The sequence below is a fragment of the Mus caroli genome, unplaced genomic scaffold (genome assembly GCF_978045245.1).
Source record: "Mus caroli unplaced genomic scaffold, Mus_caroli_1 scaffold_22, whole genome shotgun sequence".
Classification (NCBI taxonomy): Eukaryota; Metazoa; Chordata; class Mammalia; order Rodentia; family Muridae; genus Mus; species Mus caroli.
Window position 1 is genome coordinate 15,983,094 of NW_028227277.1, and position 57,500 is coordinate 16,040,593.

Genomic DNA, 57,500 nt, shown 5'->3' on the forward strand with positions numbered 1-57,500 from the left:
GGGTGTTTGTTTCCCACAAGCCTCCATGCAGACGGGAGGTTTTACACCTACTTTCCCACAAGTAAGACTCGCCTTGAAGCACTTGCTTGTGATTCCTTAAGAGTTCGTTTTTCTCGCCACATCTGCAAAAGCCTCTGTATATTCTGAGTGCCCTAGATGCTGGAGAATCAGGAAAACGCACATGCAACATAGACTTCCCACAACTGCTGAAGGCAGGACCTCCTTTCTTTCTTTTACTGACGAAGTATCTTTTCCATTTTCTGAACAACAGACAGTAGTAGTTTCCTTGCTAATGAACACGGCTCTGGTTTAGTTAAATAGATTTATTTGTTTCAAATCAGATAATACCCTACAAGTTCATTTCCAGAAGGGTTAAGAGGAATAGAATTTGTGTTGTTTATTGCTAACTTAGATGCCAATTTATAACCACAGAGCACTTTGAGGTGAGTGGAAAATATTTTAAAATTATAAAATACATAGTATTCCATACCAAATTTTTTGTCAAATTGGCTTTTTATGTAAGATCAACCAAAAATTAACAGACAACTATCAAACAGTTAAAGCATACAATATGGAAACAAATTGAAATAAAATGCTTATTTAGAAATGGTAAAAGATAAACAAACTTTTATGCAATCTGCTTAATAGTATAAGTAAGAGAAACATCAGTTTTCTTGACACACTCAGAATTTAAGAGAGCAAAAACATCCATGTGACAATGCACTTATATATAAACAAAATTAAGCAAGATCCTCATAATTAAATTATGGGTGAGTACACAATGCCTGACTCAAATTCTGTCATAGGAGCTAAAGTACTGTCACTGCTGGCTTATCAGTCTCACTGTATTATTATTATTATTATTATTATTATTATTATTATTATTATTATTATTATTATTATTATTACTGTTGTTGTTGTTCTAGTTCTTGTTGTTGTTGTTCTTCTTGTTTTTCTTGCTCTTGCTCTTCTTCTTCTTCTTCTTCTTCTTCTTCTTCTTCTTCTTCTTCTTCTTCTTCTTCTTCTTCTTCTTCTTCTTCTTCTCCTTCTCCTTCTCCTTCTCCTTCTCCTTCTCCTCCTTCTCCTTCTCCTTCTCCTTCTCCTTCTCCTTCTTCTCCTTCTCCTTCTCCTTCTCCTTCTACTTCTCCTTCTTCTTCTTCATCTTCATTTTTTTCTTTTTGTTATTAAATAATTTAAACTTAAAATTTATTAATTTTCAGTAGATGACATTCAAGAAATGTATAAAACTTTTCATATTCCACAGGGACAAATGTCTCTGCTCTAAAGCACCAGCTCTTTTTTTTTTTTTCATTATTTTATTTATTACCATCCACAGAAACTGTGACTAGGTACTGTGTTTTTACTTTATTCCTCACGATGAAGGAACAGCTGAAATCAAGAAATTGATGCTCTAAAGGGCTTACCAAGATACCTCTCTGGGCAATACTGTTATGAAAAAGTTTAATTTAACTAAAAGAGCACTGTTTCAACCAGGCTTGGAAGATGTAGACACTTTAATTAGATTAAAGAGAAAAATGTAAAGCTGTACTTGAAATATAATTATGAGTGTATGGCTACCGAGGGTAAATTTTTGTTAAGATTTGTTCACCTAGCCTGCCTTCCACTGTGTTCTATTTCCATAGCAAATGGGATGCAATTCTGCCAGGCCTTGTCTATCAGCAATAGGAGAGGATGAGTAGTCTTACTGCAACTACAATTGCCAAGACTGGGTGTTACTATGGGAGATCTACTCTTTTCTGAAGAGAAAAGGAGGAAGAGTGGATTGGGGTAGCAGGAGGGGAGGAGATAACAGGGAGCAGAGAAGAGAAGGAAAACAAGGTTTGGGATGTTAATTGGTTAATTAATTTAAAAAATTCAGCTCCAGAACAGATTTTTTTTTCTGCTATTAGAGAAAACTCATCTCACACAATTATTAATAAAGGAGTTTATTATTCTCTGAGTTCCTGGAGTGAATTCACACTAGTGTGTGTGTGTGTGTGTGTGTGTGTTTGTGTGTTTGTGTGTCTGTGTGTGTGTCTGTGTTTCTGTGTGTCTGTGTGTCTCTGTGTGTGTGTCTGTGTATGTGATTTTGTGTTTGTCTGTGAGTCTGTGTGTGTGAACCTATCCTGTCACTTAAAGTATCTAGCACAATATAATCCATTTTTCATGAACTCACAAGCCTGGATTCACTTCCCTGACTCCTTGGCAATCTTTTGAACAATCCTCCTGGTCAAGCAGTTACTATTTTATCATAAACCTGGGATTCGATCTACCCTATTTCTAATGGGGATCATAAGTATAAGCTACATGTGTTTCTTTACCAGACTACTAGTGGATGAGCCCTTCTAGTGTCAGATGCATAACATGTTGGAGAGGGTACATAAGCTCCCATGCATTGCCCTTATCAGTAAATTAAATGCTAAAACTTTTCTATAGACAAACCTACTATTCTCCTATAGAATGAAGAAATCACAAAGTGGATATCCCATTAGTAACAGGAGTGGTATGCACCTGTTTAAAAATTTTCATTGTGTGTATTGAAAGTCAAAATTTTCAAAGTAACTTTACTGCTTTCTTGTTTTTCCACACAGATGGATAACTAGTATTGACAGAACTGCAAGTGGACTTCAAATGCTTACAAGTTTCTTAGGTTTGTGTTGGCTTTCAGGTCTTCTTGTGTTCCTCAAGCTTCCTTGAAAATAATCAATGTCACAGGAAAAACTCTGGGTAACAACTACAGTGGTAACACTCAAGGAAGACACAGTCTTCTCATTTTGTACATAAAGTTACCCGATTCTTTGTTTTGGTCTTCTATGGCAATCAAAATTATAGCCACTGAAACTAGGCAATGAATACTAATTCTTTCTGAATTCAAGGGCCCTTCTGAGAAAGTGTGTAGAGTGATACCTGACACCAGAGGATAGGGTCTTAGAAAAGCATAGCTATGGACACAGATGTCAAAAAAAACATAACACCAGAGGATAGGGTCTTAGAAAAGCATAGCTATGGACACAGATGTCAAACAAAAACATAACTATGGACACAGATGTCAAACAAATACCCATTTCTTTTATTCCTAACAGAAACAAAAATTGTGTAGATAACACTGAAAATAAAAGACAGTGGGAAGCAGCATAGATTTTCTATCATATCATTTTTATGATATGAAATATAGCTCTTCCAAATTTTCTAGACTTTTAACTTTCTTTACATTCTGTCCCTGCAATATGCTAATCTTCCTTAGCCTGGGAATTCTGTCTGAGTTTTCTGACTATGTATGTTCATAGTGAGAAGGGTCCATCATCTGTTAAATGTATTCTCACACAGGTTACATGTATAGGGACTGTGAGCAATGTGGGTCAGCTGGTGTTTATTGAGGCGTCATATCTGAAAGAATAGTCTCCCACATTCAATACAGTTAAAAGACTTCTTTCCTGTATGAAATCATTGGTGTTTTACTAAGTTTGTATTATGACTAAAGGTTTTCTGGCAGTAGGAACACTGATGTATTTTTATTTATTGGTGAGTCAGGTAATGCGTTTTAAAATCTGAATTGTGTTCTTCTGCATGTGTGTGTGTGTGTGTGTGTGTGTGTGTGTGTGTGTGTGTGTGTGTGTGTGTGTGTGTTTGATATGTGTGCACGGCCCAAGGAGAACAGAAGATCTGGAGATACAAGTGGTTTTTATGTCTGTTTTTCGTCTGTTTGTTTGGTTTCGTTTGTTTTTTTCTAGACGAGGCTTGTTTGTTTACCCCTGGCTGTCCTAAAACTCACTCTGTAGACCAGGGTGGCCTCAAACTCAGAAATCTCCCTGCCTCTGCCCTCAACAATTCCTGGGATTGAAGGCATGTGTCACCACTGCCTAGCATCAGGCAGTTTTATTTTATTTTATTTTTTTTTAACTATATTCGGGGCTATAAAAAGAACAGGAAATTTAACATGTACTGTTGACCATTGAGCCATCTCTCCCATCACAATGCAAAAAATAACAAAGATGAATCAGGTAGCAAAATTATGTATAATGGATATGAGGGCTTATCAATAATTGTATAAGAGTTCAATAATCACAACAAAAAGTAAAACATCTTAGTCTAGACATATATATACAAGATGCCAAGTAACTTTCAACAAAACACACAAGAAATTCAATGAAGGAATTCTAGAAATTTCAATAAATGATGCGGCACCAATTGGAAACGGGGATGAGTGTTCTTGGTTTTGAACTTGACTACATCTAGAATTAAATAAAACCCAACTGACTGGGCAAGACTGTAAAGGAATTTCTTCTTTATAATTTGAAATGGTAAGATCCACTTTGAATCTGTATTTTTCAAATGGGAAAAGTCACCTTCAACCTGGCACACAGCTATATAAAAGTTCTGCAGCCTATATAAAAGACATGGAAAAAGAAAGTTATTTTGTTGTTGTTGTTGTTGTTTTTGTTTTGTTTTTTTTCTGTTTTGATTTGTTTTGATTTTTTTTTTTTTTGCCTGTTTGCCCTCATTGGCAAGTCCATTCCTTCCCTGGTATTACAGGCCATTTTTCAGAATTACAGAAGACACTGAACATGACCTGAGACATCCAGCCTCATTGACTGAACAACTATTAGATTCTTTGAACATCAGTTGGTAGAAAGCAATTGTTGATTCACCTCATGTAACTTTAAAGTATATTTAAAGTATATGTAAAGTATATTATATAACAAAATATTACAAATGGTAGAAAATATTACATACCTCTAAAATGCTCAGCATCCTTAATCATCTCAGAAATGCAAATCAAAACAAGCCTGAGATTCCATATTACACCAGTCAGAATGGCTAAGTTAAAAAATTCAGGTGACAGCAGATGCTGGCAAGGATGTGGAAAATCTGGAAAGAACTCATATGCACCTCAACAGAGGAATGGATACAAACAATGTGCTACATTTACACAATGGAGTACTCAGCGATTAAAAAGAATGAGTTTATGAAATTCCTAGGTAAATGGTTGGACCTGGAGGGCATCATCCTGAGTCAGGTAACCCAATCACAAAAGAACTCACACAATATGTACTCACTGATAAGTGGATATTAGCCCAGAAACTTAGTATACCCCAGATATAAGAGACAATTTGAAAAACACATGAAACTAAAGAAGAACGAACACCAAAGTGTGGACACTTTGTCTCTTCTTAGAATTGGGAACAATCACCCATGGAAGGAGTTACAGAGACAAGGTTTGGAGCTGAGACAAAAAGATGGACAATATAAAGAGTGCCATATCCAGAGAACCATCCCATAATTAGCCTCCAAACGATGACACCATTGCATACACTAGCAAGTGTTTGCTGAAAGGACCCTGATATAGCTGTCTCTTGTGACACTAGGACGAGGCCTAGCAAACACATAAGTGGATGCTCACAGTCAGCTATTGGATGGATCACAGGGCCTCCAGTGGAGGAGCTAGAGAAAGTATCCAAGTTGCTAAAGAGATCTGCAACCATGTAGGTGCAACAACATTATCAACTAACCAGTATCCCGGAGTTCTTACTCTAGCAGCATATGTATCAAAAGATGACCTAGAAGGCCGTCACTGGAAAGAGAAGCCCATTGGACAAACAAACTTTATATGTCCTAGTACAGAAGATGACAGGGCCAAAAAGTGGGAAAGGGAGGGTAGGGGAGGGGGGCAGAGGACATGGGGGACTTTTGGGATAGCATTGGAATTGGAATTGAGGAAAATATGTAATAAAAAAAAAGAAAACAAAACTGCCAGTTGAGGTTGAGCATCTATTTAATATCATCTCAAGAGAACTCTACAGAGGAAAATTAAAAATTAAAAATAAATAAATAAATAAACAAACAAACAAATAAATAAATAAATAATATATAATATATACATCATAGTTTTATAAAATCATGTATATATATATAATTTTTATTTTTTATAATCAAACTCAGGGGTGAAATCAACCAAGTGGAAAGAAGAAGAACAATTCAAAGAATCAACCAATCGAGGAGCTGGTTCTTTGAGAAAATCAACAAGATAGATAAACCCTTAGCCAGACTCACTAGAGGGCATAGGGAAATTATTCTAATTAACAAAATCAGAAATGAAAAGGGAGACATAACAAGAGACTCTTAAGAAACCCAAAACACCATCAGATTCTTTTACAAAAGGCTATAGTCAACAAAACTGGAGAACCTGGATGAAATGGACAAGTTTCTAGACAGATACCAGGTACCAAAGTTAAGTCAAGATCAGGTTAATGATCTAAACAGTCCCATATCCCCTAAAGAAATAGAAGCAGTCATTAATAGTCTCTCAACCACAAAAGCCCAGGACCAGATGGGTTTAGTGCAGAATTCTACCAAACCTTCAAAGAAGATCTAATCCCAGTTCTTCACAAACTATTCCACAAAATAGAATCAGAAGGTACTCTACCCAACTCATTCTATGAAGCCACAATTACTCTGATACCTAAACCACATAAAGACCCAACAAAGATAGAGAATTTCAGACCAATTTCTCTTATGAATATTGATGCAAAAATCCTCAATAAAGTTCTCCCTAACCGAATTCAAGAACACATCAAAACAATCATCCATCCTGACCAAGTAGGTTTCATCCAAGGGACGCAAGGATGGTTCAATATACGAAAATCCATCAATGTAATCCATTATATAAACAAACTCAAAGACAAAAACCACATGATCATCTCGTTAGATGCTGAAAATGCATTTGACAAAATCCAACACCCATTCATGATAAAAGTCTTGGAAAGATCAGGAATTCAAGGCCCATACATAACCATAGTAAAGGCAATATACAACAAACCAGTAACCAACATCAAAGTAAATGGTGAGAAGCTGGAAGAAATCCCACTAAAATCAGGGATTAGACAAGGCTGCCCACTCTCTCCCTACCTATTCAACATTGTACTTGAAGTCCTAGCCAGAGCAATTAGACAACAAAAGGAGATCAAGGGGATACCAATCGGAAAAGAAGAAGTCAAAATTTCGCTTTTTGCAGATGATATGATAGTGTACATGAGTGACCCTAAAAATTCCACCAGAGATCTCCCAAGCCTGATAAATAGCTTCGGTGAAGTAGCTGGATATAAAATTAACTCAAGCAAGTCAATGGCCTTTCTGTACACAAAGGATAAACAGGCAGAGAAGGAAATTAGGGAAACAACACCTTTCTCAATAGTCACAAACAATATAAAATACCTTGGCGTGACTCTAACAAAGGAAGTGAAAGATCTGTATGACAAGAACTTCAAGTCCCTGAAGAAAGAAATTAAAGAAGATCTCAGAAGATGGAAAGACCTCCCATGCTCATGGATTGGCAGGATCAACATTGTAAAAATGGCTATCTTACCAAAAGCAATCTACAGATCCAATGCAATCCCCATCAAAATTCCAACTCAATTATTCAACGAACTAGAAAGGGCAATCTGCAAATTCATCTGGAACAACAAAAAACCTAGGATAGCAAAAACTCTTCTCAAGGATAAAAGAACCTCTGGTGGAATCACCATTCCTGACCTAAAGCTGTACTACAGAGCAATTGTGATAAAAACTGCATGTTACTGGTATAACGACAGACAAGTAGACCAATGGAACAGAATTGAAGACCATGAGATCAACCCACATACCTATGGTCACTTGATCTATGACAAGGGAGCAAAAACCAACCAGTAGAAAAAAGACAGCATTTTCAACCAATGGTGCTGTCACAACTGGCGGTTATCATGTAGAAGAATGCGAATTGATCCATTCCTATCTCTTTGTACTAAGGTCAAATCTAAGTGGATTAAGGAACTCCACATAAAACAAGAGACACTGAAAGTTATAGAGGAGAAAGTATGGAAAAGCCTCGAAGATATGGGTACAGGGGAAAAATTCCTGAATAGAACAGCCAAGGCTTATGCTGTAAGATTGAGAATTGTTAAATGGGACCTCATAAAGTTGCAAAGCTTCTGCAAGGCAAAAGACACTGTCAAGAAGACAAAAAGACCACCAACAGATTGGGAAAGGATCTTTACCTATCCTAAATCAGATAGGGGACTAATATCCAATATATATAAGGAACTCAAGAAGGTGGACTCCAGAAAATCAAATAACCCCGTTAAAAAATGGGGCTCAGAACTGAACAAAGAATTCTCACCTGAGGAATACCGAATGGCAGAGAAGCACCTGAAAAAATGTTCAACATCCTTAATCATCAGAGAAATGCAACTCAAAACAACCCTGAGTGTCCACCTCACACCAGTCAGAATGGCTAAGATCAAAAATTCAGGTGACAGCAGATGCTGGCGAGGATGTGGAGAAAGAGGAACACTTCTTCATTGTTGGTGGGATTGCAAGCTGGTACAACCACTCTGGAAATCAGTTTGGCGGTTCCTCAGAAAATTGAACATAATACTACCAGAGGATCCAGCAATACCTCTCCTGGGCATATATCCAGAAGATGTTCCAACCGGTAAGAAGGACACATGCTCCACTATGTTCATAGAAGCCTTATTTATAATAGCCAGAAGCTGGAAAGAATCCAGATGCCCCTCAAAAGAGGAATGGATACAGAAAATGTGGTACATTTACACAATGGAGTACTACTCAGCTATTAAAAGGAATGAATTTATAAAATTCCTAGGCAAATGGATGGATCTGAATGGCATCATACTGAGTGAGGTAACATATTCACAAAGGAACTCACACAATATGTACTCTCTGAGAAGTGGATATTAGCCCAAAAACTTAGGATACCCAAGATATAAGATACAATTTGCTAAACGCATGAAACTCAAGAAGAACGAAGACCAAAGTGTGGACACTGTGCCCCTTCTTGGAATTGGGAACAAAACACCCATGGAAAGAGTTACAGAGACAAAGTTTGGAGCTGTGAAGAAAGGATGGACCATCTAAAGGCTGCTATATCCAGGGATCCATCCCATAATCAACTTCCAAACGCTGACACCATTACATACACTAGCATGATTTTGCTGAAAGGACCCAGATATAGCTGTCTCTTGTGAGACAATGCCGGGGCCTAGCAAACACAGAAGTCGATGCTCACAGTCAGTTATTGGATGGATCACAGGGCCCCCAATGGAGGAGCTAGAGAAAGTACCCAAGGAGCAAAAGGGAACTGCAACCGCATAGGTGGAACATTATTATGAACTAACCAGTACCCCAGAGCTCTTGACTCTAGCTGCATTTGTATCAAAAGATGGCCTAGTCAGCCATCACTGGAAAGAGAGGCCCATTGGACTTGCCAACTTTATATGCCCCAGTACAGGGGAATGCCAGGGCCAAGGGGTGGAGGTGGGTGAGTGGGGGACTTGTGGTGGAGTGTATTGGGGACTTTTTGGATAGCATTGGAAATGTAATTGAGGAAAATACCTAATAAAAATAAATAAATAAATAAATAAATAAATAAATAAATAAATAAATAAATAAATAAATAAATAAAATTATATAAAATATATACATATACATCATAGTTTTATAAAATCATGCATTATATATATATATAATTTTTATTTTTTATTTATTTACTTAATTATTTTTGCTGTACGTTTTGTTTCCCTAGAGAGCCATGACACATAATAGGTAAAAGAATCAGCCTCAATCTCAACTTCAAACTGTTTTTAAATTAATTCACAAGGGCATGGATTTAAATGTAAGAACAAAATAAAAGATTTAGGAAAACTGGAAGATATCTATGACTAAGTGAATTAAGAGTTCTAGATTTCATGGAAGAAATATTCATTCTAAAAGGAATAATTGATCCTCATTAAAACTAAGAACTTTTATGCTGAGCTGGATCGTGGTGGTGGTTGTGGTTGTGGTGGTGGTGGTGGTGGTGGTGGTGGTGGTGGTGGTGGTGGTGGTGGTGGTGGTGGTGGTAGTACATGTTTTAAACTCAGATCTTGGGAGGCAAAGGCAGGTGAGTTTGTGGTCAGGCCTGTGTACAGAGTTATCTTGAAGATGGCCAGGGTTATGCAGAGAAAATATATCTTGAAAAACAAACAACCCAAAAAACAAAAAATAACATAGAAAAGAAATATTTTTCTGTAGCAGTTCCTGATTCAACAGTGAAGAAGCAATCTAAATCAATTATAACCCAAAAGGTAATTTCTCCCAAGGTGTATTTTTCATGAGCACAGTCCAGGTTACACAGTGCATACACAAAGGAAAGGAGTTATTTTTACCTACAGAGTTGGTTAGCTTGTAGAGGTCCAGCATTAAAGCAGTGTATAGTGCCTCCTTGGATGTGTTAAGTATAGCCCCTTCTTCCTCAGATAAATACATTTGTATATCTTCAAATGTTAACAAGTCCTAAAGAAGAGAAAGGACTTGAATTTCGTACTGAAGCAGAAGCAGTTCTAGTACCTGCCTGTGAATCATGTCATAGGCTGCATGCTGAAGAAATTATCAGTAAAGGATTTAGGTGGAGAAATTGAGATGACCAGAGGTAGGCAAGTGGACAAGTTAATTGGTTGTAAAATACCCAGTTTCCACTCTGATCGTGCCAAGTATAGTCCCATGGAGATCAGTAAGGTCGAATGTACCCGATAACATTTGGTGTCTTAGCAGCAGGGAAAAACTAAATGAGACTGCCTGAAAAAGGGAAATGTTAAAATAAAAGAAAACAATAACAAAAAGCAATCTGACTTTCTCCAACCCCTCTAAGGTCCGGTAGCCTTCATGGCTACTTAACACCACCAAACCACTAGGAAATACTAGTGTTGGGCACATTGTTGTGTTGCCATAAAGCTGCCCTGATCATTTGCTTTCTTGGGTGTTATCCTTCATGAAGTGATTTCTCTCTTTTCCTTCTCTGTAAAATATAAAAGACTGAACTTAAAAGCACTATCTGAAGTTATACATGAGTCCCAACCTCTCTCTATAAGATCTGGTTACCATGAGTCAGCCAAAATAAACTCCGCCTGACATTCTTAGGTTGGATTATGAAAGAGGTGGTTTCTGTTGTCACTTAGTTCCCCCATCACTAGCAGCACCTAGAACATGGCACTAGGGTACACAGGCCAGTGGAAGTCCTCCTCTCTCAACTCATGGATGTATTTTCATAAAAGGATACGAGTCCCAGTATCTATTCTGCCTCTAGAGAACATAAATGCTAGCCCATGCTCCTATACTGAAAAAAACTCTCAATCACCATAGATAGAGAAAATAATATATTCCATGACAAAACCAATTTTACACATAACGTTTCCATAAATCCAGCCCTACAAAGAATAATAGATGGAAAACACCCACTGAAGGAGTGAAACTACACCCTAGAAGAAGCAAGAAAGTAATCTTTCAACAAATCCACACAAACGTACTTCCACCTCTAACAAGAAAATTAATATGAAGTAATCATATACCTTAATATCTGTTAATATGAAAATTAATATTACCAACATAACCTAATTAATTGAAATTCAAAAATGTGAGTATTTAGAAATTAGCCGTGTGTCATTCTGTTATCCCTAATTTGGAAAATGGGATTAATAGGTCCAATGTTGTACAATCCATATAGTCTTTCTGCTTTTTTGTACATAATACAGTCTTGCTGTGTGCCACATAATGGTCTTGAAATTATGCTTCTCCTATCTCAGCCTCTCTATTTGTAGGATTGTTTATTTGTTGTTTTTACACTATACTATGGTTTTTAAAACAGGTTATATATTTCAAAACTGTTTATAAACCAAAGTTAATGTAGACAATTAATTTGGGAGGTGGCTTATAAGAGAAAAACAAAGAGTGAGACTGAAGATTTTGCTTGATATTTATTATTATTATATCAATTCTGAAGAAGAGGACTTTATAAGTTACTACTATTCTGAGATGAATGCTTTTGAAAAAAAATCACATCCAATGAAACTGAATCCTACCCTCAACTAACTTCTGTGACACCCTCCAAGCAGAACCATTCTTCTTTGAAACAGTTGATGAATGACTTCAGGGATAGACCATCTTAATACACACACCATTCCTTAAGTGAATGTACCCTGTAACATGTATTCTGAGAATGACAACAATCACTCAAGTCAAATAGCTTTGACCATAGCAGGAAATTAGTATCCAAAATCATGCCTTCAATTCATTCCTTGGTGCAGCAGAATTGTGAACTCTTATCTTAGCTACTATGGAGGTAAAATTCTTTGGTGATGTGAGGGAAATTCAAGTAGATCCTTATTACAATGAAATCCAGTGTTCATAAACTGTTCTTATTTTGTTTGAATCACAGTAAGCCAAGATTTTTTTTTAATTTCATTTTTTGTTAGATATTTTCATTTACATTCCAATATTCCCCTACACCCTTCCCCGTCCTTGCTCCCCAGCCCACCTACTCCCAACTCCTGTCCCTGGCAGTACTCTGTACTGAGGCATATAACCTTCTCAAAACCAAGGGCCTCTCCACCCACAGATGGCCTACCAGGCTATCCCCTGCTACATATTCAACTACAGACACAAGCTCTGGAGGTACTGGTTAGTTCATAATTTGTTCCTTATTTAGGGTTTCAAATCCCCTCAGCTCCTGGGGTACTTTCTCTAGCTCCTCCATTGGAGGCCATGTGTTCCAATCAATAGGTGACTGTGAGCATCTACTTTTGTATTTGCCAGTCATTGAACTAGCCTCACACAAGACAGCTTCAGAGTCCTGTTAGCATAATCTGTATGTCAAGATTTTTAAGCTCTACTAAAAACAAAACAAACAAACAAACAAAAAAACAAAAAAAAATACTATTTATGTTCATTAAAAAAACTAATAGTGATATATTATTTGAAAATATAATACAGTTAATATATTTGGAGTTACTTAAAATTTATATTGAGAAAAATGTATTTTCAGTATTGCTGCAGACAAACATCTACATAAGACTATTCAATTGATTGTTGTTTTATATCAAAAAAACTTTATAATATTCATTTTATTGTTACAATATTTTATAAATATTAAGGAACATGATAAAAAATGAAAGGTTTAATAGGTTTTGAGTGGGTATCAGCTAGAGGAGTTGTGGTACAAAAGAAAAATAAGAATGTGATGTAAGTCTGTTTACATAAAATATGCTTTTAGATGTTAACAAATTCAGATAAATTGAAATTATGTATATTTTCTTATCATAATGCATTAAAACTTAAATCAAAACTATTTCTAGAACTGGTGGGATTGCTCAACAGTTAGGAGCACTGGCTAATCTTTTACAGATCCTGAGTTCATTTCTCAGCAAAAACATGGTGGCTTACTACCGTTTATAAAGTGATCTGATGCCGCCTTCTGTCATGTAGGTGACCACATAAACAGAGCACTCACACATTTTAATAATGATAGACTTAAAAACTTTAAAATGTTTCTATTATTGTTTATTATTATTATTATTATTATTATTATTATTATTATTATTATGCCTAACTTCTTCCTTCCATTTCTTTCCACCAAACTAGCCCATATATCCCTCTTTGGTCTTTTTTAAAGTTATAGCCTTTTTGAAAAACTAATATACAAGTAGGAAAACATTGAAAGTAAATGGGCAGAATGCCCTAGGATGCATGAAATACACACTAGTCTAGTTGAAAAAAAGAAAAGAAAAACTAGCTATTAAGAGCAACTTTTGGTTCGGCAGTAGTGGTTCATGCCTGCATTTGGGAGGCAGAAGCCAAGATTTCTGAATTCAAGGCCAGCCTGTTGTAAGTTCCAGAAAAATCAGGGCTACAGAGAGAAACCCGGTTTAGAAAAAAAAAATAATAATAAATAAAACCAAAAAACAAAAACAAACAAACAAACAAAATCACCTGTTCTATGCAGAGGACGGGGCACAAAGCACCCACATAGTGGCTCACAATTTGTGCACAGTCACGTTTTCAGAGAATCAGTGCTCTCTTCCAGCCTCTGTATGCAACAGAGGCATAAGTGAGAGAGAGGGTCTGCCCAGTCAAGCACATAAGTGAGAGAGAGGGCCTGCAAGGCCTAATGTATGAGTGAGAGAGAGGGCCTGGGCTGCCTAGCACATAAGTGAGAGAGAGGGCCAGAGAGGCTAAGCACATAAGTGAGAGAGAGGGCCTGCACTGCCTAGCACACTCTTCTAATCCAGCTCAATACAAGGAAGGTGGAGACAGGAGGGTACCAGAGGTTGTAGGGATTCTGGATGCTCCTTTCTGAACTCTTAGGACAGCATAGACTCTTCTGGTTTGCGTATGTACATGCAGAAGTCCACAAAATTAAATTCTTTCGCACATAAATAAATAAAATCCAAAAATGCTTACAAGAGCCTCTACAGTTGAAATTAACTAGTGTCATTTGCAGTGTTTCATATGTTACACATTTGTTCAAGTTTTTCAAGTTTGTAAGGGCTTATCAACCTATAAACAGGAAATCATTTGTCTTAAAGCCAGTAGCTTATTCCCACCTCCTGAAAACTCACTTCAAAGTGATGGTACCTGGTACTCCATGTACGCATGCGCAGGGTATATTCAGCCAATCAACGCAGGCCTTGGGTGAGACCTTTTATGTCCATTTGGCATCACTAAGTGTACTTAGAGACCTCTATCCGGGCATGGCTCCTGACAACAGTTTTTTTTTTCCTTTGAGGATCTGAGCACGGAAGGGTGCAGTTGGAAGGTTTTCTCCTCTTAGATGATCTGTAAGTGATAGTTGGCTCTGATCATGGTTGTTGGACAGTTAATCGAGGTGTTATGGGGTGGGGCATCTCAGGCCCAGGTGGCCATTATGTGAGGAAAAGGCTCCTCATAGTCATTTCCTCTGGGATCTGAGGGAGAATGGAAGGTGGAGGACCGTATTCATGGAAGAGGATTGAACAGGTCAGGGGCATAGAGGATTGGGAACCCTTTGAAGAGAAAAGCTTGGGGCCTTGGGATAGGATCAGAGAGCCGGCTGCAGGACTAGGGGTCGGGGGCCAGGGAGCCATGGGTGAGAAGCCTTGGCGCTTGTCCTGTGTGCTGTTCAGGATCCATTAGAAACACACTGAGGATTCCTCCCTCCTCGTTGTCTAGTCAACGGTGTGTTCCTTTGATATACACTTTATGGACATTGCAGACAGTAGAGTTGTATAAGAAGAATGAATGAAAAGAAGAAGAGGAGATATTGCAAGAGATTCATAAGTCAACTGGGATGGATTCTGACCACGGATCCTTCCATCTCAATTGCCCATTTATTGGGATTAAAGACTTGCACTACCATGTTCAGCTTTTTCTCTCAATTTTATTTCTGTAGGATGGGATCTATCTTTGTAGTTCCGGCTGCCCTGTCTTGGGATGGCCTCGAACTTACAATCTTCAGATGTTTGAAATCCTCGGCTTCCCCAAATCCCCATTTTCTCCAATATAAGGCCTTTATGTTTGGGTGGTGGTGATGAGTGTTTCTTGTAGACTAAGCGTTGGGCCTTTTTGATATGAACATAAAGTTACCATGTTCGTTATCTTTCTGGATAGAACTGTGAGTTTACCTTAGACTGAGATAAACTGATAAACAGAATTGCTTATGTTTTGTTTAAAAAGGAATGTATGGGAGATTCAACCAAAATTCAGATGCCTCAAAGATTACAGGCGAACAAATTTTGCTCATCGTTTTCTGGAAGGAGGGGAGGAATCACATATTGAAGTGTGGCCAGGTTATGTCTTTTTTAAACTGAGAAATGGCAGATTGTTAACTTTGGTTCTGAAGGAGTTTTTTTTTTTTTAAATAAGTTAAAGAAGTTTTTGAAACAAGTTGTGAGGGAAAGGGACATGGTAAATAGGATACATGGAGAAAATGTTCCTGGGAAGTATATATATATATGTGTGTGTGTGTGTGTCTGTGTGTGTGTGTATGGGTATATGTGTGTATGTGTGTGTGTGTGTGTGTGTGTATGTGTGTGTGTGTGTATGTGTATATTTGTGTATATATACACACACACATATATATGCATCATCATATTGAATATGTATACAGAACTCTCTGATAAAGACAAATGATTAAAAATACTATATGTTAAAAAACAAAAGAAATGATCTTTCATTGAGCTAAGATAATTATTTGACTTTTTGTCATTTTAATTATTTAAATGATACCTTTTATTCAGATAACTAAGTTCTTTTTTTTCTTTTAATTTTTATTTTTTTTTAAACTAAGAGGACTATTAAGTTCTTAAGAGAAGAATGGCGCTTAAGAAACTGATGGTGATACCAAAGGAAGGTTACTTATTACATTTGGACTTTGATGATGAAGAAGATGACATAAGTGTTTCAGAGGAATCTCTTACTAAAGGTATAGCATATCCAGTGTTGGGCATTAATTGTGTCCTGCATTTCATTAGACCTTTACCTAGTCTCCTAAAATGGAAGAAATCTTTGTTAAGAGTTTTCATAGACTTCATTTCTAATTTTACCTATATTTATCTATTCTTATACACGAGTTTTAGCAGCACATATACCTACTCTTGAAACTATAGTCACAATATGTTGAGAAACAATAACTTGCTATGATTTTGCCCAGGAAAAAACCTGACATAGTTCCTATAATATCTTTGCCATACATGAATTTATTTCATAAAACCTGCAAATAAATTATTTCATTTCTTTTTCTATTATATACTTACTTTATTTACATTTCACATGTTATCAACTTTTCCACTTTCCCTTCCAAAAATCCCCTGTCCTCTCCCCTCTCCCCCTGCTCCCCAACACACCCACTCCCAATTCCTAGCCCAGGCATTTCCCAATACTGGGGCATAGGACTTTATAGGAACAAGTGGCTCTCCTCCCATTGATGACCAACTAGTCCATCCTCTGCTACATATGCAGCTGGGTCCATATGCCCCACTATTTCTTTTCTTTGATTGGTGGTTTAGTCCCAGAGAATTGTGGGGTTACTTGTTAGTTTATGGTTTTTTTTTTTTCCTTCTAAGTTCCTGTAAACTCCTTAAGCTCCTTGGGTACTTTCTCTAGCTCCATATTTGGGGACCCTGTGCTCAGTCCAATGGATGTCAGTGAACATCCACTTCTTTATTGGTCAGGCACTGGCAGTTCCTCTCAAGAGACAACTATATCAGTCTCCTGTCCCCAAGCTCTTGGTGTATCTTCAATAGTATCTGGGTTTGGTGGCTGTTTATGAGATGGATCCCCAAGTGAGGCAGTGTATGGATTCGTTCAGTCTAAGCTCCAAACTTTGTCTCTGTAACTCCTCCCATGGATATTTTGTTCCCCATTCTAAGAAGGAACAACATAATCACACTTTGGTCTTTCTTCTTGAGTTTCATGGGTTTTGCAAATTTTACCTTGGTCATTCTGGGATTCAGGGATAATATCCATTTATCAATGATTGCATATTATATGTGTTCTTTTGTGATTGGGTTATCTCACTTAGGAAGATATCATCCAGAGCCATCCATTTGTCTAAGAATTTCATTAAATCATTGCTTTTAATAGCTGTGTAGTAATTCATTATAGAAAAAGTACCATATTTTCTATATTGATTCTTCTAAAGAGAGTCACCTGATTTCTTTTCAGATTCTTGTTATTATACATAAAGCTGCTATAAACATAGTGAAGCATGTGTCCTTATTACAAGTTGGAACATCTTTTGGGTATATGCCCAGGAGGACTATTGCTGGATCTTCTAGTAGAATTATGTCCAATTTTCTGAGGAACCACCAGTCTGATTTCCAAACTGGTTGTAACAGCTTGCAAATCCACCAGCAATGGAGTGTTCATATTTCAACACATTCTCGCCAGCATCTGCTGTTATCTGAATTTTACATCTTAGCCATTCTGACAGGTGTGAGGTGGAATCTCTGGGTTATTTTGACTTACATTTCCCTGATGATTAAGGATGTTGAATATTTTTTAGGTGCTTCTAAATCATTCGGTATTCCTTAGTTGGGAATTATTTGTTTAGCTCTGTCCCAATTTTTAAAAATAGAGAAAATTGATTTTCTGGAGTCCAGATTTTTCATCTCTTTATATGTATTAGATATTAGACCCCTATCTTATTTAGGATTGGGAAAGATTTTTTTCCCCAATCTGTTGGATGCAGTTTTGTCCTATTGATAGTGTCCTTGACCTTACAGAAGCTTAGCAATTTTATGAGGTTCAATTTTTCCATGTTATTCTTGCAGCACAAGCCATTGCTGCTCTTTTTTTTTTTTTCTTTTCATCAAGAATTTTCCCCCTTTTCCCTTGTTCCATGTTCTTCCCCACTTTCTTCTCTATAAGTTTCATTGTCTCTGGTTTTATGTACAGTTCCTTGATCCACTTAGACTTGAGCATTGTACAAGGGATGAGAATAGATCAATATGCCTTCTTCTACATGCTAATTGCCGATTGAGCCAGCACCACTGTTTGAAAATGCTGTCTTCGTTCCACTGGATTGTTTTAGCTCCTTTGTCAAAGATCAAGTGTCCATATGTGTGTGGGTTTATTTCTCTGTCTTCAGTTCTATTTCATTTATCTACTTGTCTATCATCACTCTACCTGTACCATGCCATTTTTATCACAATTGCTCTGTAGTACAGCTTGAGTTCACGCATGGTTATTCCACAAAAGGTTCTTTTATTGTTGGGGATAGTTTTTTCTATCTTAGGGTTGTTTTTTGTCTTGTTTTGTTTTTGTTTTTGTTTGTTTGTTTGTTTTGTTTAATTTCAGGTGAATTTGCAAATTGTCCTTTCTAACTCAGTGAAGAATTAAGTTGGTATTTTGATGGGGATTGCATTGAATCTATAGATTCCTTTTGGTAGGACAGCCATTTTTACTCTATTAATCCTTCCAATCCATGTGCATGGGCTATCTTTCCATCTTCTGAGATCTTTTTTGATTTCTTTCTTCAGAGATTTGAAGTTTTTATCATATGTATTTTTCTCTTCATAAGTTAGATTCACACCAAGGTATTTTATATTATTTGTGACTATTGTGAAAGATGTTTTTTTGTTTGTTTGTTTGTTTGTTTTTTGTTTAGTTTGTTTTTCATCCTGCTTTTCCTTTGTGTAGAAAAAGGCCATTGACTTGTTTGAGTTAATTTTATATTCAACTACAGCACTGAAGTTGTGTATCAGGTTTAGGATTTCTCTGGCAATTTTTTGGGTCACTGATACATGCTATCATATCATCTGGAAATAGTGATATTTTGACTTCTTCCTTTCCAATTTTTATTCATTTGTTCTCCTTTTGTTTTCTAATTACTCTGGATATGTCTTCAACTACTATATTGAATAGGTAGGGAGAAAGTGGGCAGACTTGTCTAGTCCCTGATATAGTGGGATTGTTTCAAGTTTCTCACCATTTAGTTTAATGCTGGCTACTGGTTTGCTGTCCATTGTTTTTTTTTTTTTTTTTTTTATGTTTAGATATGGGCCTTGCATTCCTGATCTTTCTTGGACTTTCATTATAAATGGGTGTGCATTTTGTCAAATACTTTCTCAGCATCTAATGAGTTGAGCATGTTGTTTTTGTCTTTGAGTTTATTTCTATAGTGGATTAATTTGATGGATTTCCATATATTAAACCATCCCAGGGATGAAGCCTACTTGAACATGATGGATGATCGTTTTGATGTATTCTTTGATTCAGTTTGCAAGGATTTTATTGAGTATTTTTGCTTTGATATTCATATGGGAAAATGGTCTGAAGTTTCCTTTCTTCATTGGGTCTTTGTATCATTTGAATATAATTGTAATCTGGCTTCATAGAATAAACTCAATAGTATTCCTTCTCTTCTGATTTTGCATAATAGTTTGAAGAATATTGGTATTAGGTCTCCATGTGTAAGACCCCCGAAACTGGACCTCCACTGAAGCCCATTCAAGTCCCAGAATGAGCTGGCCAGCACCCCAATGACTCAAGAGAAAACTATACCTGATGCAAACAGAAAGAGGTTTTATTATCAGCTAGCTGAGGACAAACTCCTTCCACCGTGCAGGGCAGGGGAGTTTGACCCTGAGCTGTGACAGAAGGGGGCTTTTAACAGCTGGCTGAGGAATTGGGATGAAAGTTCAGAGGAGTTGGGAACAGATGGGAGGAGTTTGGAGAAGAGTTGGGAGGAGTTGTAAAGAGTTGAGAGGAATGTTGTTCTCTGCCTGGATGTCTTTCGTAAAGTTACAATTATCACATCTCTGGCTGTAAGGCTCAGAAACAAAAAGGCTTTCTGCAGGCTATAAATAACAAAGAGCTTCTTTCTGAATGCATTTGTAGAGATCAGGGACAACAAGCTTGGGGAATATCCAGGGGCTTTACCTTCCAGGGAGAACTGCTCTAAGTTGCAGTCTCACATTCCCCACTACTTCTTCTACATAGTTCTAGTCTTAAAACTAGGAAAAATAACCACTAGCCCAGCTGCCAAACAACGCCAACATGAGGTCACAGCTCTGGGATTTGTAACCTTGAGAGCCTCAAAATGCACTTGAATGAGACAAAAGTTTCTCTTGCCGTCGTACGAGGAAGGGAGGAGGTTCCTGTGCACTGCCTGGTGAATATGAGCAGCACTGGGCCATTGAGCCATGGTGGGCTGGGTGCAGGAGCCCAGCACATGCTGGAGTAGCGGTGGTGGTGTTTGCCAAAAGCAGCAGGTAGGTGTTTTTTGTTTGTTTGTTTGTTTTTGTTTTTTTGGTTTGTTTGTTTGTTTGTTGCTATTTTTTTGTTTTATTTTTCAGCAATTCCAAGGCATTTTTATGACCAGTTCTAGGGTCTTTTAGCGAGCTAGCAGGGGTTCAAAAAAAGGAACATCAGGGTCAAACATTCCCCCTGCTTCTGTTAAGGAAGGTGGTCCCCAATTGAGAAGTTGGAAGGGTGTAAGTTTAAATTTTCCTGTGGTGTTCCATACTCACAATAAGGTGAAGTGAAGGAGAGCTTCATAATCTTTTCTGCATGTCTCTAAAGCCGATTTAGTCAAGGTTTCTTTTAATTCTCTATTCATCTGCTCTACCTTTTCTGATGTCTGGGGTCTATATGGACAATGTAACTTCCAATCGATCCCCAATTTTCTGGCTAACCCTTGGCTTACCTGGGCAAAGAAGAAGGGGCAGTTGATTGATGAAAGTACCTTAGGGATGCCAAATGATGGGGACATTTCCTCTAATATCTTCTTTGCCACAACATTGTCGGTCTCCTTCTTAGTGGGGAAGGCTTCGACCAAGCCTAAAAAGGTGTCTATAAAAAGTAATAGATATTTATTACTGTACTTGGCGAAATTAACTTCAGTGAAATCTACTTTTCAGAATGTACCAGGCGGTCACCTCTTAACCCCCCCTCTGGGGAGCATTATTCTGGTGCCTGACATTGGTGAGGGCACAGGCTTGGCATTCATTAACAAACTCCTGGGCAACATCTGTCAATCTAGTAACATAGTAGTTTGAGCTCTTAACAATTTCTTTAGCTTCTTAGTTTCCAAGTGGGGGAGCCTGTGTAGATTGGCTACATATTATAACCCTTCTCTGGTGGGCAGGATCCAGTGACCATCTTGGGTCTTGGCCACTCCTTGGGTAGTATATACACATATCTCAGGTATTTTTTTTTCTGTTCTTGATCTTCTAGACTGTAGTCCATGCCTGCTTCTTTGAGTTTATAATGGTTTTTAAGTTCTTTATTTTTTTTTTCCTAGGGCCGCATGTTTGGCAGCAAGGTCAGCCATCTGATTTCCCTTCACTATGGCATCATGACTTTTTTGGAGATGGGTGCAATGTATGATGGCCAGTTAGTTTTTTTTCGAAAGTGTTTGGCTTCTAATAGGTTCAAGATTTCTTTTTTATTTTTAATATCTTTCCCATCAGATGTGAGTAACTCCTGTTTTCTATAGATCACCCCATGTATGTGAGCAGTGGTGAAAGCATACTTGCTGTCTGTGTAGATATTGATGTTTTTCTCTTTGGCCAGCTGCAAGGCTTGGGGGAGTGTGATTAGCTCTTCTCTCTGGGCTGTCATGCCTTCAGGCAAGCTGCTGTCCTCGATGGTTTTTTTTCCATTGACCACTGCTGCCCCTGCTTTTCTTTTACCTTCAACCAAAAAGTGTATACCATCTGTGTACCAGTTAGGGCAGCCTGGCCATGGCTGGTCAGTAAGGTCTTTCTTAATTTCAGTTTTTTTCTGCCAGGATGTCTATACCTTGGTGTATTTGTAGGAAGTCGTCGGCTTCCGGCAGCAAGGTGGCAGTATTCAGGATAGGAGGGGGTGCAAACTATACTCTTTCAGTCAGTAAAAGGCTCTGTTAATGGGTCCTGTGAGCAATAGTCATCCAGCAATCAGGCAGCTGTCTAATGATGCTTTCTAAGGCATGGGGATATAGGGGCTACTACTATAGTTCATTGACCTAGAGTCAGTTTGTCAGCCTCTTTGAGAAATACTGACACAGCAGCAGCAATAACTTTTAAGCAAGATGGTCATCCACTGTACACTGGGTCTAATTTTTTTTTTTTTTTTTAACAATTGGGCCACAGGTCGTTTCTATATCCCCAGATCTTGGGTCAGGACCCATCTCACTATTTCTGCTGTTTTGTCTACATAGAGAATGAAAGACTAGGTCAGGTCTTGCAGGACTAGAGTTGATGCACTAAGCAAGATTTTTTTAATTCTTTAAAGGCTTCCGGTGTTTGGGGGTCCATGAGAAAGTCACAGTCTCTTTAGTAAGGGGGTCTGGTAGAGAGTGCCAGGGTGGCAAAGCCTGGCTTTTTAACAGGTAGCAACAGAGTATTCCAGGAAGACTGACAAGGGACCAAAACACCAAGTTCTAAGAGACTATGAATGTGAGGTCTAATGCCCTGTTGGGCCTCTTTGCTCATGGGGTATTGTTGTATCAGTTTCCAGTGTCACAAGGATGGGGTGCACCCTCTTTGCCTCTCTTATATCCCAAGTCTCTGCCCAGCATTTAGGATATCTCCTTTACCTGGTCCCTTCTAATACTTTTCTTGACAGGGATTGAGGCTCATGTAATCTATATTCTTCTTCTAATTTTAAAGTTCAAATTATAGAGATAGAGGCTTGCCAAGGGATTGAAGTTCCTTCAAAAGAAAAGCTTATTTGGACTTTTAAATTTGCTACTATGTCTCTTCTCAACAATAAGGTGGGGCATTCAGTAATGACGAGGAAGGAATCAGTTACTTGGCTTACTCCTAGATTAATTTTCTTATCAGTGGTCCAAGATTATGGTTTCTGGTTTTTTTTTTTTTTTTTTTTTTTTTTTTTTTTTTTTTTTTTTTTTTTTTGTGTGTGTGTGTGTGTGTTTTGAGACAGGGTTTCTCTGTGTTGCCTTGGCTGTCCTGGAACTCACTCTGTAGACTAGGCTGGTCTCGAACTCAGAAATTCACCTGCCTCTGCCTCCCCAGTGCTGGCATTAAAGGCGTGTGCTACCACGCAAGGTGAGAATGGTTTCTGAACAGTAGCCCCAATTAATTCGTATTTCTGGTTTCTCAATTTCTCCAGTGACTTTGTCAGGACTGAAAAAACTGCTCTGATACCAAGAAGGGAAGCCGTAGGGGTCTCTTCCACAGTTAGGGTTACACTAGTCTCAGGGAATGGGTCTGTGCCCCATATCACCTAGTCATCATCCTCTGGAGTAAGGACTTAGTTGTTCTGATATCTGTCTCTTTCATGGCACAGTCTCTTGCCCAGTGTCCCTTTTCTTTACAGTACCCACATTGGTCCTTATGTAGAGGTGGTCATAAAGGTCCTATGGAGTTCTGAGGTCTTTTTGGCCCTGTGTTGCCCAGGTACCCTGTCTGCCTTCTCCCTCCAACTTTTTTATAAACTTCCTTATCACTTGCAAATGTATCCAAAATCCTATTTAAAATTCTTGCCTGCCTTCCATCTCATCTACTTTCTCTTGCCTCAGCTGCTCTCTATTCTCTTTCTCCTATTTTTCTTTTTTAGTCTCTCTCTTATGGTACACTCTCTGCCTCCTTAACCAGATCTTGCAAAGATAGTGTTTACAGACTCTCTAGACACTGTAACATTCTCCTAATGGCAGAAGCAGACTTCCCAATGAAAGCCATGGCCACAGCGGCCTGCTGGCTCTCTGACACAGGGAGTGTAATGCCTGTATGCTTCTAAGAGGCACTCTAGAAACTCTGCTGGTAGCTCCTTTTCCTCTTGTAGGATCCCTCTTAACTTGGCCACATTGCTGGGTTGTCTGTCAGCTCCTCTCATTCCTGGTAATGTATCCCTGCGCCAAACTGTCAACTGCTCACTACCTTCAGGCCTGTTAGGGTACCAGTCAGTATGTGTCAGAGGGGGAAGCATGCATCTATGTCATTTGGAAGTTGTGTCAGCCATCCATTTGCCCCCAGCACATTCATTCTTACCTCCAGCAGAATCCTTTTCTTCTCCTGTGTGATAAAAATAACCCTTAAAAGCTGTTGACAGTCATCCCAAGTTGTCTGATGAGAGAACATGAGAGATTCCATTAGATTAGTAAGGGTAGAGGGGTTTTCAGAGAAGGCGGTGTGATTTGCCTTCCAATTATAGAGATCAGAGAAGGAAAAAGCCCAGTAATGAAGAGGCTGCAGTTCCGGGGTCTGCTGGAGTAGGCCATAAGTACCTAAAGCCAGCAAGGTTGTTGAGTCTAGTCTCTCTGGGCTCCATGCTCATTTGTCTTGTGTTCCAGCAGCTGGACCCTCCCTCGTGTCTGCAGTGGTACCCTGGTGAGGTATCTGGGCAAGACCGGTTAGTGATATGAGGGTGTGGTGTTACAATATTCTGGAAGTTCTTCTATCTCTGGATAGATCTTGGGAGGAGCCAAGGGTTGCAGTTCACCCCCCAACATATTTATCTTAGTTTTTTTTTTTTTTTTTTTTTTTTTTTTTTGTGAGTGGTGGAAAGCTAGGACTTGGGAGTCCAGCTTGTTTTTCTGAACCCAAGGCTTCAACCAGGATGGGGTCAGGTGAGCTTCCTGCGTGGAAAATTCCGAGATGTCAATGTAGGGTGCTTGTTCTGGTTGAGACCCTAGTCTCTTCTGTGCAACAACATCTTTAACTGCAGAAATCACAATCAGTTCAATAGTGACCTCTGTTGGCCAACTAACATCAAAAGCCGGCCATTTTGTTGATAAGAAAGTTCTCCAAAATCTCTTTCTGACATCTACAAACAGACTGTGAATCCTAGTAGTAATTTCAGTTCAATTCTCAAGAATCAGTCCAAGAGTAGTGCTAACAGTCTGTCCCATCATCAGAGTCACATACAGGGAGACAAACACAATATATATATATATATATATATATATATATATATATATATATATATATATATATATATATATATATATATATAAACATAAACAGACAGCTGAGTGAGCACATGCTCACTTGGCACCCAGTAACAGAAACAGACAGCCAAGTGAGCGCACTCTCATTTGGCACCTCGATTAGAGATCTCCATGCATCCCTGGAGCTCCCTCAGACCTTCTGGGATGTCTCCCAGTGCAGCAAGTGGTTACGACTAACATGTCTGTCAGTATCCCTGCCCTCCATCCAGAACAGGGAAGTCGTTGCTCTCAGGAGTGCAGACAACTGCAAACCATAATGCTGAATTCAAACACAGCCGACAGACAAAGACATTGCAAAGACAGGATCCTACCTCCAAGTGGGGTCTCTGAGAACTGGGGTAGGCCTCCTGGTGTATGAGAATGCACATGTAAGACTCCCGAAGTTGGGCTTCCACTCATGTGCCGGAATGAGCTGGACAGCAAACTCGAGAGATAATCACACCTGATGCAAACTACAAGACGTTTTATTATCAGCTAGCTGAGGATGAAGTCCTTCTACCATACAGTGTGGGGATTTCAACCCCGAGTGGTGACAGTGGGGGGATTTTAAAAGCTAGCTGAGGAATTGAGAAGAGTTGGGAGGATAGCTAGGAGGAGGTGGGTAGAGTTGGGAGGAGTTGGGAGGAGTTGGGAGGAACTGGGTGCAGTTGGGAGGAGATAGGAAGAGTTGGGAGGAGTGTTCTTCTCTGCCCAGATGTCTTTGGTAAAATTACAATTATCACATCTCTGGCTGTAAGGCTCAGAAACAAAAAAGGGTTTTTGCAGGCTATAGTGAACAAAGAGCTTCTTTCTAGCTGTATGTTTAGAGATTAGGGAAAACAAGCTTGGGGAAAGTCCAGGGGCTTTACCTTCCAGGGAGAAACGCTCTAAGTGGAGGTCTCACACATGAAGATCTGATAGAAATCTGATGGGTTCATCAGATCCTGGGCTTTTTTTGGTTGGGAGACTTAATGACTGCTTCTATTTCTTTAGGGGTTATGGGAGTAATTACAGGATTTATCTGATACTGATTTCAATTTCGTACCTATTATCTCTCTAGATAAGTGTGCATTTTTTCCTTATTTCCTTATTTTCATTTTTTTTTTGAATACATGCTTGTTTAATAAGATCTGATCTGGATTTCCTAAGTTTCTGTTGTTATGGCTCCCTTTTCAATTCTGGTTTTGTGAATTTGGTTACTGTCCCTTTGCCCTGTAATTAGTCTGGCTAATATTTTATCTATCTTCTTGATTTTCTCAAAGAATCAGCTCCTAATTTGTTTGATTTTTTTTGTGTGTGTGTATGTGTGTGTGTGTGTGTGTGTGTAGAATTCCATTGTTTTCATTTGGTTGATTTCAACCCTGAGATTGATTATTTCCTGCCTTCTACTCCTCTTGAGTGAATTTACTTCCTTTGGTTCTAGAATGTTTAGGTGTGCTGTCAACCTACTCCTATATCCTCTGTCCAATTTTTATTTGGAGGCATTCATAGCTATGAGTTTCCTTCTTAGAACTGTTTTGATTGTGTCCCATAACTTTTGGTATGTTGCAGGTTCATTTTCATTAAACTCTAAAAAGTCTTAAATTTATTTCTATTTCCTCCTTGCCCAAGTTATCACTCACTATATTGTTGTTCACCTACTATGTTTATGTGTGTATTCAATTATTTATAACATTATTGAAAATCAACCTTAGTCCTTGGTGATCAGGTAGGATGCATGGGATTATTACAACATTTTTATATCTGTTAAGGCATGTTTTGGGACTGATTATATGGAGAAGGCATCATGAGGTGCTGAGAAGAATGGGCATCATTTTGTTTTAGGGTAAAATGTTCTATAGATATCAACTAATCTATTTGTTTCATAACTTCTGTTAGGTTCGCTGAGTCCCATTTAATTTTTGATTCCAGTGTCTGTCTATTAATGAGGGAGGGGAGTTCCGCTATTATTGTCTTGGGTACAATGTGTGATTTAAGCTCTACTAAAGTTTCTTATAGGAATGTGAATGCCATTGCATTTGATGTATAAATGTTCAGAATTGGGAGTTCATCTTGGTAAATTTTAACTTTGATGAATATGAAGTGTCCCTCCTTTTCTTTTTTGATAACTTTGGGTTGAAAGTCAAATGTATTTGATATTAGAATTGCTACACAAGCTTGTTTCTTTGGACCATTAGCTTGGAAAATTGTTTTCTAGCCTTTTACTCTGAAGTAATATCTGTCTTTGTCCCTGAGGTTTGTTTCTGGTATGATGGGTCTTGCTTACACATCCAGTCTGTTAGTCTATATCTTTTTATTGGTGAATTGAATCCCCTCATATTAAGAGATACTAAGGAAAAGTCTTTGTTGCTTCCTGATATTTTGGTGGAATTTTTTCATGTAGCTATCTTCTTTTATGTTTGCTTCAAGATAAATATCTTGCTTTTTCGAGAGTGTAATTTCCCTTCTTATATTGGAGTTTTCCCTTTATTATCCATTGGAGGGCTGGATTTGTTCATAAATATTGTGTAAATATTGTTTTTTCATGGAATACCTTCTTTTCTCAAACTATGGTAAGATATTTTTGCTGTGTATTATAGCCTTGGCTGGCATTTCTGTATGATATATGCCCAGGATCTTATGGCTTTCATAGTCTCAGAAGTTAAGTTAGGTATAGTTCTGATAAGTCTTCCTTTATAAGTTACTTGAAATTTCCCATATTGCTTTTAATATTCTTTCTTTCATTCTGTTCTTTTTTCCTTTTCCTTTTTTTTTTTTTTTTTTTTTTTGCATTTGATGTTTAGATTATTATATGATGGCAGGAAATTCTCTTCTGGTCTAAACTATTTGGAGTTTTGTAGACTTCTTGTATATTCACGGGAAACACTTTTTTTAGGTTAGGGAAATTTTCTTCTATAATTTTGTTGAATATACTCACTGTCCCTATAGTTTGGAAAAATTACTTTTCATCGATACCTATTATCCTTAAGTTTCATCATCTCTTTGTGTCCTGGATTTCATCAATGTGATTGTTTCCTTTCTAAAATCTCTTTCAAAAACTCACATGGGCAGTTTCTTGTGATAAATTCAAATCTTTAGTACTTTATTAACTATTATTTATATAGCATCCATTCAAATGTTTCTATTTTCTCTTGTCAATACAGTAAAGAAGAGCCCAGCATTTGACAAAGATGAGAATATATCGACTCACATAAAAAAGGATGGAGATATGGGGTAAAATTTTCAATAGAGTATTTCAATAGAGTTCAATAGAGTACTTCATAAGTAGTGTTTGTGATCCCTTCACTGGAGAAGTGGATTCAGGAAGATGAACAATTCAAAGTCAGACACTGCTATATGTTGTGTTCAAGCCCAGATTGAGGTCCTTGAGACTTTGTGATCACAAACACATAGCAACTCATACAGTAGGACCACCTGCATGAGATCTTCCCAGGTATACACAAAAAGAAAAGGAAAAACATCAAAAGAATAAGAGGGGGGCCATCTGGGAAGAAGAAGGGTCTCAGCAAGAGTCGTAGAGGTATGAATAAACTACTGTGGGGTGTAAATGTATGAATTGTAAAAAGTAAATCATACAAGTTCACTTTGGTAGTCCACCATGTATTTTATATGTATATGCCATTTGTTCCGAACCAAACATATATTTATTATAAATAATTAAAAGAAGGTTCTGTTTAAAGTTTTCTGTGGGGAAGAAAAATGTCCTACCACTTCACGATATTTCTTACATTAATTTTTATATTCCTTTCTTAACAGAGGTGAACTAGACAGTATGTTGGATAAATCTGGAGGTATGTGTTTTTGGAGGTTTTTGCCTGGTTTTTGAAGAGGTCAGAAGAGGGAATCAGATCTCTATAACCCCTATACCATAGGGGATAATTTTAGATTTCACAGTAATTGTAGTTCTCTTTAAAACCCATATGAGATGACTTCTCAACCAACATTCAGAATGAATGATTAGCTGAAGGTGTAGCTCAGTGGTAAAATACCATGTAAAAGTTATGAGTTTCATCTTCAGTGGGCAAAACAAAAAAAGAAAAAAACAAAAACAAAACAAAATCCAACCAACCCACCAAATTAACAAAAAAACTACCAAACAAACAAAACTCTGCAATAAGCCTCTCCAATGAAATGTTAGTTTGTGCAGTTTTCCAAATCAACTTCAGATTGTAAAGTGAGCAAGAAACCCAATTTGTTGTTGTAAGGAAACGAGCAAAACCAGCATTAAGCATTTTAGGAGCCTAAACTTAGGCATGATTAGAGAGAGAGAGGGAAAAAGAGAGTGGCTACAAGCTGTTTTGGTAAAGCGCTTGCCTTGAAAGTATATGGAGTTAAGGTGGGGACATAGAATCCACTTAAAAAATGCAGGCTGCAACCCAGTGTTGAGTAGGTGGAGACACCTTGCTGGCTAGCAAGGCTAGTGGCATTGGTGAGCTGCAGATTCTGAGAGACCATGTCTAAAGTTTTAAGTTTGGTCAGCTAGTGATGTCACATGCCTTAATTCCAGCAATTGGGAGGCAGAGGCAGGGAGATTTCTGAGTTTGAGGCCAGCTTGGTATACAGGGTGAGTTCCAGGACAACCAAGGCTATACAGAGAAACCCTGTCTTGAATAAAAAAATAAAATTAAAGTAAGTTGTAATATGATTAGAATGCAGTAGATGTCTATTTGTGGCTTTCTTGTGTACACTCATACTGAAATATATACACATCATTTTTTTGCCGAAACTCTTTTTAAGATTTACACAATCCAGTAAAATTATGGTGTTTCTTTTTCTCTTTCTTGAAATAGATAATATTAAGAAAGTGTCATAATTTTATGATCTCTCCTGTATAGTAAAAATGAACATCTATCAAGAGACATGATCCAGCACACCTTAAAACATGCAAAGGACAGGGATGGAAAGATGGCTTAGAAATTAAGAGCACTTGTTGTTCTTGGACAGAACCAAGTTTTAGTTCCTAGAACCCATATAATGGCTCACAACCATTTTTAATTCTTTATCCAGGGGTTTTGGAATTCTCTTCTAGTTTCTATGAACAACATACATGCAGGTTGTATAAATACAAACACGCAAAAACACATTACATAAAAAATAAAACAATTTAAATTACAATCAAGAGGCCCTTCATCTGAAAAAAAAAAGTAGGAGAGTCTTTTTAGGGGTTCATTTATTTTAATTTTCAAGTTAGTATTGCAAACTTGGAAAATGGAAAGCCTCTGGGTATTAGTAGCAGCTAAAATACTACCTCCCTTTTGCTGCTTGGATGACAGATGAGTGATAGAGCCTAACTCGCCCTTAGTATACATGTGAAAACACGGCCAATCAGCAAGGGGCTTTGCTGAGATTGCTTTCCTGCTATCCAAACCCTGTTACCCAGTATGCTTTGTAGTGGTCATGAAGCCCAGTTCTTGAGGAAGAAATGTGCGTGAGGAAGAATGGTAGGGAGAAGTCTCAGTGGAGGTAGTCAATTGTCTGTTGAAAGATGGTTAATCCTGTTTGAGCTGGAGGTCTGTGTTGGGATGAAGGTGGAAGGGTGGACGTGTTACTTCAAGAGTAAGGAGAGGAGGTGACTCTCACTGGACTCAGGAAGGTACTGCTTCCAAGTTCACAATTGACTTTCCCATCGGCATCTGCTGAGAAAAACAGAGAACTTCACTAAGGGCAGGAGTTTGCACAGAATAGCTCCTAGCAGAAAGCAGGAATGCCAGGGTATTGCAGACCCTGAAAGTCTTCTTGGGGCCTGGAGATGTGAGGTGTGAGTAAACTGGATGTCAGTTAGTGGCACCAACAGAATAAAACCTTCTTTTTGCTGCTGCTGCCAAACAGGAATTCATTATAAATAAACTAAAGACCAGTCTTCATTTTCTTCTACCTGTTGTTAAAATGCCAGATTGCTGAAATTTCTATATATAGTCTCCAAACTGCCTCAAAATACAGAGGCTGCTCTCAGCCTCAGAAGTACTGGGACTTCAGACATAATTTAGGCCAGGCAGTCTTTATTTATATGTTGTTTTGGTTTAGGGAAGTAAGCTGTAACTCTATATCTCAGGATTGTCTGAATCCTCAATTGCAGCTTGGACTGGCCTTGAACCTAAAGTCCTCATCCTTACAAATGTACCTGGACTTGAGGAAACATATATATTTTATTTTTTTATATTTAATTTTTTTATCCTTTTTTTTTTCATTGTTGAAGTTTGAAACCAGTACTTCTTGCTGTAGCAGTAAAATATTTGTCCAACCAGGAAGAACTTTATATTTTAGATCTGCTTTAGGTTTGTATTGTGATGAAAAAGATTGAGGAACTTGGTTGTGATAAAAGCAACCATGATTTCATTTGGAGACTGAGATGCAGAGACATTTACTCTAATTTATCAAAAACTTAGCAGGAATGGTACCAAAATTTATATCATCCTGAGATTACATATAAACCTACTTGAAGTCACAGTTAAAGCCATCATTGTGTGTGTGTGTGTGTGTGTGTGTGTTTATTTACATTTCAAATATTAGCCTTTTGCTGATTTCACCCCAGAAAGTTTCTATTCCATTCTACCCTTCTATGCTTCTATGAGCATGTTCTCCCAACCACCCACTCCCACATTTCTACTGTGGCAGTTGTCTGCACTGGGGCATGCAGCCTTCACAGGATCACAGGACCAAGGACCTCTTCTCTCACTGATGTCTGACAATGCCATCCTCTAATATATATGTAGCTGGAATCATGGGTCCCCCTCTTTGTTTGGTGGCATAGTCCCTGGGTGCTCTGGGGGGTTACTTGTTTCATATTGATGTTCTTCCTGTAAGGTTGCAAAACCCTTCAGCTCCTTCAGTCCTTCCTCATCCCCTCCACTGGGGACCCCATGATCAGGCTGTGACCATCACCCTCTGTTCTTGCCAAGCTCTGGCAGTGCCTCTTAGAAGACAGTCATATTCAGCTCCTGTCAGCAAGCACATGGTATCGACAATAGTGTATGTGTCTGCTGTCTGTGTATGGGATGGATCCATATGTTGAGCAGACCCTGGATGGTCTGTTTGGTTCATATTGATATTCTTCCTATAAGGTTGCAAACCACTTCAGCTCCTTCAGTCCTTCCTCTAACTCCTCCACTGGGAACCCCATGATCAGTCTGATTTCTTGCTGTGAGATTCAGTCTCTGTTCCTACCAAGCTCTGGCAGAGCCTCTCAGGAGACAGCCTTATTAGGCTACTGTCAGCAAGTACTTGTTAGTATCTACAATGGTGACTGGGTCTGGTGTCTGTACTGGGTCTGTATATGAGATGGTTCCACAGGTTGTGCAGATTCTGTGTGGTCATTCCTTCAGTCTGTGCCCTGAACTTTGTCTCAATATTTCCTCCCAGTAGTATTTTGTTCCCCATTCTAAGGCCCGAAACACCCTCACTTTTGTCTTCCATCTACTTGAGCTTCATGTGGACTGTGAATTACATTTTGGGTATTCTGAGCTTTTAAGCTAATACCCAATTATCAGTGAGTGCATACCATGTTTTTTACTTTGGGGTTTTGTTACCTCATATAGGATGATATAATTTAGATCCATCCATTTGCCTGTGAATTTCATAAAGCCATTGTCTCTGTACCATTACCATACACTTTTTTTTTTTAATCACTATTTTTGTATAATACACATTGAGGTCACGGATGATTCCCCCTGAAGTTCTTTTATTGTTGAGATCTGTCTTTCGATATTCTGGGGTTTTGATATTCCGAATGATTTTGCATATTGCTGTTTCTATCGCTATGAAGAATTGAATTTGAATTTTGATGGAGAGTGCATGGAATCTGTAGATTGCTTTTGGCAAGACATCCACTTTTACTAAATTAATCGGGTCACCAATCTATGAAGCATGGGAGATCTTTCCATCTTCTGAGATTTGTAATTTCTTTCTTCAGAGAATTGAAGTTCTTGTCATGGAGAATTTTCACTTGCTTGGTTTGAGTCACACCAAGGTATTATAATTTGTGACTTTTGAAGGGTGTTGTTTCCATAATTTCTTTTCAGCCTGTTTATCCTTTGAGTAGAGGAAAGCTACTGATTTGTTTCAGTTAATTGTATATCTAGCCACTTTGATGAAGTTGTTTTTAAGGTTTACAGGTTCTCTGGTGGAATTTTTGGGGTCACTTAAATATACTATTTTATCATCTGCTAATAGTGATATTTTGACTTCTTCCTTTCCAATTTTTTATTCCTTTGACCTCTCTTGTTGTCTATTTGCTCTGGGTAGAACTTCTAGTACTATAGTGAACAAGTAGGGAGAGACTGAGAATCCTTGTCTAGTCCTGTCTTGTCTTATTTTAGTGGGGTTGCATCACGTTTCTCTCCATTTAATTTGATCCCAGAAGTTAGAGTCACGCCAAGGTATTTTTTATTATTTGTGACTATTAAGAAGGGTGTTGTTACCTAATTCCTTTCTCAGCCTGTTTATTCTTTGTGTAGAGAAAGGCCATTGACTTGTTTGAGTTAATTTTATATCCAGCTACTTCACCGAAGCTGTTTATCATGTTTAGGAGTTGTCTGGTATAATTTTTAGGGTCACTTATATATACCATCATATCCTCTGCAAAAATAGATATTTTGAATTTTTCCTTGCCAATTTGTGTCCACTTCATTTCCTTTTGTTGTCAAACTGCTCTGGCTAAGATGTCAAGTACAATATTGAATAGGAGGGAAGAAAGTGGGCAGCCTTGTCTAGTCTTTGATTTTAGTGGGTTTGCTTCCAGCTTTTCACCATTTATTTTGACGTTGGCTACTGGTTTTCTGTAGATTGCTTTTATCATGTTTCGGTTTGGGCCTTGAATTCCTAATCTTTCCAAGACTATTAACATGAATCGGTGTTGGATTTTGTCAATGATTTCTCCGCATCTAAGCAGATGATCATGTGGTTTTTGTCTTTGAGTTTGTTTATATAATGGATTACATTGATGGATTTACATATATTAAACCATCCCTACATCCTTGAAATTAAACCTACTTGGTCATGATGGATGATTATTTTAATGTGTTCTTGGAATCAGTTAGCAAGAATTTTATTGAATATTTTTGCATCAATATTCATAAGAGAAATTGGTCTTAAGTAATCCATCTTTGTTAGACCTTTCTGTGGTTTAGGTATCAAAGTAATTGTGGCTTCACAGATTGAGTTGGGTAGAGTACATTCTGCTTCTATTTTGTGGAATTGTTAGTGAAGAACTGGAATTAGATCGTATTTAAATGTCTGATAGAACTCTTCACAAAACCCATCTGGTCCTGGGCTATTTTTGGTTGGGAGACTAATAATGACTGCTTCTATTTCTTTAGGGGATATGGGATTGTTTAGATCATTAACCTGATTCTGGTTTAACTTTGGTACCTGCTATCTGTCTAGAAATTTGTCCATTTTGTCCATGTTTTCCAGAGTATAACCTTTTGTAGAAGGATCTGATGGAGTTTTGGATTTCTTAAGGATCTGTTGTTATGTCTCCCTTTTCATTTCTGATTTTGTCAATTAGGATGCTGTCCATGTCCCCTCTAGTGAGTCTGGCTAAGTGTTTATCTATCTTGTTGATTTTCTCAAAGAACCAGATCCTCGTTTGATTGATTCTTTGAATAGTTCTTGTTTCCACTTGGTTGATTTCACCCCTGAGTTCAATTATTTCCTGCCTTCTACTCCTCTTGGGTGAATTTGCTTCCTTTTGTCCTGGAACTTTTAGGTGTGTTGTAAACTACTAGTGTGTGCCCTCTCTAGTTTCTTTTTGAGGTACTCAGAGCTATGAGTTTCCCTCTTAGATATGCTTTCATTGTGTCCCAGAAGTTTGGGTATGTTGTGGCTTCATTTTCATTAAACTCTAAAAAGTCTTGTATTTCTTTCTCTATTCCTTCCTTGACCAAGGTATCATTGAGAAGAATGTTGTTCAGTTTCCACATGAATGTTGGCTTTCCATTATTAATGTTGTTATTGAAGATCATCAATAGACCATGGTGGTCTGATAGAATGCAATGGGGCAATTGCAATATTTTTGTATCTGTTGAATACTGTTTTGTGACAAATTATATGGTCAGTTTTGGAGAAGATACCATGAGGTGCTGAGAAGAAGGTATATCCTTCTGTTTTAGGATACAATCTTCTGTAGATATCTGTTAAGTTTATTTGTTTCATAACTTCTGTAAGTTTCATTGTGTCCCTGTTTAGTTTCTGTTTCCACAATCTGTCTATTGATGAAAGTGTGTTGAAGTCTCACACTATGCAATGTGTGCTTTGAGCTTTACTAAAGTTTATTTAATGAATTTGACTGCCCTTGTATTTGAGCATAGATATTCAGAATTGAGGGTTCCTCTAGGAGAATTTTACCTTTGATGAGTATGAAGTGTCCCACCTTGTCATTTATGATAACTTTGGGTTGGAAGTTGATTTTATTCGATATTAGAATGGTTACTCCAACTTGTTTCTTCAGACCATTTGCTTGGAAAATTGTTTTCCAGACTTTCACTCTGAGGTAGTGTTTGTCTTTTTCCCTAAGATGGGTTTCCTCTAAACAGCAAAATATTGTGTCCTGTTTTTATAGCCAGTCTGTTAGTCTAGGTCTCTTTATTTGGGAATTGAGTCCAGTGATATTAAGAGACATTAAGGAAAGTAATTGTTGCTTCCTATTATTTTTGTTGTTAGAGTTGGCATTCTGTTCTTGTGTCTGCCTTCTTTTTGGTTAGTTGAAGAATTACTTTGTTGCTGTTTCTAGGGCGTGGTTTCTGTTCTTGTTTTGTTTTGTTTTGATTGTTTTTTAGTTTTGTTTTTTCCTGCTATTATCCTTTGAAGGGCTGGACTGGCGGAAAGATAATGTGTGAATTTAGTTTTGTCATGGAATACTTTGGTTTCTCCATCGATGGTAATTGAGTGTTTGGCTGGTTATAGTATCCTAGGCTGGCATTTGTGTTCTCTTAGTGTCTGTATAACATCTGTCCAGGATCGTCTGGCTTTCATAGTCTCTGGTGAAAAGTCTGGTGTTTTTCTGATAGGCCTGCCTTTATATGTTACTTGACCTTTTTCCCTTACTGCTTTTAATATTCTTTCTTTATTTTTTGTTTTGATTATTATGTGTCAAGAGGAATTTCTTTTCTGGTCCAGTCTATTTGTAGTTCTGTAGGCTTCTTGTATGTTCATGTGCATGCCTTTCTTCAGGTTTGGTAAGTTTTCTTCTATAATTTTGTTGAAGATATTTGCTGGCCCTTTAAGTTGAAAATCTTCATTCTCATCTACTCCTATTATCCATAGTTTTTGTCTTCTCATTGTGTTCTGGATTTTCTGGATGTTTTGAGTTAGGATCTTTTTGCATTTTGTATTTTCTTTGATTGTTGTGCCAATGTTCTCTATGGAATCTTCTGCACCTGAGATTCTCTCTTCCATCTCTTGTATTATGTTGCTGATGCTCAAGTCTATGGTTCCAGATTTCTTTCCTAGGGTTTTTATCTTCAGCATTGCCTCACTTTGGGTTTTTTTTTTTTTTTAATTGTGTCTACTTCTCTTTTAAGGTCTTGGATGATGTTATTTATTCCATCACCTGTTTGGTCGTGATTTCCTGCAATTTTTTAAGGAATTTTTTTTTTTTTTTTTGGTCTTCAACCTGTTTAGCAGTGTTCTTCTATATATCTTTAAGTGAGTTATTAAAGTCCTTCTTGATGTCCCCTACCATCATCATGAGATATGCTTTTAAATCCCGGTCTATCTTTTTGGGTTTGTTGGGGTGCCCAGGATTGGGTGGGGTGGGAGTACTGCGTGCTGATGATGGTGAGTGGTCTTGGTTTCTGTTAAAAAATTCTTATGTTTGCCTTTTTCGATCTGGTAATCTCTGGAGTGAGTTGTTATAGCTGTCTCTGGTTAGAGCTTGTTCCTCAGGTTATTATGTTAGCCTCTATCAGAACACCTGGGTGTCTAGCTCTCTCCTGAGTTTTAGTCGTCAGAGTACTCTCTGCAGGCAAGCTCTCCTCTTGCAGGGAAGTTGCCCAGATATGTGGTGTTCAAATCTGCCTCCTAGCAGAAGTTGTGTTCCACTCACCAGAGGGCCTAAGATCCCATGGAAAGTTCTCTGGGGACCTTGGGGGTGTCTGTAGACTCCGAGCCATTGTTGCCCCAGTGCTAGTGCCAACTGGAAGGGATTTGTGACTCTGGTCAGGCCGGGTTTTCTGCTTCCCTCCTTAATGCTGTCTCAGGTCATTCGAGATTGGATTGGAGCAGAAGTTGTGTTCAATTCACCAGAGGTTCTAAGATTCTGTGGAGAGTCCTGTGGGGACCTTGTTGGTGTCTGCAGATTCCATGCCTAAGTGTCCAGGTGCTGGCCTCAAGTTGCCTCTTGAATCCTGAAATCCTGGTGTGAAAAATCTCCTGAGATCCTGCTGTGTCAGAGCTCTTGGGAGTTTAGCTTTCTCTGTGTGTTGCAAGGTTTGGTGGGGTGCCAGATCCCGAGGTTTTCTCTGGACAGAGATGCAAGCCACAAGGAACCCGTGCCTCTGCCTGGGAGGTTGTTTTTGTTGCCCTGGATCTTGTGATGGTCCTAGTTACACAGGGTGCTGCAAAAGATGCTGAGTCCTCAGCTGTGATCTTCTGTCAAAACTCCAGTGTTCCTGGGTGTGTTTTCACATCTCTTGAGAGTCAAGCTTCCTTTGTGATCATGTGATCTTGGGCACTTCAGAGTACCTTGGAGTGGGACTCCCTCTGGATGTCTTAAGAGTGGTTTCTGAGCCAGGACCTCAGGTCTGCCCCATGTACAGGTTCAGTCAGGAAGAAATCCAGGCCACTGGCCTGGCAGGACTTCCTCTGTCCCTAGATCTTTTGGGACTCAGTTACTCCTGATGTGAGGGCCTTTCCTCTGATCCTGTGAGTGGTAGAGCACCTGGAAGTTGAGTTTCCTCTGGCTCTTGTGGGATTAGGTGCAGAGTCAGATCCCAAGGTCAACTCATGACACAGACTCTTGCAAATATTTTTGATTTAGCATCGTGGAATAATTTTTTCCTGTGATACAGAAAATGAAAATGGTGCTTTGGTGTGACATTAATGAAACTTAATTTTTATTTTTTGTATGTTTTTGTCTGTGGTACATATATACACATGTGGAGGGCAGAGGAGGATGTTGGGTGATGCTCTATTACTTTTCATCTTATTTCCTTAAGACAGGTCTTTCACCAAACATGCAGGTAGACAAGCATCCAGCAAGACCTAGCAATTCTCACTCTGTCAACCACAGTGCTGTTCTTGTAGAAACAAGCATCCATGGTTGGTTTTGTAGATGGGTACTAGATTCTAATTTGTGAACTTCCTCTTTTCACAGTAGGCCCTCAAGTATTGAGGCATCTTCATAACTTCTTTGAAGGGATTTTAAGAGGAAAAAATTGATGTAAACACTTTTACAGTTCCATGTACTTAAACCTAAGTGATATGTATACAAAAGTCTGTACATGAAACATATTTTCATTGACCCAGTTTTAATTTTATATTTAGTCAGTTCCTTTTCTAGGACGCCTCTGTGCTTCTTTCTTTATATGGCACAGTGGAAAACTGAATTCTTTAAAGTAACCCTTATTACTTTTTTTTACATTTCATTTTATAGGTATGTTTGTTTTGCTTTCACGTGTGTATGTGTACAACATGTGTGTCTGGTACCTGTGGAGTCTTGATGAAACCATTGAATCCCCTGCATCTGAAGTTATATGCTTGAGCCACCTTGTGGGTGCAGGGAATCCAATCTCAGATCTCTGGAAGGGATCCAGTGTTCTTAACTGCTGAATTATCTTTCCAATACTCTCATTGGTTTTTATGGTGCATGCAGAATTTAGAACAGGGCATCACATCCTCTGGAACTGGAGTTGGAGATATTTGTGAACATCATGTAGGTGCTAGGATTCAAACTCAGGTTTGATTGTGACAGGGTCTCATTTTGTAGCTCAGGCTGTCCTGGAACTCACTATGTCGACCAGGTTAACCTGGAATTCACAAAGATCTGCCTGCTTTTGCCTCCAGAGTACTAGGATTAAAATGGAACCAATATGCCTGGCTGCCATCTTATTTGAAATTGAATATTTTAAATAATGAGTCTAACAATTCCACAGTCAAGTTTGTTCTTTCAGTTGCATCATCTTTTGTAGATTTAGAAAAGAATTAGCCTGTATTAAAAGTTTTTCCCTATGAAGAATTAAAGCCCACCTTTGATCCTTTGTTTCGTCCATTTGTTCTTTGGAAACTGTTCTTGAAGCTTAAAATTATTTTACTTACGGAAATTAAAATTCAGATAAGATTAGATATTTCTTGTCTAAAATACATGGAGTGTTTTTTTTTTTTTCTGTGTTGTGGAACATTTCTGTAGACTTTACTGGTTGAACATCCTTCATCTGAACATACAAAACCCTAAAGTATTCTAAAGTATGAAGCATGTTGGTGATATCTTTCATTTAATTTTAAGTTTTCTTGGCATTATTGAATGGATTTTATCTATTATCTATATCTATTTTTATGAATACATGGAATCACCTAAAGTTTCTTCAAAATGACCTTTAATTTTTAATATAGGTGACATTTATAAGAAGCTTCACATAAAGAAAAAATGGATGGAAATGTATATGAAAGATTCTTTCAATGACAGCAACCAGAAATTAGAAAGGCTTTGCAAAAAGAAAAATCGAAAGAGGTAGAGTTGTTAGATTTGTAGGACCACATGTGTATCATTTGAAAAATTATATATGGCTGAAGATTAAAAAATATATATCACGTCTGTTCATTTAGTAAAAATATGTGGCTTTGATTTTGTCTAAACGGTTAACCCTATAACTTAATGCCTTCAAGGAAACTAAATCAAATTCTTAGAAATCTGTGAAAATTTTATTTTCTTCTTTAAGTAACTGTTAATGAGATTTTAAATTTAATTTACATTCATTGTGGAAATACAGAAGTCCTGCACATAGTCTTAGAAATGTAATTTATGGATTATTATGCTTAACAATATGGAAAAACAACAACTACAGTTACATATGTGGGCATTATCTATATTTTAATTGACTTATGTTTTCCACTATGTCTTAACTGAGGCAATATATGAAAAATAAATTAGACCTTATATTTGGTAGGAAATAATGAAAAAACACTGTGAAATATAATTATTTCTCATATATATATGATTTATATTTATATTCATTTTTATTTATCATTATATTCATAGTTATATTTATAGTTATATTCATACTCACATTCATATTTTTACATTTATATTTATTTTTATTTATATATATGTATTTTTATATATACACACACAAACTAATTTAATTTTGAAAAGGTAAAATATAAAAGAATACTTCTCTCATAATATGATATGGGAAAAAATCTATAATGATTTCCAATTAGATAATTTTATACTGCTATTTTTCTCTTTATAATATGAAATGATCAATTTAATTTGTTTTGAGTGTTCTTTTTCATATTGGTATGAAATGTGACTGCTTTCATTACTGTGCTTTACAGGAAAAACATCAATAAAAAATTATGTGATCAGTATATAACTACATTTCAGAAGTCTGATATGGATGTATAGAAATTCAGTGAAGAAAAAGAAAATCAGCGGTTGGTACCATAACTAACTTTATATTTAACCTAGTATAACTAAGTATCAAGTAGGAATGGAGAAACAAGCCTTGATTTGGGCACATGAAACTAAATTAAGTTTCACTATCTATCTATCCTTGGCTCTGTTGTAGTCCTACTGAGATGTAAACCACTGATCACATACTATATCAATGAAAAACACTAGGCGTTTTATGGTAGACCAGATCATAAATTTTCAAGAGGCAGACATTTGCAGAAAGATGAAGAGAGGATTACCAGTGTCTACAAAATGAAGCACAATACACCAGAGCTTAAAGGAGAGAGAAAGCTTATTTACTGTTGTCATCTGGACTCTGTTGTTAATATTAGAAAACCAACTCAAATTGGCAAATACATTCTTACAATCTTAAACTTAGTACAAATTTAGTAACAACAGTGGATGGAAACAACCTTTCTCAACAGTCCTGGCAGAATATTCCTTTGGAAGAATATCACCAAAACATTTTATATCATCTCTCCATTACTGTACCAATCACTGCAGTCATCACATGGTTTCCAAGTAAGATATGAGACAACGATGATCTTATTAACTAATTTTATTTTTTACTTGATTGGTTAATAGTTTGGAAAGTATTCAATTGGAAATGAACAGTAAAACAATTCTTGCCTCCGAAGGCATTGATGAAGGTATCATTATGAGTCAGTCCAGGAAAGAGATGGGAACTAAAGACAAAATAAATAAATAAATAAATAAATAAATAAATAAATAAATAAATAAATAAATACTCCAATTGAAGGCAATTTTTAAACATTGACCTCGGGATGAAATTTAAAGGATGAGTGATCATCCATGTAAATGAGGAGTCTAAAGACAGCCCCTCAGAGTACTTCAATATTTGTAACTCTGCATGAGGCAGCTGGTGAGTGGGAGCCATTAATGGAAGAGAACAAATGATAGAAAGAAAACTACCATGAGTGAAGGAAAATTTTGAGGAAGAAAAGATCACTAACTGTGTCATATTCTGCAAATGGGCCAAATAAGATTGATTTTCAGGGCTGGAAGATGGTTTAGTTGGTAATTTTTCTCCTGTGTAGGCATGGAGACCCGAGCTTATATTCCCTGATCAGCATGCATGCACACACCACCACCACCACCACCACCACCACCACCACCACCACCACCACCACCACCACCACCACCATCACCAAAAACAACAACAAACTAGCAAAACTAAAAAAAGCCACCACCAACACAACAACAACAACAAAAAAAGTTGGTGTGTTGGTGAGCATTTTACAAAGACCAAACTCAGATTTAATTCAGAGATAAGAAGATTCCCAGATCTTCGTAGCAACCAGGTGTAGCGTAATGGATGAATTCTAGGTTCAGTGAGATTCTGTCTCCGAAAGAGTAGCGTGCAACCAAAGAAGACACCCAATATTAACCCTTTGTCTCCATATGTATGCAGGTGCATTTTTTTTTTAAGATAAACTTAACAAATTGGAGGTCAATTTACTTAATAAAGATGATTTGCGTGGAAATGTGAGGTACAAAACTGATCACAGTGAATAAAGGACAAAATAGGTATGTAGTAGCCCAAGGAGAAAAGGTGTAAAGGGCTTGTCTTAATATTTTTTTTTAATGAAAATTACCATGGTTGTGTGCCAACATAAAGAATACAAAGAGAACTTTATGTTACTACTTCTCTGTGTTACTTGAGATTGGAACCTAGAGAAAACCAATCAGCAACTAAAATTTGTCCTCAGACATATTTTTATACTTTATTTTGAGGCAGTGTATCTTTATTGATCATGAGTATTCATGACCTTGTGATCATTCTAAATCAAACTTTATAAAATTTAGTTCTATAGGCATTACATTGACCGCCAGCTAGAGTCATAAATGTAAAATCAAAATTACAATTGCTGTAACTTTTGACAATAGTTGAGACAAAGGAAAACCTTGGACTTAGTAAAAAACAAGTATATGTCATCCTTAAGAATGGAAGAGAAGGTAGAAGACATGGCACATACACATGTGTGTGTGTGGGGGGGGAGGTAGATACGGAGATGATGTAGTGAACTACCTCCTAGGATTGCTTATGCTATTTAGCAAAATGATGACATTATATGGTAAAAGCATTAACGCTAGCTAGAGTTAAGCTTCCCAGACTAGGATATTTCCAAGTCCATGTTTGCATGGTGCATGCCTATAAATATAAGTATTTGGGAGGCTAAGGTCATTCTGTGCATTATGGAAAATTCTTTTTCATTAAAAAAAAAAGTTTTCTTACCCCACAATTGGTAGCATAATTTTATTTCATGTTATTTTAAAAATATAAGTATATTTAGACATAATCGTTGTCAAAAATTTAAGGCAGTTGGAAGATTATTCCTTTTATGTTTCATATGGAATTATTTTTGCTCATGTAAATATTTTAGTATTGGAGATACATAACTGCTTGATTGTTAGCCTAGCATTCATGCTGCATGGCAGTAACACCAAAAATAAACAGAATTGTTATAGTAATGTTTTCCTTTTACCTTTGTAGAACAATTATCAAAAAGAACAACAAGCATTGAAAGTAACCCTAATCCTAATCCTAACCCTAACACTAACCCTAATCCCAACCCTACCTAACCCTTACCCTATAAATCATTTTCACAGAATCTTTCATATTTGTATCCTTGGGAGTTTATTTAATGAAGTTCTTTTCTGTTTTAGGGTTTGATGAACTTGGGGACCAACAACTAAGATATGCTTTTTGATACAGATGGTGAACGGAGAAAAAATGTCTGTGTTTAAAAGAGACATCATGGAGAATATTTTGAAGTACTTTTCTAATTTCCAATCTTCAGACTAATGAAGCATGCACATTTTTCACTTGCTTGTACATTTGTAAACAAATAAAATAAATTGCTAACTTTTTTGTCTCCTATAAAACAAAGTTTGAAAGGTTCTTTAATCCTTGTTATTCTGATGCTTCTCTGAAGGAAGTTAAATCTCAATGATGTGATTACAAAGTTAACTAGGAGGTATACCTTTAGAGTCAAAATACAAACAAAACAACAACCCCATCTTAGTACACTGAGTTGTACACTCTTGTTGTTTTGTTTTCAGGCCCTAGGTCCCTGTCTCGTGATTAGGTCAGGGTTAGTGAGGTCAAGCAAAGGCAGGGAAACAACACAATACTGTATGGAACATAAATGTCTTCCTTAAAATTTGAATAAGACATTGGAACCACAAAGACTGACAGTATAACCAGTAAAATGGTACTAAGACAGAATAATTTCCAGAAGCATGGTAGAATGCTGGCAGATGTTAGAGTAGTAGTTAAGAACTACATAAAACAAACAAACAAAACTCTAAAAGCTGCTTCAACCAATCCTACAAAACCCTTATGAAAAAATAATATTGTAAAAACTAACAAACAAACAAGCAAAACAAAAAGAAAAACAAAAAAACACAGTTAGACCAAAATGTCCAAAATGTCCAAAAAGTTATTTGTTTATTTGTTTATTTATTTATTTACTCGTTTTTTCTTTCTCTCTCTCTCTATCTCTCTTTCTTTCTTCTTTTCTCCCTTTCTTCCTTTTTTGCTTTCTTGCTTTCTTAATTTCTTCCTTTCTTCCTACCTTCTTTCTTTCCTTCGTCTTCCTTCCTTCCTTCCTTCCTTCCCCTCTCTCTCTCTCTCTCTCTCTCTCTCTCTCTCTCTCTCTCTCTCTCTCTCTCTCTCTCTATTTTTTTCTTTCTTTTTGAATTTTGGAGAATGACTTTCTCTGTCTTTTCTGGCCATCCTGGGTGTCACTCCATGCAATAAACTAGCCTCCATCTTAAAAATCCCTTAGTTGTTCATCCCTAGGGCTAGGTTTTATAGGCAATGACCCTCATTGCCTGGCAACGTTAAAACCATGAAAAACCAAAGTTAAATCCCACAAATTTTAAATAAATATTCAAGAACACACACACACACAATCCAAATGTGAATTAAAATAAAAAATAATAATAACTAAAAAATAAATTGCTGAAGGGAAAATAATACCCCCAAATCTTAAAACACAGTAAAATTGTTTTAAAAACTAGAAAAAAAATACACTGGACATCTGAAAACAAAAAAACCCTCAAAAGCACTCTTCTAAAAATCCGGGAAATCAAATGAAGTTAAAGAACTTAAAGAACTATTCTTTCTTTATCTTTCTTTCTTTCTTCCTTTCTTCCTTCCTTCCTTTCTTTCTTTTTTCTTTCTTTCCTTCTTTCTTTCTTTCTTTCTTTCTTTTTCTTCCTTCCTTCCTTCCTTCCTTCCTTCCATCCTTCCTTCCTTCTTTCTTTTTTCCTTTTCCTTCTCTTTCTCACTCACTCTCTCTATGTATCTATCTATTTATCTTTTCTCTCTGTCTCTGTCTCTCTGTCTCTCTGTCTCTCTGTTACTCTGTCTCTCTCTCTCTCTGTCTCTGTCTCTTTCTATCTCTCTCTCTTTCTCTGTCACTGTCTCTCTCTTTCTCTCTCTCTCTCTCTCTCTCTCTCTCTCTCTCTCTCCCTTTCATTTTCTATATTTTTTAATTTTAATAAACTGGGTTTCTCTGTTTATCCCTGGCTCTCTGGGAAATCAATCTCAAGACCAGGATAGCCTCCAAATAAAAGATCCCCTACCAGTTCACCTTAGGGCTAGCATTTTTATGAAAGGGGCAGCCATTGCCTGCCAACTCTAAAATTATGCACCACCAAAATAAAAACCCTCAATTTTTAAATAAATATTTAAGAATACACCCACAAAAAAGAACATAAAGAAAACAATGAAATATTAAAATGAATAAATTCTTGAAGTCTAAATGAAACCTGAAAATTACAAAACACTAAAAATTAAAAAAAAAACAGAAAAAATATTAAAAATAGACTAGAATTCTGAAAAAAAAAACTCTCTGAAACATCCTTTAAAAACATTTCAAAATCTTAAATAAAACCTCTAAAAATAAAAAAGTGCACATGAGACCAAAAATGACCCTGTATCACAATTCTTTTTTTTTCCTTTTTTCTTTTTTCTTTCTTTCATTCCTTAGTTCCTTTGATCATTCCTTCATCCCTCACCCCTTCATCCCTCCTTCTCTCTCTTCCTCGCGCTCTCTCTCTCTCTTTTTTTTCTTATTCCTCTCCCCCTTTATCTCTCTCTGTCTCTCTCTGTCTCTCTCTGTCTCTCTCTGTCTCTCTCTCTCTCTCTCTCTCTCTGTCTCTGTGTCTGTCTGTCTGTCTGTCAGTCTCTCTGTCTTTCTGTCTGTCTCTCTGTCTGTCTCTCTGTCTCTGTCTCTCTCTCTGTCTCTCTCTCTCTCTCACTCTGTTTCTTTCATTGATCTATTTGTAATTTCTTGGAGAGTGGGTTTCTCTGTGTATCCCTCACTGTTCTGGAATTTATTCTGAAGACCATCCTAGCTGCCAACTAAAAAATCTCTCCTCTCTCTCACTTCCTCTGTTTATTTATTTATTTTTTTTTTGAGTTTTTAGATTGGGATTTTCTGTGTATCTCTTACTGTCCTCCAGATTCCTGTAGAGATCATGCTGAACTCTAAATAAAAAAAAAAAAAAAAAAAAAACACTTACATCTGCCTCTCAATAGCTGGAATTAAAGGCATGGTCAACACTGACTGGGAAAACCAAAACAATGAAAACACAAATATAAAACACTAATATTTTTGGAAAAAAAAGAAACAACAAAAATTAAAACAAGAATTAGAACAACAAAACCATAATAAATATACTAAAATGGTAAAAAAAAAAGTTAATTAAAGTATTCATTAAAACTGAAACACTAAAATACACTAACATCATTAAAAAATAATAATGAAAAACAATAAAAGTACACAACAAGCTTGAAATCCAAGAAACTCTAAATCACTAAAGACTCTACAAGATTTTGAAATACCCTAGAAATCAGAAAACAGTACACAAGAATCCGAATAATGCCTAAAATATTTATCTATCTATCTATCTATCTATCTATCTATCTATCTATCTATCTATCTATCTATCTATTTATTTATTAATAATTACTTATTTATTTTATACATTCTGCCTTTCTATCTTTCTTCTTTTCTTTCTATCTTCCTTCCTTTCTTTCCTCTTTCTTTCTTTCTTTCTTTCTTTCTTTCTTTCTTTCTTTCTTTCTTTCTTTCCCTCTCTCTATCTTTCTTTCTTTATTTGTTTCCATTTCTTCCTTCCTACCTAAATTTATCTCTCTGTCTCTCTTTATTTTTTGTCTTTTTTTTTCTACCATTTTCTCACTCTCCTCTCATTCTTTCCTTCTTTCTTTCTTCCTTCATCATTGCTTCAATCCTTCCTTCCTTCCTTCTATCCTTCCTTCCTCTCACTCTCGCTCACTCTCTTCCTCTTTCATTCATTTCTTTATTTCTTTGTTTCTTTCTGTATTACTTTCTCTAAATCTCTCAACAGATATAAATATTTCTAAATGATCCCATGCATCCTATCTGATCACCAGGACAAGGCCGAAGTCATTTAAAGCTTAAATTAAATATCAAACACTTAAATACAATAAAATCATTTTTAAAAAAATATAGAAAACACTAAAAATGCAATAGAAGCTTGAAAAAGAAGTAACTCTAAATCACATTTCTAAAAATTCTACAAATTCTTTTAAAATACCATAGGAATCTACAATGAATACAGATGAAGCCGAAATATCCCTAAAATGATTGCTTGCTTATTTATTTACTTATTTATTTCTTTATATATTTGTTTGTTTGTTTGTTTATTCATTCATTCATTTATTTATTTTAAATAAATTTTGTATATTTTTAAAATTATCTCTTTCTCCCTAAGTTTCTATTTCTGAATCTTACTATCTTTATCCCTTCCTATTTCTCTCTCTTTTTCTCTTTCTTTTTTTCTTTCTTTTTTCTTTCTTTCTTTCTCTCTCTCTTCCATCCTTCCTTCCTTCCTTTGTTCCTTCCTTCGTTCCTTCTTTCCTTCATTCCTTCGTTCCTTCCTTCCTTCCTTCCTTCCTTCCTTCCTTCCTTCCTTCCTTCGTCCCTTCCTTCCTTCCTTTTTTCCTTCCTTCCTTCCTTCCTTCCTTCCTTCCTTCCTTCCTTCCTTCCTTCCTTCCTACCATCCTTCCTACCATCCTGCCTTCCTTTCTCTCTCCCTCTCTTTCTTTTTTCTTTTTCATTCCTTGTTTTTTTTTGTTTCTCTGTGTGTGTGTGTGTGTGTGAGAGTGTGTGTGTGTGTATTACTTTCTCCCTCTCTCTCTCTGTCTCTCTCCTTTCTCTCACTTCCTCTGTTTATTTTTTTTTGAGTTTTTTAGATTAGATTTTCTGTGTATCTCTTACTGTCCTCCAGATTCCTGTAGATATCATGCTGAACTCTAAATAAAAAAAAAATCACTTACATCTGCCTCTCAATAGCTGGAATTAAAGACATGGTCAACACTGACTGGCAAAACCAAAACAATGAAAACACAATTATAAAACCATAATATTTTTGGAAAAAAAGAAACAACAAAAATTACAAGAAGAATTAGAACAACAACAAAACCATAATAAATATACTAAAATGGTAAAATAGTTGAAGTATTCATTTAAACTGAAACACTAAAATACACTAACAACATTAAAAAATAATAATAAAAGACAATAAAAGTACACTACCAGCTTGAAATCCAAGAAAGTCTAAATCACTAAAGACTCTACAAAACTTTGAAATACCCTAGAAATCAGAAAAGAATACACAAGAATCCGAAATATTTATTTATTGATTGATTGATTGATTGATTTGTTGATTTATAATTACTTATTTATTTTATACATTCTGTCTTTCTATCTTTCTTCCTTTTTTCTACCTTCGTTCTTTCTTTGTTTTTTCATTCTTTCTATCTTTCTTTCTTTCTTTCTTTCTTTCTTTCTTTCTTTCTTTCTTTCTTTCATTCTTTCTTTCTTTGTTTGTTTCCCTTTACTTCTTCCTTCCTTACTTTATCTCTCTGTCTCGCTCTTTCTATATTTTTTGTCTTTATTTGTTTTTTCCTATTTTTCTATCTTTTCCTCACTCTCCCATCCTTCCTCCCTTCCTTCTTTCCTTCCTTCATCCTTCCTTCCTTCCTTCCTTCCTTCCTTCCTTCCTTCCTATCACACTCTCTCACTCTCTCCATCTTTTTTTCTTTTTCTTTGTTTGTTTGTTCCTTTTTTATTACTTTCTCTCAATTTCTCAACAGATATAAATATTTTGAAATAATCCCATGCATTTCATCTGATCACCCTGGAAAAGGCTGAAGTCAATTAAAGCTTAAATTAAAACTCAAACATTTAAATACACTAAACTCAATAAAAAGAGAAAAAAATTAAAAATACAATAGAAGCCTGAAAAAAAAAGAAACTCTAAATCGTTTTTCTAAGAACCCAACAATTTTTTTTAAATACCATAGAAATCTAAAAAGAATACACAGAAGACAAAATATCCCTAAAACATTTGTTTGTTTGTTTGTTCATTGATTTTTAATTAATTTTGTATATTTTATGAATTCTGTCTTTTTAACTATGTTTTTATCTGTCTCTTTCTCTTTTTCCCTTCCTTCCTTCCTTTCTTTTTTCTTTCTCTCTCTCTTTCTTTCTTTCTTTCTTTCTTTCTTTCTTTCTCTCTGTCTGTCTGTCTGTCTGTCTGTCTGTCTCTCTCTGTCTGTCTGTCTGTCTGTCTGTCTGTCTTTTTCTCTTCCATCCTAACTTTCTCCTTCTTTCCATCTTTCCTTCCTTCCATCCTTCCTTCCTTCCTTCCTTCTTTCATTCCTGTCTTCCTTCCTTCCTCTCTATTTCCCTCTCTTTCTTTTTTCTTTTTCTTTCATTGTTTGTTTTTTTCTTTTTTCTCTCTCTTTCTCTCTCTCTCTCTCTCAATCTGTATGTGTGTATCTCTCTCTGTGTCTCTCTCCCTGTCTCCCTCGTTTTTGTTTTTTTTTTTTTTTTGAGTTTTTTAAACTGGGGTTTTCTGTGTATCTCTTACTGTCCTCCAACTTACTGTAGAGTCCATGCTGAACTCTAAGGAAAAAAAAATCACTTACATCTGCCTCTCAATATTTGGAATTAAAGGCATGGTCAACACTGCCTGGCAAAACCAAAACAATGAAACCCCAATTATAAAACCCTAATTTTTTTTTTTTTTTTGGAAAAAAGAGAATACGAAAATTACAACAACAAAACCATAAGAAATACCGTAAAATCCTTCAAAAAATGAAGTCAGTTAAAACATAAATTAAAACTGAAACCCTAAAATATACTAACATCATTAAAAAAAAACAAACAAAACAAAATAGAACAACAACAAAGAAATATATTAGAAGCCCAAAAACCAAGAAAATCTAAATCACTATACTAAAGTCTCTACAAAACTTTTGAAATACCCTAGAAATCTGAAAAGAATACACAAGAAGCCGAAATATGCCTAAGATATGTATTTATTTATTTATTTATTTATTTATTTATTTATCTATTTATCTATTTATTTATGAATAATTACATATTTATTTTATAAATTCTTTCTTTCTTTTTTCTTTCTTTCTTTGCTTTCCTCCTTCCTTTCTTACTTTATCTCTTTGTCTCCCTCTTTCTTTATTTCTTGTCTTTATTTGTTTTTTTAATTTTTCTATCTTTTCCTCACTTTCCCTTCCTTCCTCTCTTCCTTCTATCCTTCCTTCCTTTCTTCCTTCCTTCATTCCTTCTTTCCTTCCTTCCTTCCTTTCTTCCTTTCTTCCTTCGAAATAATCCCATGCATTTTATCTGATCACCCAGGAAAAGGCTGAAGTCAATTAAAGCTTAAATTAAAACCCAAACATTTAAATGAACTAAAATCATTAAAAAAAACAAAAAAAAACAAAAAAAAAACACTAAAAATACAATAGAAGCCTGAAAAAAAAGAAACTCTAAATCACTTTTCTAAAAACTCTACAAAACCTACAAAACCTTTTAAAATACCATAGAAATCTAAAAGGCATACACATGAAGCCTAAATATCCCTAAAACGTTCGTTTGTTTTTTTGTTCATTTTTAATTAATTTTGTATATTTTATAAATTCTGTCTTTTCAGCTGTTTTTATTCTATGTCTCTTTCTCTGTTTCTTTCTTCCTCTCTTTCTCTCTTCCTCTTTTTTAATTCCTCTCTTTCTTTCTTTCTTTCTTTCTATCTTTCTTTCTTTCCTTTTCTTTCTTTCTTTGTTTCTTTCTTTGTTTCTTTGTTTCTTTGTTTCTTTCTTTCTTTCTTTCTTTCTTTCTTTCTTTCTTTCTTTCTTTCTTTGTCTCCCCTTTCCGTCCTAACTTTATTCTTCCTTCCTTCCTTCCTTCCTTCCTTCCTTCCTTCCTTCCTTCCTTCCTCTCTAACTCACTGTCTTTCTTTTTTTTTCTTTCTTGTTTGTTTGTTTTTTCTTTCTAACTTTCTCTCTCTCTCTCTCTCTCCCTCTCTCTCTCTCTCTCTCTCTCTCTCTCTCTCTCTCTCTTGATCTGTATGTCTCTCTCTCTCTCTCCCTCTCTCCCTAGTTTTTTTTTTATTTTTTTGATTTTTTGATTGAGTTTTTCTGTGTATCTCTTACTGTCCTCCAGCTTACTGTAGAGACCATACTGAACTCTAAGTAAAAAAAAAAAAAAAAAAATCATTTACATCTACCTCTCAATTGTAGGAATTAAAGGCATGGTCAACAATGCCTGGCAAAACCAAAACAATTAAACCCCAAATATAAAACACTAAATTTTATTTTGGAAAATATAGAACAACAAAAATTAAAACAACAACAACAAAACGATAATAATACCATAAAATCCTTCAAAAAATGAAGTCAGTTAAAGCATAAATTAAAACTGAAACCCTAAAATACACTAACATCTTAAAAAATAACAAACAAAACAAAATAAAACACCAAAAAAATACATTAGAAGCACTAAAACCAAGAAACTCTAAATCACTATACTAAAGTCTGTACAAAACTTTTGAAATACCCTAGAAATCTGAAAAGAATACTCAAGAAGCCAAAATATGCCTAAGATATTTTATTTATTTATTTATTTATTTATTTATTTATTTATTTATTTATTTATTTATTTATTTATTTTATATACATTTATTTATATATCTATTTATTTATGAATAATTACATATTTATTGTATAAATTCTGTATTTCTTTCTCTCTTTCTCTCTTTCTTTCTTTCTTTCTTCCTTTCTTTCTTTCTTTCTTTCTTTTTCCTCCTTCCTTCCTTACTTTATTTCTGTCTCCCTCTTCCTTTCTTTCTTTCTTTCTTTCTTTCTTTCTTTCTTTCTTTCTTTCTTTCTTTCTTTCTTTCTTTCTTTCTTTCTTTAGTTGTTTTTTTTCTATTTTTCCATCTTTTCCTCACTCTCCCTTTCTTTCTCTTCCTTCCTTCCTTCCTTCCTTCCTTCCTTCCTTCCTTCCTTCCTTCCTATCACTCTCTCTCACTCTCTCCATCTTTTTTCTTTTTTTCTTTTTTTTCATTCTTTGTTTCTTTTTGTATTACTTTCTCTCAATTTCTCAACAGATATAAATATTTCGAAATACTCCCATGCATTTTATTTGATCACCCAGGAAAAGGCTGAAGTCAATTAAAGCTTAAATTAAAACCCAAATATTTAAATGCACTAAAATCATTAAAAAAAAAAACACTAAAAATACATTAGAAGCCTGAAAAACAAGAAACTCTATATCACTATTCTAAAAACTCTACAAATTGATTTAAAATACCGTAGAAATCTAAAAAGAATTCACAAGAATCTGAAATATCCCTAAAATATTTGTTTATTTTTTTGTTCATATATTTTTAATTAATTTTGTATATTTTATAAATGCTGTCTTTTTCCCGATGTTTTTATCTCTGTCTCTTTCTCTCTTCCTTCCTTCCTTCCTTCCTTCCTTCCTTCCTTCCTTCCTTCCTTCTTTCTTTCTTTCTTTCTTTCTTTCTTACTTTCTTTCAGTCTTTCTTTATTTCTCTCTTTCTTTCTTTCTATCTCTCTTTCTTGCTAGGATTTTGGAGATTGGGATTCCCTGTGTATACCCTGGAGGTACTAGAAATCACTCTTTACATGAGGCTGGCCTTCAATTAGGAAATCCACCTATCTCTGCCCACCAAATGTGGGATTGAAGGCATGGATCATCACTGCCTGGCAACACTAAAACTCTTAAACCCCCAAATAATAACCCTAAAAAAATTTAAGCAAATATTTAAAATCACACACACAACACACACACAATCAAATAAAACAGTAAAACATTAAAAAAAATAACTAAACTCTAATAAGAACCGAAATTCAAGAAAACATGTTAAAATTCATAATAAACAAAGAAAAAAAACTATAAAAATATACTAAAACACTTAAAACCAAAAATCTCTAAAACACTATTCTAAAAATCTTACAAAACCCATAAAAAAACTCTAAAATTCTTAAAAGTATAAATATATATATACATATTTAAGAATCCAAAATATTCCTTATTTTTTCCTTATATTTTTTTTTCTTTGATTTTTTGTAGACAGGGTTTCTCTATCTATCCCTGGCTGTCCTGGAACTTACACGAGACTAGCCTGACAATGAACTCAGAAATCCAAGACCACTGCCTCTAAAGTTCTTGAATAAAAGGCATGGGATACCTCAAACTGGAAACCCTAAAATTTTTAATCTAGAAAATAAAACCTTAAAGTTTTTAAAAATACTTATGAACACACACACACATACACAAACTCATACTAAAACACTAAAATATAACAGTAAATCCAAAAAAAACCCTCCACAATCTTAAAAACACTATTCATACAAAAAAAAACTATAAAAGACCCTTCTAAAAACCCTTAAAACGCTTTCAAAATTCCAAAAATTTCCATAGAGTAACTTTCTTATGTACAGTATTTCTTTCATTTTTTTTCCTTTTTCTTTTTTTCTTTCTCTTTGTTGGTTTGTTTGTTTGTTTGTTTCATTGTTTTTTCTTTGTTTCTTTCCTTCTTTCTTTCTTTCTTTCTTTCTTTCTTTCTTTCTTTCTTTCTTTCTTTCTTTCATTTTTTTTCTTTCTTCTTTCTTTTTGTCTTTGTTTTTTGTTTCTTCCTAAATTTCTCTCTCACTGTGTCTGTGTCTGTCTCTCTGTCTCTCTTTCTCTCTCTCTCTCTCTCTCTGTCTCTGTCTATCTCTCTCTCTCTCTCTCTTGAGTTTTTTGTGTATCTCTGGTTGACTTCCAGCTCCATGTGGAGGCCTCAAAGAACTCTAATTAAAAAAACAAAACGAAACAAAACAAAACAAAACAAACAAAACAAAACAAAACAAAAAACCTAACTCTGTCTCCCAATTACTGAGATTAAAGAAATGGGTCAACATTGCCTGGCAAACCCAAAACTAGGAAATCTCAAATATAAACCCCTAAATGTTTTAGAAAAAATCAAGTACAAAAACAACACCACCAAAAACAAAACCCTAAGCAATACAGTAAAATGCTACAAAAGTCAAGTAAAATCAAACCTAAATTAAACCCCAAACCCAAAAATACACTAAAATCATTAAAAAAAAAAAAAGAAAAAACACTAAAAATACACTAGAAGCCTGAACAAAGACAAGGACCAAACCCAAAGAAATACATTAAAATGGTAACAAAATAAAGTAAAATAAAGCCTAAATGAAATCCCAAATCCGTAAATACACTAAAATCATTAAAAATATATATATGTGTATACCCTGGCAACATGGAAATCACTCTGTAGTCCAGGCTGCCCTAGAAATCAGAAATCTACCTGCCTCTGCCTAACCAATTGTGGGATTGAAGGCATGGATCACCACTGCCTGGCAAAACTAAAACATTTAAACCCAAAAAATATAAACTTAAATATTTTGTAAAAACATTCAAGAACACAAACACACAAAATAGGAAAACGTTAAGAAAATGAAATAAAGCCCAATAAGAATGAAAATCAAGAAAAAAAATCCTAAATTCTTAATAAACAAAGAAAAAAAATAGTATACATATACTAAAACTCTTAACGCCAAAAATTTCTAAAACGCGAAAAAAAAAAAAACTACAAAACTCATAAAAAAAACCTAAAATTATATATATATATTTATTTAGGTTTATGTTATGTTTATATTCATATTTATATATTCAAGAATCTAAAAATGATTCTAAACCCCCCCCCCCTTAAAAAATTCTCTTTGTATTCCTGTCTATCCTGAAACTCACCATGCATACTAGTCTGACCATTAACTCAAATCCAAGACCTCTGCCACCAAAGTTCTGGGATAAAATGGATGGGTCACCACACACTGGCAAAAATAAATTTTTATACTACAAAATAAAACCTTAAATTTTTGAAAAATACTCAAGAACTGACAGACAGACAGGCAGACAGACAGTCAGTCAGACAGACAGACAGACACAAACACACACACACACAAACACACACAGATACACTCATACAAAATAGTAAAACTTTAAAATATAACCGTAAAAAAAAAAAAAAAACACTCTAAAACCTAGTAAAAGACACTAAATATAAACTAAAATCAAAAAAATCCAAAAAATAAAAACTATAAAACAGTCATCTAAGATCTCTAAAAACGTTTTCAAAAAACTCTAATATTCATAAAAAAAAATATGAAAGAACCCAAAAGAATTCCATACAGTAAATTTCTTACTTAATCTCTTCCTTTCTTTCTTTCTTTTTCTTTCTTTCTTTCTTTCTTTCTTTCTTTCTTTCTTTCTTTCTTTCTTTCTTTCTTTCTTCCTTCCCTCTCTCCCTCCCTCCATCCCTCACTCATTTCCTCCCTCTCTTCCTCCCTCCTTTCTTTCTTTCTTCTTTCTTTTTTTGGTTTTTTGTTTATTTCTCTCTCTCTCTCTCTCACTCTCTTTGTCACTCCCTCCCTCCCTTCCTCTCTCTCTCCTCTCTCTCTCTATCTCTCTCTGTCTCTCTCTGTCTCTCTCTGTCTCTCTCTATCTCTCTGTCTTTGAGTTTTGCAGACTGCGTTTCTCTGTGTGTCAATGGCTGTCTTCTACCTCCCTGTGGAGACCTTGCTGAACTCTACTTAAAAAAAAAAAAAAAAAAAAAAAAAAAAAAAAAAAGCACCTACCTTTGTCTCCGAATTGCTGGGATTAAAGTCATGGACCAACTTTGCCTGGCAATCCCAAATGATCAAACCACAAATATAAAACCTTTAATTTTTTTTTAGAAAAAAATCAAGTTCAAAACAACAACTGTAGTCTCCCGTCCCCAAGCCTGAAACCTGCATGCTCAGTGGTGGAGTGTGCTGCTCAATTGTTCTGCCTAGCCCACTGCTGGAGCTTGCTGATTTGCTCTTCCAAAGCTGTCACATGGTCACCCTGCTACTGGAACCCAAGATTATTATTTGGCAGGAATTGGGCCCCCCTCCCCTGCTCCATAACTGCGTGCAGAATAGTAAAATTGAGCTTTCATCAGGATGACTGTCTTAGGTCCATTTTTATCTCATACTCTCTAGCCCTTCTTCTCTTCCAGGTTTTTAAGGTGCCTTTCCAGCCTAGAACCCACACATATGGTCATGTGGGTGGAGACAACATTTGCCGAACCAACACAGGACTGAGAAACGGCAGAGGACAATTGGAAGAAGCACTGCTGGTTTGGATCTCCATAAAAGAAGAAAATAATTAAAGGAAATTCATACCGGAGAAGGTCAGTATGGGCTAAGTTGAAACAGCATTAACCCAAATGCTAATTCACTTAGTTTCAGCAGTGAAGTTTATCAGGGACTAGGAACTGTTAGGCGATTAGACATAGCTTCCAAAAGCTACATTTTAAGGCATTAGAAAAGAAAGGATTTATATAAAAAGGAAATTAATGATCAGGTGGATAAGCCACAGTCCAAAAAAAAAAAAAAAAAAAAAAAAACCTGCATCATGAGGAGGGAGGAAAATGTCCTAAAAAGCACAGTTAATTTCAGGAGTGCCATGCTTTGTTCTCTCTGGGCCTTATAACAAAAGTACTCTGGCCCCTTTTGTGTGTTGTCTAATGTCTGGTGCACCAATCTGTTCTCAGGTTCAATTCATGTATGTTTGTGTCCAGTCTGTATGAATGAATGTTCTATGTTTTATGTTGGATAATAAAGATGGTATAAAAAATTTTATCTGCAAAGCCAAGAGCTGCCACATGCCTCAAACAGGAATTAGACATATGGCAGGAGAGTCCCTGCTGGAAAACTGTTCGTTTTAGGAAAAAAGGGCGAGTCTACAATCTCTTAGTTTCAGGGTAAAAAAGTTGATAAATGGTTCGTGATTAATGAATTTGACAAATTATAAAGTGCCCTTTATTCTATGATTGTAGCTACAAAAATTAATATTCTCTGATTGGTCTAAAGTAACTGCTTCATTTGGTGCTTTTTTTATTGGAAATGTGTTCTGTGTGTTTTCACAATCACCTCAAAAGTTGTTGGTTAAGATTAATAATTGTTACATTGCTACAGATAGTCTTAAATTTCATAACTCTACTTCAGAGTTGTTCTAACATGTGAAATAAGGAAGACCAAGAGACAGGGTCTCTAAAGATATTTCTAGTTTAAATATTAATGAATGTGGTTTCTATTCTAAAAACTAAAATTTAAGATAAGGTTTAAAGCAATGCCTCTTTATTAAAGCAGTAAAGCTTACATGTATTCATAGGTATTAATTGGCAGCCAAACTTTGTAATATGATAGCTATGCTTCTAATATTATTGATTTTA

At 36.1% G+C, this 57,500-nt stretch overlaps 1 pseudogene; it reads left to right on the plus strand.

The window, feature by feature from the left end:
• The first annotated feature begins 16,155 nt into the window (after positions 1–16,155).
• LOC147000076 (X-linked lymphocyte-regulated protein PM1-like) lies at positions 16,156–47,491 on the plus strand (annotated as a pseudogene).
• The last annotated feature ends 10,009 nt before the right edge of the window (positions 47,492–57,500 follow it).